The sequence below is a fragment of the Misgurnus anguillicaudatus genome, chromosome 19, assembly GCF_027580225.2.
Source record: "Misgurnus anguillicaudatus chromosome 19, ASM2758022v2, whole genome shotgun sequence".
NCBI classification, from domain to species: domain Eukaryota; kingdom Metazoa; phylum Chordata; class Actinopteri; order Cypriniformes; family Cobitidae; genus Misgurnus; species Misgurnus anguillicaudatus.
The window spans coordinates 39,967,194-40,039,282 of record NC_073355.2 but is presented as its reverse complement, the minus strand read 5'-3'; the positions used below and the strand labels follow the sequence as shown (position 1 = coordinate 40,039,282).

At 36.6% G+C, this 72,089-nt stretch overlaps 3 protein-coding genes across 3 annotated transcripts; 2 read left to right on the top strand and 1 right to left on the bottom strand.

The window, feature by feature from the left end:
* Positions 1-5,283: 5,283 nt before the first annotated feature.
* LOC129435518 (uncharacterized) lies at positions 5,284-7,923 on the bottom strand. The gene is made up of 2 exons (XM_055193749.2): positions 7,288-7,923; positions 5,284-7,191 (listed from the first exon to the last, which is right to left on the bottom strand). The coding sequence occupies exons 1-2, from the start codon at positions 7,348-7,350 to the stop codon at positions 6,262-6,264; spliced, it is 993 nt and encodes a 330-aa protein (XP_055049724.1). The 5' UTR covers positions 7,351-7,923; the 3' UTR covers positions 5,284-6,261.
* Positions 7,924-45,156: 37,233 nt separating this feature from the next.
* Positions 45,157-46,236, top strand: LOC129424040 (ecto-ADP-ribosyltransferase 5-like). Its single transcript, XM_073856756.1, has one exon. It carries the CDS (start codon positions 45,401-45,403, stop codon positions 46,097-46,099), a length of 699 nt encoding a protein of 232 aa, XP_073712857.1. The 5' UTR covers positions 45,157-45,400; the 3' UTR covers positions 46,100-46,236.
* A 15,608-nt stretch (positions 46,237-61,844) lies between these two features.
* LOC141350911 (ecto-ADP-ribosyltransferase 5-like) lies at positions 61,845-62,987 on the top strand. Its single transcript, XM_073856755.1, has 2 exons — positions 61,845-62,031; positions 62,123-62,987. The coding sequence occupies exons 1-2, from the start codon at positions 61,975-61,977 to the stop codon at positions 62,852-62,854; spliced, it is 789 nt and encodes a 262-aa protein (XP_073712856.1). The 5' UTR covers positions 61,845-61,974; the 3' UTR covers positions 62,855-62,987.
* Positions 62,988-72,089: the final 9,102 nt, after the last annotated feature.

The following is a 72,089-nucleotide window of genomic DNA, read 5'->3' as shown; positions in this document are numbered from 1 at the left end:
TGACTCGGCATGCCTCAAGGAATCTAACAATAGCACTTTTATAATTTTAGACTCAAGTTTGCAGTAGTTATAAGCAAAAATAGCCATTTTTCAAATCTCGTGAACACTAGGTGGCGCTGTGACGAAACTGGGCATGGACCCTCAGGTCGTGACTGCCATCAAAACTACCAAGTTTCGTATGAATACGCTTAACTTTGGTGAAGATACAGCCTCAAATCCGTTTTTTCGCGCTCTACGTAAAATTCATTGACGCGTTATACGGTAACGGATTGGCGAATCGACACGAAATCCATAACTTTTTGCCATGAGTGTCTCTAGATGCTACACACCCATTCTTTACGCAAATTGGACAAAAGCTCTAGGACGAGTTCGAAAAAGTAGGTATTACAAACAATTTAAAATATCGAAATAATTAGCATAACTGAAATGACGTCATATGGTGCAATCGCATCGGCATGAGCCAAGGAATCAGAAGAAACAAGAATTTCGTTTCTATGATGTACGGGTCAGCAGTTATAACCAAAAATGTAAGTGAAAATTTGGACTGTTGGTGGCGCTATTGGGTTTGACATAGACACTCCAAATTTGGTGTGGTGACTATTTGGAATGTCCTCTATGAGTGTGCCAAATTTCATAACTTTCCTACGTACAGTTCTATGGGCTGCCATAGACGCAATGGCGGAAGAAGAAGAATAATAGATAAATATAGCTGCAAGCAGCGATACCGGGGTCAAGCCAAACATGGCAAAAAATGATTAATACGTGATGACTGTCATGATTTAAGATCTAAGTTTGCATTAGTTTTATGAATTTTTTCGTATCTTGAGACCACTAGGTGGCGCTGTGCCGAAACAATAGATGGTGCCTCAGGTCATTACTGTGATGACACCCACCAAATTTGGTGTAAATACAATAAAGAGATGCAGAGATATAGCCTTAAATGACTTGACCACTAGGGGGCACTGACCAAAAAATAAATTGTGACTCAGGTCTTGATTGTGATGACACCCACCAAATTTGGTGTAAATACGACAAAGAGATGCAGAGATATAGCTTCAAATCTCTTGACCACTAGGGGGCACCGGAAAGTTTACAAGTCCTCCTAGAACATGTTGCTGATGAACCATATCAAGTTTCATAACAATACGCAATTGCGTTTCTGAAATACTTGAACTTAAAGAAAAATTCAAAATGGCCGACACACAAAATGGCCGACCAAAAACCATTTGGTATCGTTTGACTCACCATGCCTCACGAAATCTAACAAGACCTGTCTCATAATTTTACATTCAAATTTGCAGTAGTTATAAGCAAAAATAGACATTTTTATATCTCGTGACCAGTAGGGGGCAGTGTGACGAAATGGTGCATGCACCCTCAAGTCATCACTGTTATGACATATACCAAGTCTCATATTAATACGCAAAATTTTTTGAAGATACAGGCACAAACACATTTTGGCGTGCTCGCCCTCGCATTCTTTGATGCGTTATACGACAACGGATAGGTCTACCGAAAATCTTTTGATAACTTTTTGTCTAGAGTGTCTCTACATGATGCATACCAAAAATCAAGCCAATCACACGAGCGCTGTAGGAGGAGTTAGAAAAAGTAGGTGTTCAATATAATTCAAAATGGCCGACAGGAAGTAGGTTTGACTCAGACATATTTGGTACAGTCGGACTCAGCATGAGCCAAGGGATCAATAGACTGAAGTTGTATGTCATAGTGGCAATTTAATCAAATGATATAAAGATTTAAAAAAATTTTTTACATATCCTGACCACTAGGTGGCGCCGTCCTAAAGATTTATAGGTGCGCTCAGAACATGTCACTGATGAACCATGCCAAATTTCGTAGCGATACGCCATTCTGTTTGTGAAATACTAAACTTAATGAGAAAATTCAAAATGGCCGACACCCAAAATGGCCGACCGAAAACCGTTTGGTATCGTTTGACTCGGCATGCCTCAAGGAATCTAACAAGACCACCTTCATTATTTTAGACTCAAGTTTGAAGTAGTTATAAGCGAAAATAGGCATTTTTCGAATCTCGTGACCACTAGGTGGCGCTGTGACGAAACGTTGCAGGCACCCTCAGGTCATGAGTGTTATGACATATACCAACTTTCGTGTCGATACAATAAAGTTTTGCGAAGATAAGGCCTCACGTCCGTTTTGGCGTGCTCGCCGCCATATATGTTGTCAATTTATATGAGAACGCAATAGTCTATCAAAAAGCTTTAGATAACTTTTTGTCTTGGGTGTCTCTAGATGCTACATACCAAAGGACATGCAAATCGGACAAACGGTCTAGGAGGAGTTCGAAAAAGTAGGTTTTACGAAAAATTCAAAATGGCGGAAAGATGTGCATGACACAAAATGACATCAATGTGTGCATTTGAATCATCATGAGCCAAGGATTCAGAGGAAACAAGAATTTAGTTTCTAGGACTCACGGGTCAGAAGTTATGAGCATGAACATAAGTGGATTTTTGGACTGTTGGTGGCGCTAGAGGGTTTGAGTCAGACACACCAATGTTGCTACAGTAACTTCTGAGACCGTACTCTACATGTGTGCCAAATTTCATAACTTTCCTATGTACGGTTCTATGGGCTGCCATTGACTTCAATGGCGGAAGAACAAGAAGAAGAATAATATATAATAATAATAATAATAAGAAAACTAACAATAACAATAGGGTTCTACGCCCCTTCGGGGCTTGACCCCTAATAATAATAAATAATAAGAAAACTAACAATCCCAATAGGAGTCTCGCCCATTCTGGGCTTGACCCCTAATAATAATAATAATAAGAAAACTAACAATCCCAATAGGGGTCTCGCCCATTCTGGGCTTGACCCCTAAATATACAGTGGTGTGAAAAAAGGTTGACCGCTTCCTGATTTGTTTTTGCATGTTTGTCACATGTGTTAGATCATGAAACAAATTTTTATATGAATCAAAGATAACACAACATAACATGCAGCTTTTAAATAAAGGTTTTTATTATGAAGTTAAAACATAACTGTGGTTTATCAGACCTGAGTTAAGTTTTTCTTGCCCAGGCCTGATTACTGCCACACATGTTCACAAATACAAAAAACACACAACTTAAATATGACCTGCCGGACAAAGTGAAGTAGACCAAAAGATCCTCAAATGCTACACATCGTGCCGAGATCCAAAGATATTTAGAAACAAATGAGAAAGTAATTGAGATCTATCAGTCTGGAAAGGTTATGAAGCCATTTCTAAAGCTTTGGGACTCCAGCGAACCAGTCAGAGTCATTATTCACAAATGGCGAAAACATAGAAGAGTGGTGTACCTTGGCTGTCCAACCAAAATTATATCAAGAGCGCAGTGACGACTCATCCAAGAGGTCACATAAGACCCCACAACAACATCCAAAGAACTGCAGGCCTCACTTGCCTCAGTTAAGGTCAGTGTTCATCACCATAAGAAAGAGACTGAGCAAAAATGGTTTGCATGGCAAAGTTTCAAGATGAAAAACCGATGATAAGCAAAAAGAACATAAAGGCTTGTCTCAGCTTTGCCAGAAAACTTGATGATCCCAAAGACACTGTGGACTGACAAGACAAAATTTGAACTTTTTGAAATGTGTGTGCCTCATTATGTCTGGCCTAAAAGTAACACCGCATTTCAGAAAAAGAACATCATACCAGCAGTAAAATACAGTATGGTGGTGGCATTGTGATGGTCTGGGTCTGTTTTGCTGCTTCAGGACCTGAAAATCCTGACCCTTAATCCTACTGAGATGCTGTGGCATGACCTTAAAAATACGGTTCATGCTCGAAAGCCCTCCAATGTGGCTGAATTACAACAATTCTGCAAAGATGAGTAGACCAAAACTCCTCCACAGCGCTGTAACAGACCCGTTGCAAGTTATCGCAAATGCTTGATTGCAGTTGTTGCTGCTATGGGTGGCCCAACCAGTTATTAGGTTTAGGGGTCAAAAAAAAAAATTCAGGAAGAGGGCCAACACTTTTTCAAACCACTGTATTTGAATGTTGAGCTGATGCATTATGAGATAACAATGTGATTGCTAACAGACCAAGTTAAGGACCTACAGTATTTGCATGTGCCTTTAAGACCCCTTACAAAAATTTACTTATTTTTCCTTATTCATTAACAGCTAAGATAAAAAAAAACATTTTAAACCAACTTGCTAAACTTGCTAAAACCACATTCTCAGAAAAAAAACATACAAGGTATATAAAAAGCTGTCACTGGGCCAGTACATTTTTAAATAGGACACTTTTGTACCTCAAAGGTACACATCTGTCTCAAAATGGTACCTATACAGACCTTTTTGAAAGGTAAATATCAGCTATGTCTCTCCCAAGGGTTTGTCCCCTCTTAGGACATTTCCCACAGGGTTTCTCTTCTAGGGTTTTTTCAACCCCTGGTAACACGGTCTCACTCCCATGGCGTCAATATTTGACGACACTTGACCATGCGTCAATATGTTGACGCGGAGGGTATACCTTTCGCGTCATTTTTTGACGAACTGGGGACTTCAATACTATTAGGTACGCGAAATTAAACAGTTGTCACTTGGCATTGGGGTTAGGGTTAGGTTTGGGTAGGGATGTCATTATGTAAATCTAACCCTAAACCGACGCGAAAATGGTAGAAAATGGTAAGAAAATAGGAAAGAGAATGCAACGGACTTAATAGTATTGAAGTCCCCAGTTCGTAAAAAAATGATGCGAAAGGTATACCCTCCGCGTCAACATATTGACGCATGGTCAAGTGTCGTCAAATATTGACGCCATGGGGTGAGACTGGGTTGCCCCTGGGGAATCAGCTGACATTGGCTGAACTTAGCACCCTCTTCTATACGTTACATTATTACTGCGCTCGCTAGTACGATTAATCTTAACCGCTGTATTTTGCTGCTTATGTTTACGATTTTTCTGTGTTTTCTCCTGCATCTATTAATGTAAAGCTGCTTCGAAACAATTAAACAATTGTGCAAAGCGCTATATAAATAAAATTGAAAAGAGTGCAGGCAACCAGCTACGGCTGGTTTATTTTTTTATTTAGGGATAACCCATGGAAAAAAATAAACGTGCAACAACAGTTTGACTTAATTTAATTTCAGTAAATTTTTGCTTTTATTTATTCAGGATAGTGTGGAGCAGACAGGTAAGTGTTTAGTGGAAATAGGGTTTCCTGGGATCAGCAAAGGGTGGCCAAACTCGGGTGGCCGTGTCAGTGAACTCGAATTTTTATTTTAGTTAAAGGTAGTGTTTTACGGTACGAAAATCTGTACCTTTTGCCTATTCTTTCTATTCAGGGTAGGCAAGGATAGTCAAATCTAACAATTATTTCTCTAAGTATATCAATCCCACATTACCTTAAATTAGGTAGAATTCGACAGATTAGATTATACTCACATAATTGTCAGAAGACTTCCCCGTGGTTGATTATTTGAGCTAAATTCACGCAAGCACGCTTCTTCTTGTCTTTTAAAAAATTTATTAATACAATTTAGCTAGTTGCGATTACAAGTTTTGCCGAATTAAAAGGATAAAGAAAAGAAATAAAAATACAAAGTTAACTAAAAGTAATAAGACAAAAATACAAAGTCTAAAAAGTATTAAGTCTAGAGCACACAAGATATCAGGCTGTCAGACAACGGAGATGCTGGATGTTGCCCTTCCAGATCTGCCTAAGTTCTGCACCAGCATCAATTTATAGGCACGGTCTCGGGTCCGAATTCCAGGAATCATATTCAAGGCCTCATGGCACGCCTTTGATCCTTACGTCTACTGGGAAAGTCCCCTAATATCTTAAATATATGACGAAGTCTCTTTGTCGTTCTTCTCCAAACTCCTCTGCGCTTTCTCCCACGAAGACAGGTCTTTAAATCATGCTTTAAACTGTAATATATCCCTTAAGCTTTGTTCTATCTAATACATGCATCAATCTCTCTACTCTTAATAAACTAGTAAATACAAAACCATATTTGTGTCACTCCTTAAACATGCAATTTAAGAGCTGTCATGCATATACTCCCAACTCAATGATTATAATACTTTACATCAAAGCCACCCTAGGCGTATTAAGTAACATAAAGAGTTTAACATAGTAAAAGGAGTATAAAATAACAAACCACAGGTTTATATTGCTCAGAAGAAATACATATAAAATTAGGTGTATTATTTGGCTTATAAAGGTTGGATAATTTGCATCTTACACAACACCCCCTTCATGCAATATTATACAGCCTTTAAGTTCTCATTTTCAAACATAAGTATGGCTGATATCTTCCAACTCTCCTTTCATATTTTTTCAACATCAAGTACATTTCACCCCTATTAGTAAAAATGTTGTGCTGAGATATACTCAAATAGTTGTTGACCCAGGGAACTTTGCGTATTGGTCTTACCCAATTACTTTCCACTATAATTCCTTTTACTTGATCACCCACTGGCCAATGTTTTACACTTTGCAACACTACGTTCAGATAGCCTCCAAAATTTGCTTTTATAAATTTTCCATCAGTTATCTCATGGTAGCATGCACCAATCAATTCTCCTTCAGAGTTCTGACACAAGAACTGGCGGCTCCTTCCATTGATCTTACATTGTTTACAATTACCAATCAACGGAATCATGGACTCCTGCATTTTACGCACTTCTCCACGAGCCACAGTCATCATTGAAGTCTTCTGGAGAACTGGGGGGGCAGAAGTTGCGACCCTTTCCTTTTTGATGCAATCATCAATGTTTAGCTCTATGAGATAAAAAACTCCATCGAGTTTAACAATCTTCAATGTTTTACTTCTATGAAGCTCATGTACTACAAGGTCTTTGTTATCTTTAGTCCAATCCTTGTGTCCATCAATATCATAATATATTTCCTCAACCTCTGGGTGAAGCCTTTTGAGTATATCTCGGTACCTCAGAAATAACGCAGCATTAGTGCGTTCCATTAGATTAAAAGTTGTCAAGTAATGCTCTGTTGTCTTATCTTCATTAACCCAAGTCATTATTTTAACAGTCTTGAAACAATCTCGACAGAATTGTCCCATACTTAATTCAACTCTTTGCATTACAGGATGCCTGTAGCAAGAGACACATTCATCCTTGTGAACTGCAATCCAATATTCTGTTCCACATCTTGTTAATAATTGACCCCTCACTGTTCTCCTAAGTTCCTAAAATGTTAGACAGAGTACAATTAAGTCTTAACTCATTTGCTTATTTTGCAGATATCACATTGTTATATAAAATAATAATGAAATTGATTTTACCAGTCTCTTAGCCTCATTTACCGCTTCTGCCAATTCCTGATTTTCTAGAAAGTGGTCCGCCATAATCAGATTCTCCTGGTCATTTAACTGTGTTTCAAAAGGTTCAGTTTAAATATCAGTGTGTGGCTGAATCACACCAACTCGTCCTTTGAGAGACAATTTATGATCCACATTTGAACTTCTCTGTGTTCTTCTGCTTTTACTCCTCATAGCTGAGAGGAATGTGTTTCATAAATTAACTTCAATACATTCCAATAATCTTAAGCCAACTGCTCAAAACTGCACATATCTCCTATTACAATTTTGACCTTTTAAACAAAAGCATTTTCATGCCATAGCATTAATTTGGTTTTACAACAGTATGGTCTTGATTGTGATCGACTTTGTGTGGTTTTTCTAAGTTTCTTTACGTATTGTATAATATTTTATTCAATCACACTTATTACTTACTTTACCATCATTATTTTTCATTACACCCAATATGTTATACATTTTGCCACTATCCCAATTTTATTCAGATTATCTGGCTTGCGTCTGCTGTGCTTTTACAATTTTGAAATTTGCACCTTCAAAATTAAATCAAACATAGGTGCTGTTATTATGTCTGACCACTACATATCTTAGTTCTCCCAAGGGTCAATTTAAAAAGTATTACCCTTCACACCTCTTTCTCTCACTATCATTTCTTAATAGTGGAACACATACATACACACAATCAACAAAACAAACAAAACTTTTAGCAGCATTCCAAGGCTAGTGATGTTAAATAAGATTTGTAAGCAATATTATGTTTACAATCAGTGTCAGCCTTAAATTTAAGTAGCAACTGAGGTAGATTAGTCATAATTAATTTTACTTTATGTACCACCCAACACATACTCAGCAAAAGGCTAAGTTGTGGTGTCTTTAAAACAATCCTCACAACATCTCTGACTGGTTTACGATCTCCAGAGAATGTGTGAAACTTCTCTTTCTTTTTTTTACCTACTCCTGGGACAGATTTAACAAGTAACATTCTTTGTTGTTTAGTTACAAATGTCCAATGGAAATGTTTTATTCAAATATTCTTTTTACCATCATGCATAATGCTCTTGGTGTTTATGTTACATCATTTACATTCATTCATTTAACTGACGCTTTTATCCAAAGCAACTTACAATTGCTATATGTCAGAGGTCGCACGCCTCTGGAGCAACTAGGGATTAAGTATCTTGCTCAGGGACACAATGGTGTGTCACAGTGGATTCGAACCTAGGTTTCTCACACCAAAGGCATGTGTCTTATCCACTGCCCCATCATGTCAGTATTTTAACCCAAATTAGTCTAAATACATTTTTAATGTTACTTTTCTAGTCCAAATCATATGTATATATATATATATATCCTGCTTGATATATTTGATCTCCAAGATGATAATATGCATTTTATCTTGATAACTCTTTTTAATTATCATGAAAACTTTTTAAAGTTTTCACATCAGCATATATTTTTTATGTATATACTTTATAACTGTTGTACACTGTAGAACATAACCGCCTCAATAAGTTTTGTGTATTTACTGCTTCTATTTAAATCAAACAATCATGGCAAATTTTAGATATAGTAAGCTTCCAAAAAGATAAACTTAAACCCACACGTGGTCTTAACCATTTGTGAGCTGCAGTAAAGCGTATGTTGTTGTTGTTCTACTCACATTTCGAAGGCAGAGTAGGTGAACTTTCACCTCCAAGTTCAACCAGGCTGAAATGTTCCACAGTGCGATTTCATCTTAGATCTTTCTCCAAATTATTTTAGTCTTCACTCCTCACTCATTCAAATGCTAGCCAATGATTTTTCTATTTCATCATTGCTTTTTTTTTTTTCGTATTACATTCAATGTATTTTATACTTACATCGAATCCAGTATACCTGTTTTAGGGGTGCATATTCTTATTGTCTACATTAACCTAATACATTTTGTATCCAAAAGTTATGCTATTTACCAATTGTATACTTCCTTACATATACTTCATTGTGTGTCTACACACTTTTTGGCATCTTTCTGCCATCTTTTCCAATGGCAATAGACAAATGCACTCCCCTGGCATCTATAAGAGAGTTATTTTAGTCTCTTCTACTTTTCCATCTTTTATTCTTTCCCTACTTTCATTTTCCATTCTTATTCTTTCATTTCTTTCATTTTCCATTTTGCACCGTTTAATTCGAAACAGTTTGTTTCACTTTTGTCATGGTCAAATGAAGTTGTCATGGTTCAAATTATTTAGTTGCTAAGTTGTTACGCTTCAATTTGCCATCGTCAATTGCGCGTTATCAGGGTCAACTAAAGTCTCCTTCTAGATCATAAATCTATTTCCCCCATCAAGGAGTCTTTAGTTGACTATAAGTCAAAGTTTCAACTTGGTAAAGATTTTTATTACCTTTTTTATTTTATACTTGTGGCTCATTGTAGATGTTAAAAGTTTTGTTTAACGTTGTCTGACAGCCAGGTCACATACTTATTTTTAAAGCTCATTTTAACCCTATGCTCTCCAAATTCCCTGCCCCAGTACCATTAAAATAGCGTATTTATGCGAACTCTCGGGGGTTTTTATGACCTTTTTGTCCCAGCACCGACACATAATTCGCGTCTTTCACAGCAGGCGTCTGTTGTTTAAGGGACAAGGGTCAATTTGGATTAAGGTAAGACTTTAATTCTCAACCAAAATCAAATGTCTTTTTAAACCAAATTCTATTGTTTTCTAACTCAACCGTGTGATCACTAATTACTCGCACGATCGTGTGTTTCTTAGTAATAGTGTCTTTAAATGGTTTGTTCATATCCTTGTGAACTAACCTTCCCAGGTGAAAAAAAGTGCACTAAAATACACTTTATTTAAGACACTTAGTACACTTTTCCACAATATACTAAAAGTGCTCTATTTTCGCACACTAATTTTGTACTTAGTATACTAAAAAGTAGTATTTAGTACTTCTTAAGATGAACTTAATACCATCTTAGTGTACTCAACTGTGATATTTTGAGACACCATGAAATTGAACTAAAATTTATTTTTAACATACTAGATCTGTATTTAAAAAAAATATATTTAATTATAACTTGAAGTACACTTGAACCCACCTTTAAGCATTTTTAAATATACATTAAAGTATACTAATGGTATGTTAAAATAATATTCCAAATGTATTCCCAGATGAAAAAAGTTCACTAAAATACACTATTTAAGTACACTTTCCACATTATACTAAAAGTGCTCTATTTTCACACACTAATTTTGAACTTAGTATACTAAAAAGTAGTATTTAGTGCTTCTTAAGATGAACTTAATACCATCTTAGTGTACTCAACTGTGCTATTTTGAGACACCATGAAGTTGAACTAAAATGTCATTTTAACATACTATGTCTGTATTTAAAAAAATATATTTAATTATAACTTAAAATACACTTGAACCCACCTTTAAGCATTTTTAAATATACATTAAAGTATACTAATGGTATGTAAAAAATAATATTCCAAATGTATTCCTAGGTGAAAAAAGTTCACTTAAATACACAATTTAAGTACACTTTCCACATTATTCTAAAAGTGCTCTATTTTCGCACACTAATTTTGAACTTAGTATACTAAAAAGTAGTATTAAGTTCTTTTTAAGATGAACTTAAGACCATCTTAGTGTACTCAACTGTGCTATTTTGAGACACCATGAAGTTGAACTAAAATGTAATTTTAATATACTAGGTCTGTATTTAAAAAATATCTTTGATTACAACTTGAACCCACCTTTAAACATTTACGAATCTACTTTAAAATACACTAGTAGTATGTTAAAATAATATACCAAATGTATTCCCAGGTGAAAAAGTTCACTAAAATACACTTTAAGTTCACAACCTTAAGGTACCAAATGCGCTTTATTTTCGTGCAGTAAAAAAAGTAGTATTTAGTACTTGTTAAGACAAACTTAAGACAATCTAAGTGTACTCAACTGTGCTATTTTCTAAAATTGTATTCAGTTACAACTTGAAGCACATTTGAACCCATCTTTTAAACATTTATAAATATAATTTAATAATTTCAGATATAATAATATTACATAAATAATATAGCATACAAAATGAAATAATAATATATTGCCCACACATTTGTACACATAAAATAAATCATTTCTAATGTACTGTACGTGACATTTGAATTACAATACAGTATACTATTAGAATGTTATATATGTAGTATTTTACCTGCATGTTTGCCACCAAAACATGTTTTAACTCATTCTAAAATGATACCTATTCTGTATTCATACATACGAACCGGTTTCTTCCATCATTAACAACTAATTAAATGTTAAAGAAACAACTAAGTATGTATTTATTTACTGCTATTGAAATGATTTTACAATATAAAACAAAGATCAGTGAAATGCAATGAGCTACTTTTATCAAATTGTGGAACATTAATACATCAATATGAAAAGTACACTATATGCAACCATTGAATATTCATATAATCATAATAATGTAATTCTCTAAACAAAAATTTACTGGGAAAAATGCAGAAGTGCATTTGAACTAACTCGAGATAAACCTGCAAATGGCTGAACCAAAACACAGAGCAGTTTAAATGTCACGTTTAAGTGGAGGGTCACTTCTTCTTGCCATTCAGACACTGAAGACTTAATCACAAGGTCTGTGAAAAGGAAACAGAAATATACAAAATTAACCAATAATTAATGAACATAGATATGCATTAGAATTTTGTTAACTCCTCAGTTTACCTTTTAAAGCTTTGACTGTGTCCTCATCAAGCTTGACATGAGTGTCCGTTTGATCCGTCACTACATGGCACTCTACAAGTTACATTGAAAATAGAGTTATAGGAGGCTTAACTCACTGACACTCATATAATGCAACCTGTGTATTACAGGATATGCTTTACTTTGATAATTGTGTTTTATTTTAACCAAGGGCATTTTTCATTGACATGTCTATTGTGGTCTTGCTTACAAGAAAAGTTCGCCTCTGTTTAAGGAGATTTAAGGAAATCAGAAGTCATGCCAATGCACTCTATGCACGCTTAACTTCCACGTTTGACTCAAGGTTAAGTTTCCGATACGGGAGATTTTAAAGCAGAGTGACAGCAGAATCACTAAAATTTACTCATTTGCTGGATTTACCCAAATTTACAACCTATGATGTGTGAAGAATTGTCCAGATGTGCAAACTGAGAAAGGTTGCAAGTTTTATGTGTTGTCTTATCTCTGTAATCATTAAGATAAATTCAGCTAACCTGTACTAGCAGTGCTTACATTGTGCTGTTTTTTACAATTTGTCCAGCAGGCTAATCACGTTAGTAATATATTAATGTCTTTGTAATGTTGTGTAAAAGTGTCAGGTGAAATAAGAGAGACAAGTGAGATCTCATTGTTACTGCTATATGAGGAAAAAGCAAAACGAACAGAATAACATATTATGATATGATGCTGATAGTGTAAAATGTGACATTCAGAGTTCTGTTCTGAGTTTTACTGTTTTATTGTGGTATATTCACGCCGATTGTCAAAACATTTTTACTTGGTTATTTTTGAGTTAGTATCTTGAAACATTAGAGGATGTAAAAAACAAAGCAAAAAGGACTATGGTAAAATTTATTTTCAGTTATTTTCAGAGAAGACAGCTCAAACATACCTTTTAGTCTAGTACTAGCATTGCATTGAAGCGTAACTAAACCCCTGGTCAGAGCCTGACTCCAACCACTGGCAATATTTGAAAAATGCAAGAAAAGTTGGCAGATCCCAACGGAGATAGAGAGGACGAACTAAGCTTGTACCAAGTGTGTGGTGAGATCGTAACAAGGGTGTAGTGAGCTTGAACCTGGTTAGTCACAACATATTTTTTGGACCCAACATCCAATAGGAAAATTAAACTGCAGTAGCCACCGATCAACCTGAAGAGGGCAGCACTCAGACGTTTTTACACCATATATTGTAGTATTGAAACACTTTATATCCAAAACTTACACTAATAAAGCATCATTCTACAGATCATTAACTAAAAAAAGTTGGTTTAGGGTAGTTACTCTTTAAACATTAGCATTAGAAAACGTAAAAGTGATCTAAATGTTATAAGAATACTGTAGAACTTAAAACTTACCACCAAGAATAAGTATTTTTATGGGCTGTATCTTCATCTGTTCATCTCTACTTCGACTTATTAGAAATTCTCGGCTCTGATTGGTCAATTTGAATGCCGCTGTGCTAAAAAAGACAGGCTGTTAAGATTTCTGAAATACAACAAGAGAAATGAAATTACTAACTTTACTCACAAAAAATGTATGTTCCAAAAGCCACAAAACATACCTGCTTGAAGAAGCTGGGTTAAAATTAAGACATACTGTAATACTAAATGTTCTACTTATTTAATAGTTCACTAAAAATAAAAAAGCAAAAATCTGTCATCACTTAACTTACCCTCATGTTCTCTCATTCATCTTCAAACAAAAACCGAGGTACTTTAATGAAATCCAAACGTATATTTCCCCTCGATGTCAGATCCACTTGATACTTGAACTAAAAACTGCTCACATTTCAAAAAGTTAATCGCAACAACAATAAAAACCATCGCCGAAGTAATCCATGTGAATCGCGTTGTTTCAGCCAAGTCCTCTGATGATCACTATATATAATTTAACAGTTTTAGTTTCAACTTTTAATGCACATTTACCAACGATCACGCACGTTGTGTATCGAACAACAGAATCAGGAAGCCAATGTGACGTACTGAATCCCAAGAACCAATGAGGTTTAGTCACGTCCGTCACGTGTATTGTTTGAATATAAACACTAACAATTTATGTGGATTAACTTTGTAAAATTAATATATAATGCATGTTTAATGATATGATGTTGAAATTGCAATGTTAGCCTATTAAAATTAATGTACATGTTTTTAAAAAATATATGTTTTTTTCTCAACACTAAAACTTCTGTAAAAGTATGCTTGTGTTTAACATATTTTTTTTTTAAATGTGTAATTAAAGATATATTTTTTCCTAGCGTACCTCTAGTGCTCTTTTTAGAAATACGTTAAATGTATGCTTGAGTTTAGCATACTTTTTTAAAATGTAATTAAAGATATATTTATTACCAGTGTACCTCTAGTGCAGTTTTTAGAAATACATTAAAAGTATGCTTGAGTTTAGCATACTTTTTAAAAGTGTAATTAAAGATAATTATTACCAGCGTACCTCTAGTACACTTTTTAGAAATACCTTAAAAGTATGCATGAGTTTAGCATACTGATAAAAAGTGTAATTAAAGATATATTTATTACTAGTGTACCTCTAGTGCAGTTTTTAGAAATACATTAAAAGTATGCTTGAGTTAAGCATACTTATAAAAAGTGTAATTAAAGATATAATTATTACCAGCGTACCTCTAGTGCACTTTTTAGAAATAAATTAAAAGTATGCTTGAGTTTAGCATACTTATAAAAAGTGTAATTAAAGATATATTTATTACTAGTGTACCTCTAGTGCAGTTTTTAGAAATACATTAAAAGTATGCTTGAGTTAAGCATACTTATAAAAAGTGTAATTAAAAATATATTTATTACCAGTGTACCTCTAGTGCAGTTTTTAGAAATACATTAAAAGTATGCTTGAGTTTAGCATACTTATAAAAAGTGTAATTAAAAATATATTTATTACCAGTGTACCTCTAGTCCAGTTTTTAGAAATACATTAAAAGTATGCTTGAGTTAAGCATACTTATAAAAAGTGTAATTAAAAATATATTTATTACTAGTGTACCTCTAGTGCAGTTTTTAGAAATACATTAAAAGTATGCTTGAGTTAAGCATACTTATAAAAAGTGTAATTAAAAATATATTTATTACCAGTGTACCTCTAGTGCAGTTTTTATAAATACATTAAAAGTATGCTTGAGTTAAGCATACTTATAAAAAGTGTAATTAAAAATATATTTATTACTAGTGTACCTCTAGTGCAGTTTTTAGAAATACATTAAAAGTATGCTTGAGTTAAGCATACTTATAAAAAGTGTAATTAAAAATATATTTATTACCAGTGTACCTCTAGTGCAGTTTTTAGAAATACATTAAAAGTATGCTTGAGTTAAGCATACTTATAAAAAGTGTAATTAAAGATATATTTATTACTAGTGTACCTCTAGTGCAGTTTTTAGAAACACATTAAAAGTATGCTTGAGTTTAGCATACTTTTTAAAAGTGTAATTAAAGATATAATTATTACCAGCGTACCTCTAGTGCACTTTTTACAAATACATTAAAAGTAATCTTGAGTTTAGCATACTTTTAAAAAGTGTAATTAAAGATATATTTATTACCAGTGTACCTCTAGTCCAGTTTTTAGAAATACATTAAAAGTATGCTTGAGTTAAGCATACTTATAAAAAGTGTAATTAAAAATATATTTATTACCAGTGTACCTCTAGTGCAGTTTTTAGAAATACATTAAAAGTATGCTTGAGTTAAGCATACTTATAAAAAGTGTAATTAAAAATATATTTATTACTAGTGTACCTCTAGTGCAGTTTTTAGAAACACATTAAAAGTATGCTTGAGTTTAGCATACTTTTTTAAAGTGTAATTAAAGATATAATTATTACCATCGTACCTCTAGTGCACTTTTTAGAAATACATTAAAAGTATGCTTGAGTTTAGCATACTTTTTTAAAGTGTAATTAAAGATATCATTATTACCAGCATACCTCTAGTGCACTTTTTAGAAATACATTAAAAGTATGCTTGAGTTTAGCATACTTATAAAAAGTGTAATTAAAGATATATTTATTACCAGCTTACCTCAAGTGCACTTTTTAGAAATAAATTAAAAGTATGCTTGAGTTAAGCATACTTATAAAAAGTGTAATTAAAAATATATTTATTACCAGTGTACCTCTAGTGCAGTTTTTAGAAATACATTAAAAGTATGCTTGAGTTAAGCATACTTATAAAAAGTGTAATTAAAAATATATTTATTACTAGTGTACCTCTAGTGCAGTTTTTAGAAACACATTAAAAGTATGCTTGAGTTTAGCATACTTTTTTAAAGTGTAATTAAAGATATAATTATTACCATCGTACCTCTAGTGCACTTTTTAGAAATACATTAAAAGTATGCTTGAGTTTAGCATACTTTTTTAAAGTGTAATTAAAGATATCATTATTACCAGCATACCTCTAGTGCACTTTTTAGAAATACATTAAAAGTATGCTTGAGTTTAGCATACTTATAAAAAGTGTAATTAAAGATATATTTATTACCAGCTTACCTCAAGTGCACTTTTTAGAAATAAATTAAAAGTATGCTTGAGTTTAGCATACTTTTAAAAAGTGTAATTAAGCATATATTTATTACCAACGTATTTCTAGTACACTTTTTTGAAATAGACTTAAAAGCTATTTAACATATTTTTAATACACTTTAAATAAGCGCGTTGGGAATACAAATGTATTAAAAGCATATTACTTAAATTTTAAGTATATTTTTAATACATTAAATACTACTTTTTTTTTCACCTGGGTTGTATAGACGTTCTGTCCTAGAAAGCAATTTTTTTTTTTTTTTTTATTACTTTCTAATGTCGGTTTTTTCTTTTATTTCAACGCTTGTTGAATTAATATAATACAGAGCCTGTTGTAAAATAAATCCCACATGCGATAGTTCGCATTTGCCCTGAAATATCCTTTTGTTTTTCGTATACTGCATTGTGCAGTTCCATTACTCTCAGGCGAATATTTCACATTCTGGGCTAATTTTATGTGCTTTTTGCGAGTCATTTTTCTGACTCTCAGACGACAAAAGCTAGTGTTATCCTTTCCTTACACTGCTTAGTCTTCCTCGCGCAGTCTCTAGTTCCTGTACTGCTTTTATTATTGTCCTGGAATTTATTTATGTTAGCGCCTTATCTCAAAATGTTTCCTGTAGAGCCATCAACGATAAACAAGATATATTTGTTATAAAACTTATTCTTCGGTAACAAAGGTCCTGCGACATCAAAAGATCACTCTTCATTAATTTTCTCTGACAATATATTACATTATGAATTGCTACTTAACTTGTTATAACTTTTCTCACAATTCTCACATAGCAAACTGATCCGCTGATATTTCTTCCTTCATTTAGAAACGCGCATTTTATTATTTGTTAAGATTTTACCCATTAAGTTAATGCTCAGAGGTGGTGAAATAAGATTCACTCTAAGCACAATTGTTCTTCTTACTCCAGCCATTCTATTAGTTTCGTTATTGCCTAAAGCCGTTTTGCTATTGTCTTATGAATGTCCTTGTTGATGTTACGCTTAAGTCCTGTATTAATTTATTCTAAATACTTAAATCCTCATTTAAGCATTTTCCCACGTATTCACGATTTATTCCCAGGACAAATTAGTTAGTTTTAAAGTCTCTTAACCTCTCTAAAGATTTTACTTCAGCTAATTGTTCCGTTACCACCTCCTCGATTCTACTGTTTGTTTTTCCGGCTTCAATGTACGCCTGCGTTCTCTCCTTTTGGTGGTTTAGAACTATCCGTATAAACTACAATGCTTTTTAACAGGTTCACAGCTGTTTCCTGATATTTCATTTTTCCTCTGTTTCTGATTTTTAAATTTGGATCTAAAAGTATATTTTCACATATCTGCCATCTAGAGTTTAATGCTTTCGCAAGCTTAACTTTGTTTTTAGTCAGCTCCATGACTAATTTATCCGAGTTTTACCAAGTTCTGCTTTCCTCTCGCTAGATCCGGTAATTCAGGATATCTTTTCAGTAGTGTTGATAAGCTTTTTCTACAGAAATACATTTTAATTTGGCCTTTCTCAATTTCCAGTTACAATTTTTTATAGGCATTCTGTTTTTAGAATTTCTAGCTATCAATTGATAACCAATTTGATCTATTTCAAGATCTACTTCCAAGTCTTTTTCGTCTGTTTTCACTTCTAGCTGGCCTGAGTCTAAAATAAAGTGCCGTTTGTGGGCTGCGCAACGCATCTTCGGCCTCTTGCGTCCCTTGCAATTTGTTTTCTTTTATAGTGGCATATATTGGCTTTGCCATTTGGCAAAATTTTGGATTTATATCCTTTACATAATTTTCTAACCCATTATTTTTCGAACGTGTCTTACGGTGTTCGGAGTCTTTATGACGGTAATGCGCTCATTTGCGTAATTCCACAGTTGTCTGCTGAGATGCAAAATCACATAAGTTCAACCATCTCCATCATTAATTCGCTTGAATTAATATTTATATTTAAACCTGAATCGGCTAGTTTCTTTAGCGTTTGTTAAATTATTTAAATATGTTGTTTCTCATTGTCGTATATTATTAGGACATCAACGATATACATTTCTACCGGTAAGTCTTAATATCTATCCATTATTACGCTCTGAAATACCACTGAGCTTTTTAAATACTTGCAGAAATGTACAATAATTTATTGTTAACTGAAAGCGCTTTCTTTTTCTTTCTGGCTCGCCTCTATTAGCGGTGTTGACCTTTTTGCTAAATCTATCTCCAACAGAAATTTGCATTTCTTTCACTCGCTTAATGCTGTCTATTACGTGCATTTATTACACCGTTTGTCCGGTTTAATAGCTCTGTTCAAAGCCTTGAAGTTAGTCACTAATCTAAATGTATTGTCCGGTTCAATGACTTGAATTAGCCTACTAATTATTGGAGATTTTACTTCCTTAATAACGTTTTGCTCTAACAATTCTTATATTCTCTTATTTAGTTCTTTTTTGGCTAATTTATTGGTCGGATACTGGCGTTGAGGTTCGCCTATTCCTCCTATTATTTTTCGTGAGCGTAGTTTTCATCAATAGCTCCTCAATAATTTTTAATTTGCCAAAAAGTGTTGTCTTTCAGCATTCGTATTAATTTATCCTTTTTTCTGCTCAGATCCTATCATCTTATTCTCCCTTATTCCTAATTCGTTTTAATTACTCTTCTAAATGTACTTCTTTTATCTTAATATTTTCCTCAAGTTCCAGCAAGCAAGTTTTCGTTACATTTACTTGTTTTTATTCCAAACTTTCTTCAAATAGTTATTTTTTTTTTCCGTTTTAATTCTGTCATACGTCTGAACAATAATTCAGCTTTTTTCTTTTAGTGGTGGTGTTGTAATTGATATCAGTGCTCCAGAATTAACTGGAAAATCAATTCCTTATCTTTTAATATGTAAATTTTAATTACATTTCTATCACAGATATTCTGTTTTAACAAAGCATTTTTCTCTTAGTCATTCCGACGTCTTTATCGGTCTCTGATAATTATGCGTTTTAAGATCTGCTTCGGTCTCCGAGTCTGTTACATTATCATTCATTACTTGATTTACTCTCACCTTTTTGAGTTTTGTGTTTTCTATTTTGCGCTTAGGAAACAGAAACTGCATTCGCTTTTCAGGCACTTCGTTCTCTGCTCTTTCCTCCAGGACATAATTAGATTTTTGCGTGTTGGATACGAATCTCTTTCACTTTCTGTTCCATATTTACTTCACTCCCAGCCTCTTTTGCTTTGAAATGGTACGTTAGCTGTACTTTTTTTTAAAATGGTCTCTCTATCTGAGATCGCGTACTATACGCCTATATTTGTCATTGTATTATTTTCGCTTTCGCTTTACTTATCGAAACGCCTATTTGGCTCCTATTTCCTCACTATTTTCACGTGTTGAGAAGTTAAGTCGTACTCAGCCAATCGTTATTCTATTTGTTTGTTAGTCAGGATTGTAATTAATTATATCCTCCTTGTATTTCTCTTCTCGTAAAAGTCTTACTTTGTCTGACACAGGAATTTCATCCTGAAGTGAGAGGCACTTGGTCTTTTACGGCGCGTATTAAGCTACCTTTAATGTGTAATGAGTACTGGTCTTCTGTTCCTGTTAAATCTCATTTTTTTCTGTTGCCTCGGCTAAGATTGCATGACCCGTGCATGTATGTGCTACCCAGTCTCCTGAGGTTGCCTATAAATAGCACAATGTGTAAGACTCGTGCAATACATATACCAAATTTATGTACCAATCTCGTAATTGCCTCTCTTAGTAAGTTGGCATTTTCCGCGCCTTCAACTACAAACCCACTCTAATTTTCTACGTTTTTCTAACACTTATTTACTTATGAATTGCCTCCGTCAATTGTAATTCCAGCAGTTTAGATTATATCTCAGTCTGCTTGTCTTTACCTACGCGGAGTTTTAAATTCTAATAGTCTGAACGGTGTACTCAATAATTCCGGAGAACATCGACCTACTTTTTCATGCAACCCGTTCTCACCAAGATGCGTACAAATGACACGCAGTGTCATTATCGTGCAATAGATACGCCAAATTCCGATTTTGCGTGCATATGATACGCCAGTCCTTCCCATTCACTTATATGGCGAATCGTTTCGTGACGTTTTATTTATTGTTTTCTCATTTGTTTTCTGTTTTTTAAACCATTTTCGCTTGGGTTTAGGGTTAGATTTCACATTTATTTAAGCAGGCTATTTAATATACAGGTTTCTCTATGTTTTTATCTATATTTAAGCCATGGCCGCTTGGAGTTGGGGTTAGAGTTGGGGTTTGGGTTAGGATGTCATTTTTATATAACAAAAAGTTGTTCTAACCCTAAACCCAAGCGAAAATGGCAAAAAAAAACAGAAAACAAATGAGAAAACAACAAACAAAACGTCACGAAACGATTCGCCATATAAGTGAATGGGAAGGACTGGCGTATCATTGGCGTATCTATTGCACGATAATGACACTGCGTGTCATTTGTACGCTTTTTGGTGAGAATGGGTTGGTGAACGAGAGGGTGCCGCTGAAGATGCGGAAACCTCAGTCCGAGTGAAGGGAGCTGAGGAAATAGCGCTATGACTCTCGTTTAAAGATACATTAGGGGGTATGACGTTCTCAGAAGCCAAAATAGGCTTAGCTGTAGTACGATGGGCACAAACACTAAAGAGGAATAAAAATAGTGGCGTACTTAAACAGTGAATGAATTTAGATGTCGAGTTTATTTTGTCAACAGTGAAAGAAGTTGACTTAGGGACCATAAAAATATATGGTATAATAAACTGTTAAAAAGACAGGGAGAGCCAGTGAATATGGATCGCGTTAAAATGTACCAACAAGAAATAATACATTTCGAAGTTGAGAGAGATCCCACCAGAACTTGGAAAAACAGAAAAGCCTGAGAAATAGGCTACGAATTTAAAATAGGCAACACAAAAGTGATAATACACGACCACGATGGTCTAAAAGACACTAGCGAAGGCATGTTAGTCCTAAACGGCAACGAACGAATGATTACGGGAGTCAGAACAGCAAGTGTGATATTTGACAAATTAGCAGAGGACGCATTGAAAGAGATTCAGATCTCTCGCGAAAATCTGGGTAGACAAAGCCCTGACTGCGTGCGGGTAAATCGCCATTAGTAGACAAATTAAAGTAACACATTTAACTCTAATGGGAACTAGACAATATAAACATTAAATAACGAATGTAATTAGAGGGATGACTACAGGAATACATCAAAATTTAGACAAAGGACGTTTGACTTTATATCTACTAATAAATAACAAAAACAGAGAAGAGTTTAAACGTATTCTTAATGCGATGAAAAGTGAGGGTGATTTCGAGGTGAGAATTCCAGCTGCGTCGGCCTCTGCAATAAAAGAGACAAAAGGTCAGGAAATGCTAAATAAAATTGAAAGCTCAGGCGGAGAAGAAATAAATGAAACATCATACTCTTACAGTCTAACTTCAGACAGTGAGCCTGAACTTAAAAGAAAGAAAGAAAGAAGCGCGATTGCGACAGAAAGATAGCGGAGCTATCTTGTTAAAGGTGAGTCATTTAATTTAAAATGACTGGCCATTAATGGAATTGAGAGGTGTACGATTTAAAAAAAAAAAAGGAAAACCCTCTTCTAAAAAACAAAGCAGAAGTTTAGTACAAAAAAATAAAACACATTTTTGATAAAATAAATATTCATGCACGTGAACTCACTTACAGACAAGTGAGAACATGCATATCACCATCAGCTTTGCAAATAGTGAAGCACGACGGATGGAGTAAATCCGCAAAAACGGCGTTATTTCAGGAAGGATACGATTTTTCAAGGAAAATAATAAAGAGCATTAAAGGCGTTGTAAAGGCGTTGTAAAAACATTGAGAACCGAAGTGAAACATTTACGAGGCGAAGTTAAAAAAAATTAAATGCTCAAAAGTCGATAGCACCAATGGGGAAATTAGACATTTCCGACAATTGGGAAAATGAAGAAGAGCCACAGATCAAACCATATGAAAACAACCCATTCTCACCAAAAAGCGTACAAATGACACGCAGTGTCACCATCGTGCAATAGACACGCCAAACTCCGATTTTGCGCGCATATGGTGCGTCAGTGCTTCCCATTCACTTGTTTGGCGAGTCGTTTCGTGACGTTTTGTTTGTTGTTTTCTCATTTGTTTTCTGTTTTTTTTTGCCATTTTCGCTTGGGTTTAGGGTTAGAACAACTTTTTGTTATATAAAAATGACATCCTAACCCAAACCCCAACTCTAACCCCAACTCCAAGCGACCATGGCTTAAATATAGATAAAAACATAGAGAAACCTGTATATTAAATAGCCTGCTTAAATAAATGTGAAATCTAACCCTAAACCCAAGCGAAAATGGTTTAAAAAACAGAAAACAAATGAGAAAACAATAAATAAAACGTCACGAAACGATTCGCCATATAAGTGAATGGGAAGGACTGGCGTATCATATGCACGCAAAATCGGAATTTGGCGTATCTATTGCACGATAATGACACTGCGTGTCATTTGTACGCATCTTGGTGAGAACGTACACAAGGATCGCTTCTTGTGTACACGAGAATACGGGTCTGAGCTCTTTCTGTCATTTTAAGAAGCGTCCTTCCTGACAGCTTAACGCCACCATACGTTAACGAGCTCTAATAAACCTCCTTTCTGGCGGTTTATATAAAGTTGTGCGCGCGCACCAACCCTTTCTGGGTCGTATAATAGTTCGTTTCGAACTATTCTTTGAGGTCTCACGGGATTTTAATTATTATTAAATTATTATTTTAACTCTTCCCTAGGCAAGGTAACTCGTAATCGTTTTTTAAATGACACGATTTGCCGTTGATCCTGGCCAGAAATCAAGGACAAATCGTGCCCCGTCGTTGGGCGCCATGTTTTACGGTACGAAAATCTGTACCTTTTGCCTATTCTTTCTATTCAGGGTAGGCAAGGATAGTCAAATCTAACAATTATTTCTCTAAGTATATCAATCCCACATTACCTTAAATTAGGTAGAATTCGACAGATTAGATTATACTCACATAATTGTCAGAAGACTTCCCTGTGGTTGATTATTTGAGCTAAATTCACGCAAGCACGCTTCTTCTTGTCTTTTAAAAAATTTATTAATACAATTTAGCTAGTTACGATTACAAGTTTTGCCGAATTAAAAGGATAAAGAAAAGAAATAAAAATACAAAGTTAACTAAAAGTAATAAGACAAAAAATACAAAGTCTAAAAAGTATTAAGTCTAGAGCACACAAGATATCAGGCTGTCAGACAACGGAGATGCTGGATGTTGCCCTTCCAGATCTGCCTAAGTTCTGCACCAGCATCAATTTATAGGCACGGTCTCGGGTCCGAATTCCAGGAATCATATTCAAGGCCTCATGGCACGCCTTTGATCCTTACGTCTACTGGGAAAGTCCCCTAATATCTTAAATATATGACGAAGTCTCTTTGTCGTTCTTCTCCAAACTCCTCTGCGCTTTCTCCCACGAAGACAGGTCTTTAAATCATGCTTTAAACTGTAATATATCCCTTAAGCTTTGTTCTATCTAATGCATGCATCAATCTCTCTACTCTTAATAAACTAGTAAATACAAAACCATATTTGTGTCACTCCTTAAACATGCAATTTAAGAGCTGTCATGCATATACTCCCAACTCAATGATTATAATACTTTACATCAAAGCCACCCTAGGCGTATTAAGTAACATAAAGAGTTTAACATAGTAAAAGGAGTATAAAATAACAAACCACAGGTTTATATTGCTCAGAAGAAATACATATAAAATTAGGTGTATTATTTGGCTTATAAAGGCTGGATAATTTGCATCTTACACAACAGTAGCCAGTAACTGTATACTGTACTTTCTTGTTGTGCAGTGGGTTGAAGGTGTCTGTCCATCCTGAATTTCACTCTGCGAATCTGCTCAACCTACCTTGATGTTAAATTTTGTTAAATATGCGTTGAAAACTCTTCCTTTGTGAAATCCACAGCAACATTAACAAGATGTGCATGTAAAACCACAACGCAAATGGTGAGAATGAGTATGCCAGGTATGAGTATAGTGTGAATGCTGTTCACAGTGTGATCAAAAATACACATAATTCAGTAAAGTGAGGTGGTTAAATTACACATTAAAGGCAGAATAGGCAGGAATTATCTAAAAAAACTTTTTTACAAATTTGTTTAAACTGACTTTATATATCAATACATAAGTAAAATGTAAGTACTCTGAAAAAGAGAGTATAAAAATCGAGTGTTTGTGGACCTCTCAGCACTGTTTTAAACACAGCTAATTTTTCCATTCACTCCACCCCCTCCCTTCTGGGTTTCTTCTTAAGCCACGCCCCCAAAACACATGAACGCGCGAATTACCTCAGACAAGCGGAGAGGAAGGAGCGCGGTGCATGTAATAACATCAAGTCACAATCACATGTAATAATACACCTAACTTTATCACTAGGAATATAAACAGATGGCTTTTATAAACGGATGGCTTTTAGTACTCACTCAGCCAGTGTTTTGCATGGAAGAGTTTCTGTGATGAAAGCATTGTTGACTCTGACGAGGACTACACTCCGCAGACAATACCGCTACCGCATCATCGACTCGGGGAAAAGCCACGCGATATTTCCTCTCGTTTGATTGCTTCATTTATTCCTTTTTTGCCTTCGCTGACTGGATATGCAGGTACTGTAAGATGTGAATGCAGTTTCTGTGAGTTGAATGCTATTTCTCTGCTGTACTATTGCTCTTCCTATTGCCTTGTGCACGTTGAAATCAATCGGGTGTGCGCATGTCTGGGCAGATCCCATAGCAACGGGTGGAGCCATGGTCGCGAGAGAGAGTGATATTTGAGCAAGCTAATCATATGTTTCGTCCCGGATGTAAATAATTAACTGTGTTTAACACAGTCGTGAGAGGTCTACAGACACTCGAGTTTTATACTCTCTTTTTTAGAGTACTTACATTTTAATTATGCATTTGTATATAAAGACAGTTTAGACAAACTTGTAAAAAAGTTTTTTAGATAATTCCTGCCTACCCTGCCTTTAACCAAATAAGGCAAAGGTGTTTAGAGCTGTTTTCTTAAAAAAATCTGTTTTATTCTGTTCCCATAGCATTTTCTCTAAATAACTGGATATTTATATTAAATCAGTGAAGTTTAAATGTTGACATATTGAAAGGCTCATAATGGCTCTGTTAACCTGGTGGATCATAGCCACCCCATTTACTCCACAGCATCAGTCACAATCATTCACACATATCAGTGTATTCTTGCACAATACATTCATGCAAATAATATTTAAATCTTAAATATTTAATTACATTTATGAGAGATGATTAGGTACTGTCATATGTTTAGGGCTTTGTGTGACATCAACCAATCAGAGCTCTCATGGCATCATTTTTCTGTATAGTCACATGACATTTGGTTTGGTTTATTGTCATTTCTCCATCTGCACATCTCACATCATTAAAACATAATTTATAATAGTAAAACAGTGACAAGGACCTTAACATTACAAATGTACACTTTTATTTAACTACAGTTATGAATTTTTATTGTGAAATACCTAGTTATCAGAGACGTGCATTGAATCTATGGATACCCAAGGGTGTGAAGGATCCGTCTGATGGATGGTTAGACGCATTTGGATCTGAAGGCTTTTGAATGAGCCTCCGAATTGGGACAGCCTTCAATGCGGTGCAATGACGTCATTGGCCTTCAAATACAGCCTGCGGAGTAGAAATGTATAGACTTATGGCTTGACACCATTGCTTTATTGTGGGACAACACCTTTTTTTATAAAACAGAAATATATTTTGTGTATAACATTTCAGTTCCACAATATGTAAACATTTATATCTCTATTTATTTTTAATAAACTTAATTCTTAATAAAGTCCCAAGTGTCTTCTTGCTGAAGATATCGCAATTGTGTCTATATATGTCAAATAGTTTAGTATTCGCTCATGGTTTGTGCTGAAAGTAGGGGGTGGGCTTAACAGAGGAGTGAAAGGGAAACCACAGACAAAGGTGGTGTTAAGTTTTACATCTTTTCTCAAAAAGCACATGGGGAAAATGAGTAAGTTGCTTGGGTATATTGAGACTATTAATAGGAATCGTAATACAATAAAAGATTAGGCCGATGCGTAAAAAGTACATGTAAACATACCTGTAATACTGACAGTCTAAGTTTTTTATAAAAACATTGTTGTAGCGCAATCTAACTCCATACTGTATCTGAAGTGGATCAGCGAATTTGATTAACATTTTTGTTTCACATTTTACATTAGATAACACATTAGATATTTGGCATTAAAATTGCACATTTTCCCCAACATCAATTGGTTTATACAGTGAGGTTTTATTTACAGAATCAGCAATTCAAGACAACAGACCAGACATACAAACATACATACATTATGATGCAGTGTCATGTTGGGGTAGTTAGCAGCCATAACGGCCAGTCTAATGTGAATAAATAGTAAACACGACTAGAAATATGTTTAGGGCTTTACTTGAGTGGGTATGCTTCTCAAAATATCACTGAATAATGAAATAGGCTTAGCACTTGATGTGCAGTCACGCCCCCTAATGGCTGGTGTACGAAAGACACCAGTGAGTCACACGAGCTGTTGTGTATAAGAAACTAAAACTGCTCAAATCAAGACAAGAGTATGATTAACAAGTATATACCAATATGAGGCAAAATGATCACTTAACACTTAAATACATAAACTGAGGTCAAATGTTATTGCTGTATATGATGTTATTGCACCAGAGGTCGAAGTGCTGCAAGCTAAGTGCTCCTCCGCAATACAATATAGTGCTCTTTTTTATCCGCTTAAAAAATAGGCATGTTTTATTTTGTGCCACCACTCACTCGTGTAACTACTCGTGTAACAGTCTTTAAATAGTGAAAACATGGAAGTGTTTGGTTGCTTCTAAATTCATCCCTGTTTGGATCCTAAGAAATGAATGGGACTAGGCTAAATGCTAACACATTCACAACCCGCTGTATAAAGATGAAATGCACGCATTGAAATAAGACAGGGATGTATTATTTTGACTAAGTTAAGGTAAGAACATAGTAAAATATTGAAAAACGGTGCAGTTTTCCTTTAAAAACATAATTGTTTGATCTGACCTATTCACATTCCATTATACTGAAGTTGGTCTTTGTTTAGCTGTCATTCCTTTGGTTTTAAATGTATGTTTCTTTCTGCTATGTGTTTATGGTTTGATTTTAATGTTCAGCACTTTGGTCAGTCTTGTGGCTGTTCTGTAAATAAATGAACTTGAACTTGAACTGTGTTGACCTCTGGTGGTAGAGATTATAGCCACACCATTTGGCTGCACAAAATCTTTCAACAGCAACAACCATTCACACATATCAGTGTACTCTTAAACAATACATTTTTGCAAACAATATTTCGATATCAGTTATTAAATTAAATTATGGGAGATGTGCTCCTCCTTAATGTGCAACAAGGCTGTTTAAGGAGGAAAGAGTCAGTGGAAAGGAGAGACTGAGCAGGCATATATATTGTAATTAAGTCACATATATATGAAGGTGCAGTTCCATGTGCAGCTTTATGTTAAATGAGAGTTTTACATAAATAGATCAACTTGTTCTTCAACCCATACGATTATTTTGGTTGTTTTGTCCATTCCCCCAAGTACGACCAACAGATTGAACTGGTGCCTCTACTGGCAGAAGGTGAAACTTAATATATTAGGGTTGTATTGTATTGTAAATCAACCCAATGTATTGGGTTGATTTTCAATTTAAACTGCCGGGATTAATTGTATTTTTATTACACAATGCATTATTCAGGTATTTTGAGCAAATAACACATCTATTAATTTATTATATGATATAAAACACATCATACAAAACAAATTTTTTTATCAAAAAGTACTTAAAATGTTACATGAAGTGTTCAGAGGTCAAACAATCAATTGATGTGAAGACGGAAAAGTGATCACAAACCGCTGTAAATATCAGGTGTACACTTATTCAAAAACTGCCACCAGAAGAAATTATGATACGTCATATTTGATTTCGAAGTAGCTGTGTCCCAAATGACACTATTCACTCAAACAGTACCTAGAATGTTGATCTCATTTGCAAGAACAAACAGTGAGGAGGAAACTATGGGGGTCTTATACTTTAGAAAGTAGTAGGCGGGCAAAATGTTTCTAAGAAAACGTCATAATTTCTCTGCTCTGAGCTCTGAATATTGAATGTGAACATCTGTAAAACAACATCTACATGTGCTGGTCATATAATTAGAATGTCATGAATAAGTTGATTTATTTCACTAATTCCAGTTAAAAAGTGAATCTTGTATATTATATTCATTAAATACACACAGATATATGTCAAATGTTTGTTTCTTTTGGTTTTGATGATTATGGCTGACAACTAGGGAAAATCCCAAATTCAGTATCTCAGAAAATTAGATTATTAATTAAGACCAATACAAAGAAAGGATTTTTAGAAATCTTGGCCAACTGAAAACATAAGAAGTATGAGCATGTACGTCACTCAACACTTAGTTGGCGTAGAGTCGATCAGTCTGTGGCACTGCTCAGGTGTTATGAGAGCCCAGGTTGCTCTGATAGTGACCTTCAGCTCTTCTGTATTGTTGGGTCTGGCATATCGCATCTTCCTCTTCACAATACCCCTTAGATTTTCTATGGGGTTAAGGTCAGGCGAGTTTGCTGGTCAATTTTAAACAGAGATACCATGGTCCTTAAACCAGGTACTGGTAGCTTTGGCACTGTGTGCAGGTTCCAAGTCCTGTTGAAAAATGAAATCTGCATCTCCATAAAGTTGATCAGCAGCAGGAGGCATGAAGTGCTCTAAAACTTCCTGATAAACGGCTGGGTTGACCTTGGACCGCAGAAAACACAGTGGACCAACACCAGCAGATTACATGGCCCCCCAAACCATCACTGACTGTGGAAACTTTACACTGGACCTCAAGCAACGTGGATTGTGTGCCTTTCCACTCTTCCTTCAGACTCTGGGACTCTGATTTCCAAAAGAAATCCAAAATTTACTTTCATCAGAGAACATAACTTTGGACCACTCAGCAGCAGTCCAGTCCTTTTTGTCTTTAATATTGCTTGTACACTTTTTTCTACCACATCTTTTCTTTCCCTTCGCCTCTTTATTAATGCGCTTGGACACACAGCTCTGTGAACAGCCAGCCTCTTTTGCAAAGACCTTTTGTGTCTTGCCCTTCTTGTGCAAGGTCTTAAAGGTCAAGTCAGCAGTCTTCCCCATGATTGTGTAGCATACAGAACCATTTAAAGGCCTTTGCAGGTGTTTTGAGTTAATTGGCTGATTACGGTATGGCACCAGGTCTCTTCAATTTTGAATCTTTTTACAATATTCAAACTTTCTGAGATATTGAATTTGGAAATTTCCATAGTTGTCAGTTATAATCATCAAAGTAAAAGAAATAAACATTTTGAATATATCCCTCTGTGTGTAATAATTGAATATAATATACAAGTTTCACTTTTTGAGTAGACTTGTTGAAATAAATCAACTTTTTGGTGATATTCTAATTATATGACCAGCATTTATAAAACTCTTTATCACACAGTTTATCGTCTGTGTGTGTCGGGATGTTTTTAAGGCAAAGACAGACTTCTGAAAGATGAAACTAAAACAAAAGTACATAAGTCATGTAGAAATGCGAAAAAAGTATTATTATTAACTTCTCATACACCAGACCTAATAATCATTTATGATTTGTGAGGCACAAAATTTCAAAAGCTTGCATGTTAATTTTACACATCAGCAGTTTACATTTTTGCCTGCTGTCAATAAAGGAAGGCTTGAACAACTTGCCACAGGAAATGAACTTTAACTGCACTTTGGCTAAATCTAACACAAAGGGTGCATTTCAATTTAGGGGCTGGACTCGATATTTGAAGGCTCCAGCCTCTGAAGTACACAAAGCAAACTGAAATGAGGCGCGCGGTTTAGCTTACGGATGGAGTTGTGTCACTTTTTGTTCTCGCCAACTACGCTTGCAGCGGGAGACAACAACTGACACAACCAGATATTTTTTTATCTTATTTTAGAAAATATGACACATTGATGCAGATTAAACTACTCCTCAACAGTATATACAATTTACCAACATTAGAAATATACAAAAGTAAACTGCAACACAACAGCAATAATATTAATTCACATCACTAAAACATCATTTATAATAATGAAACAGTGACAAAGACCTTTAAATTGCAAAATACACTTTTATTTAACTACAGTCTTGAATGTTTATTTCAAAACACCCAGATGCCACAGGCACGCATTGAATCTTGAGATAGCCAAGGCTGTGAAGGATCCATATGGATCCTGGGGGTGAATACCAATTCAGGGGCTGTGACCTTCCAAGGTTATATTTGAAGGCCAATGACGTCACCGGGCTGCGACGAAGGCTTTCCCAATTCGAAGGCTCCTTCACATGCAAGCCTCCAAAGCCTTTTTTCCATGAAACCAAGGATCCATAGATGTATCCTTCACAGCCTTGGCTATCTCAACATTCAATGTGCACCAGTGACCTCTGGGTACTTTGAAATGAACATTCAGAACTAAAGTGTATCTTTTGCAAATTAAAGGCGAAAAGCTTTGATGAAATGAAGCAGTCAGACAAGTTAATTCTTTTTCAGTAAATGGACTTCTACTCTATTAAATAAATCATTTTATATTAAATGTTAATAAGGTTTTGTTACCGTTTTCAATGCAATGGTAACGCCATATTGCAGTACTGCAGCTTTGACGTCACAGGGTTTTCTGAATGAGCTCGATAGATACAATGGTATAGAGATGGATAAAAACAAACAGCAGCGGACAGATAAAGGAAGATAAACACTGAAAGCAACAGGGCATCAGAAAACATCAGGGCCCGTATGTATAAAACATCTCAGAAATGCTCTTAAGAATAGTCTTAAGCTAAGACTTAAGTGTCAAAAAAAATTCTTAGTAAGGAGTAGGACCAGTTTGAGAATAGAAGACGTTCATAAAGAAGCTGAAAGCAACTTTCAGTAAAGTGTAAGACTCATTTTTAAGTGCTGACTTAAGTGCCGCAAACTGAGGACTACAATGATTTCAACCTAAAATGGCCGCCCTTCTGAATCAGCCAATAGAATGCTGGCAACGTTATACAGTCACAGCAGCATGTGACACCATACAATAATGAATCATAAAGATGTTACAATTATATAAGTATTTAAATATTTTAATTTAAATTTGCTTCAAAAAAATGTTTAACAATATTCAAATAACCATTTTGCATTAAGATTTTAACATGTTAATGAAATAGACAAACATAATGTTATTTAAAAAATTAAGATGATTAATCACATTATTTTAATTTCACTCACAAGCTGTTTATAAAGAAAAGACTAAAGTTTGCAAACACTTAAGTAAAAAATACTTTGTTGATCAAGCCTGAACAAGATGATCAAGTTAAGTTGGATTTCTCCACTTAAACACAATTGTAATTTTTGCCATCTTTGTCACTTTGCTCACTACTAACATTGCTAACATTATGTTTTGGGTCAGGGTTGTATACTCTAATATCACTTTACATGTAATAGTGTCACTGCAATCTTGTATACTTCACATTTTTATGGCAGATTTTATCTACATTTTAAGGTATTTTATTTACCTATCATAAACTGTAAAATGTAAAAGTGGATCTACTTAAAAAATTACTTCAATTGGTAACACCAAATATTTAAACATTTTTAACTTTAATTATTACACTTAAACTGAGAAAATTTAAGTTGAAAAAACATAAATTTTTTAGGGATTATTAATAATGTGATCCAACTTTAACTTTTTACAGTGTATGTTATTCAAATGTATATACATTTATATACCATTGCTGTCTTGATAATCCCATAATAATTATTGGTACTGTGCAAGCACTTGAATAAGTTTCACTAATATACATCTTATACTGTATATTATATTGTGTAATATAATATACCTTGTATAAAAACCCTATACTCTATATTTCATGTTATATTAATTCATATCTACTGTCTATATACTACTAACATTTTCTGCTCTGCAACAATGTAACAATTTTTTTTTTTCAAAAGTGCTATAGACCCCTTGCACGTGACGCGACGCTATACTCGCGCGAATTATGGACGTCATGACGGACGGCGGAAGTGCTATGTTGTAGACGGACGGCAAGCCGAACAAGTACGTGTTTGTGTTCGTTAGGGTCATAAAATGGTTATTTCGTGTTGCTATGATGCACCTACCATTACAGAAAAGTGGCATAAATACATTATTTTTACATGAATGCTTTGTTTAATGCTGCAGTGACACCTCATAGCTGCCAACTCTCACGCATTCACCATGAGACCCACGCAATTGACCCCATTCTCACGCTCTCACGCCACACATCCATTTTCACGATCTAAGTAGCTAAACCAGTGCTCGCAGTACTGACACACTTATATTGTAGCGTACCTTCACTGTCTTTTGCGTGCCACCACTTCTCATGTTGCTGTTACTTTGCTGCAAAGAGTCAAAGAGCATTTCACTTTATGTGGCGCTGCGCAGGAAGTTCGGCAGCGAGGACATCAGAGTACCGCGAGAGCAAGTCGAAATGTTACAAAAGGGTCCGCCTTTACCTTTGCTCTCGCGTTACTCTGATGTCATACGCCGATCAGTCAGCTCCGCACCAGTCGAACACACAAAGCGTCAAGGTCTGGATGAAAAGCAGAGACCTGCCCGGATTCCACGCACGCAGATACCCTCAGAAAACAGCAATTTTAATCAACCATCACTCGCGTGTGCATGTTTGCAAGCAGTACAAGCCTGCGTGATGTTTGCGGTGACAGGTTTTAATAAAAGAGAAAAAAGTCAATTGATATTTGACATCAACAATAATATATACGAAATATACAGTAATTATATGTTCTTGACATACACATTATCTGTTGCTTTAGTTTAATATAAACTACTCATTTGGTTTATTTGATTGTGACAGTCCGTCACCAATCACAAACATCACTTTACGCTTCTCTTTCTCAGTGGATAAACTGAATCAAAGCTGCTGTTATCTGCAGTTATACATTTTACAGAGACCAGTAGCCTATTCATTAGATTTTAAGAACTTTTTTGGCACTTTTATCAGAAGAAAAGCATAATAGAAGTGTATAAAATAATATTAAAGACTCTAATCTCAGGCATTTAAACTCAGTCAAAGCTTTTATTTCAATTTAATATTATATGATTCGATTTGTATTGTGAACCATTTTAACGCAGTCTTTTCCAACTATTTAACACAGAAATAGCTAAAATCCACACTATTATCAATTGGCAAATGGTTAGGACTTATATAAAAAATTATTACCACATACCCCCACCCCCCCAAAAAATCTCACTCCAAGCTGAACTCAGAAGTTGGCAGCTCTGCAGACTTTTAAAAGCCTTAAGATCAGCACCAGTGTATGGGGATATCCCGTTTACCACATAGTGGTACAAATCATGCGGGCTGAAGTCGGGCAGACTCGGCGTTTAATGAGGTCCGTGAAAATTGAAGGAGGAAGAAGGTAAGGGTCGGTATCCAGTCCCGCTATCTCTAACTTCTCTAAATAGCGCTGTTTGTGAGGACATACCAAATGCCCTACCTCGACCGATAACGGCACAACAACTTCCTTAATATAAGAAGCCATGTATTTTAGTGTAATATATATTTAAACTGTTTAAAACTAATCAAAAATCCCGCTCGTCTATTACTAATCAACCTAGTGCGTCAGTGATTTTGCCGTCCAGCATGGCGTCGTCACGTGGTCTAGGTCACGTGTTTGCAAAGGGTCTATAGAAATACATTTGAATTAAAGTAATTCTAACACATTCTTTGTTGTAAAGTGCATGATCTTCACCTCTCTGCTGCCCTCTTGTTACTCTTACCTAGGTTAAGAGACCTCTCCAGCTCTCTTAAATAATTTAGGAGCTGAGACCTAGTCTTAACACTTTAGAGGGTTTTTAAATCAAACTTATTCTTAAGTCTAGGAATAAGAGTAAAATGACATCATTCTTAGAATTTTGACACACTTAAGACTAAAATTTTACTCTGGGCGGCTTTATACATACGGGCCCAGGCCATTATTGCATTGGTCATGAGTGTGAAAACAACTTTTAAAGTGTGAAAACAAGTTTTAAAGTGTTAAACAAAATACATAAGAGTCCATGTCCATAAACTACAACTGAAATGGACAACTACTGCAAATAGGTTGTTGGAAGAGATGTTAGTGAGACAAGGATGTACAAGGCAAACCACAAATGAAAATTTATTTGGGGAAAACAAATGGTCAGAATGAGTATCATGATGAGTATGGTGTGAATGAGGTTTTGACCAAGGAAGGAAAATGTGTTTAGAGATGTTTTCTTATGTTTAAAAATGCCCTTTCATCTGTTTTAAATCAGCTTATTCTGTTTCCACAGCCTTTTCATTAAAATATTGGATATTGCAATACTAAATCAGTGAAGTATGAATGTTGTCAGTATTAGTAACTTTACTCCAAGGTTCATGGTTATCTGTTTATCATGACTCTGTGTTAACCAGAGGTGTATTCTACTTAAGTATTTTAGTTACTTTTTCTAAGCATCTGTGCTTTATTAGATTGTTTGTCTAGGGGAAAAAATTACTTTACTTTACTAAAAATGTTCACTACATTCTAAAGCATAGAATCATACTGTGTATTGCTTTAATATTGCATATTAAAATTGATTTAAACCCAATTACATAAATATTGTGTACTTTTACTTTTTGAGTAGAAAGTAAAAAAAATTACTTGATGCTTAATGTACTTAAATATCAAATATAAACCAAAAACCTGAAAATATGAAATGTAGTGGGGTAAAAATTTTGATAATATGCTTTGGAATGTATGTTTTCCAAAGAAAAACACAAAAAAATACGAATACTTGAAAATTTACTTTTATGTAGAAAGTAAAAATACTTAAGTACTATACACCTCTGGTGTTGACCTTTGGTGGTAGAGATCATAGCCATACCGTTTGACTGCACATATCATCTTTCAACAGCGACAAACATTCACACATATCTGTGTCCTCTTACACAGTACATTTTTGCAAACAATATTTAAATCTAAGATATTTAAAACAATTATGGGAGATAAATATACACTATATTGCCAAACGTTTTGGGACATCTGCCTTCACATGCACATGAACCTGAATGACATCCCATTCTTAATCCATAGGGTTTAATATGGAGTTGGCCCACCCTTTGCAGCTATAACAGCTTCAGAAGAATTTCTACAAGGTTTAGTAGTGTGTTTATGGGAATTTTTGACTATTATTCTAAAAGCACATTTGTAAGGTCAGACACTGATGTTGGACGAGAAGGCCTCACGTGAGTCTCCGCTCTAATTTATCCCAAAGATTTTCTGTTGGATTGGTGTGCAGGCCAGTTAAGTTCCTCCACATCAAGCTCGCTCATCCATGTCTTTATGGACCTTGCTTTGGTGCACAGTCATGTTGGAACAGGAAGGGGCCATCCCCAAACTGTTCCCACAAAGTTGTGAGCAGGAAATTGTCCAGAATGTCTTGGTATGATGATGAAGCATTAAGAGTCCCTTTCACTGGAACTAAGGGGCCAAGCCCAACCCCTGATAAACAACCCAACAGCATAATCCCCCCTTCATCAAACTTTACACTAGGGAAAATGCAGTCCGTACCGTCCTCCTGGCAACCACCAAACCCAGACCTGTCCATCAGATTGCCAGACAGAGAAGTGAGATTTGTTGCTCCAGAGAACACGTCTCCACTGCTCTAGGGTTCAGCGGTGGCGTGCTTTACACCACGGCATCCAACGCTTTGCATTTTTAACCAGACATAGTCAATGTAAATTACCTCATAACTGCTGCCCGCATATGATTTAGGATGGGATTTTACAAGATCTATATGAAACAGCAATTATTTGGCAGTACAAGTACAATTAACTGCTGGATTTCAACGATGTGATAACGTGGATCTAACATTGATATGGAGTGAAATTCTGTGAGTCTGGCATCAATACTTATAATTGTTCATGTCACATTTACATTCATGTTCACTACCTCACCATCTGTGTCGCAATTTCCCCTTAACTGTCTCCAGAATGTGTGTACGCATGGGTCAGAGTTTACTTACAGGTGCAAACTCTGTGGCGTATGCATGTTTTCAGCCCTGCTTTATGCATATGCAAGCTTTATAAATGAGGCCCCTGCTCTGTGCTACGTGACACACATATCCTCTATTTTACCACAACACTTGACTAAAGCAACAGTTTCTGTCCACAGTTTGACAGCTTTGTGTCAGGCATGATAACTGGCAAAAAATGAATAGAATAGCAAAAGAACATGATGATACATTAGGTCAAAGGTGAAATTAGGTCATACCAAGGTGAAATTAGCTTTTTCTTACTAAACAGAAGCAAACAAAAGTGACTTTAGAACAGTCAAGGTACTTGCGTTGTCACTTTCGGTCCTCGTAGAACTGACACGTTGTTATATTTTTGGAGAGGTGTGCGTTAGTTTCGAGTCTGTGCGTGAGCTATGGCATACAATCGAGACAGAAGTATAAATTGGTCTGTAGGATTCGCATCTATGTGTACACTATAGCTAAGGGTGTCGAAATTAAGTCACAACTTCGAATAAAAAAAATGGAATCGTCGATGCTGCCATGCCCCCATGTCACGTCCAATCTGCTTGCCAAGTGGAAAAAAAACACACATGTTGAGTGCTGCGAGTTAACCTCCTCTAACTTGGCGAGCTACACCAGTTAATAGATAGCATGGCAGATGCAGGAGACAATACGCAAGCTGCTCTTTACATGGAAAAACACCTCGCGCTTCCCGCCTTCAGCTGAACTCAATCAGAGAAGGCGCGCGTGTACAGCAGAGCGGCGTCTGTGCCAGAACCGTTGGTTGTGACACCCCTAGCGATAGCATAGCCTACAACCGATGCAGAAGTATAAATTGGGCTTTAGTTATACATTTAGTTATAGTTGTAGTCGGCGAACTTGACCTCGGAGCCTAAGAGAAAATGGTAAAACAGATCAGGTATGAGACAAACTAGATTTGGAGCATAAACAGCATAAACACAAGACAAAATTAATAGGGGTAAAAATGAGAGACAGCTGCAGGGAGTGAAGCAATAATCAGATAATAATTGAATATATTTTGTTGAATATATTGCTTCTTGCAAAAAGGTATTTTCAGACCCTGACACAAGTGGCGGCTCATGACTTCTTTTCCGAGGAGGCACGAGTGCGAAACTCGTTATGTGTGGATCTTCATGTCTGCTACAGACTCATCGTAAGGGTTTATGATAAAAGAGATGCTCACGTTTGCTAGATACTCGCTTAATCTCATGTGTAATCAGAGTTTATTGTTGAGTTAGTATCTTGCAAGACGTGAGCGTCTCTTTTATCATAAACCCCCTGCAGCAACCTAATATATAGATAAAATACATTCAAGTATTGTTTTAAATGCATGTTTAATGCGTGTAATGTAGGCATTACTGATAGGTTCAACAAACTTTTAATAAAGTGTCAAAATACTTGCTAAGAGTGCAATCCACAGCTAAATTAACAATTTGTGAAAGGAAAACCACAGATGAAGATGGTGTTAAGTTATACATATTTTCTCAAAAAGCACATGGTGAGAATGAGTAAGCTGTGCATGGCATTACTATGAATCGTAATAGGCTAAAAACACAATGAAAAGTACATGTAAACATGCAATAACTTTTAAACCTGTTAGAATATTTTATATCATTTTGTACTTTCTTAAAGAACAGCAAAACTGGTAATCTAGCCTATGATAATCATAGCATGTTTAATAATAATAATAATAATAATAATAATAATTGTTGTAGTGAATAATTAGAGAACAATGAATAAAGTTTTAAGAATTAGTCTACCGCATTGTCCTCAGGGCCCCCCCCCCCCCCCCCCGGAATGTTTTAGAAGTCTCCTTACATTTTTAGTTTTAGATGTCCTTTCTACCATACGAGCTTAACTCCTTCTATGCTTGCTTCGAAATTGCCTTTACAACACACATAATGAATGCAACCATGGCTGACACAGTGGAGGTTAGTACACTCTCCATCTCTGTTGCCTATGTTACTCAATCCTTAACAGGCACGTGCACAGATAGGGCTCAACCTGTGCAGAACACATGCCCTTTTTGTCCTTACACTCCGAAGTGCCCTTTTTTTGGAGGTGTTTTATTCTTTTTTTAATATATAAATTAATGCTATTGTCAACCATTTACGTCTGTCTGTGTGTTTTACAAATATATTTATCAAATAAAATTATTAAAAAACGAAATCTTTTTGGATCCGCTCAAACTGTCTGTCAAACCTCTTTACTCCGCCCCCTGAGTGCAGCGAGCTGAAGTTCCACAGCCACACAGCAGTCAGTCAGAGCAGCTGAACGTCTTGCAACGGTAAATAAGTTTCTTGTTGTTTGAGTACAATGCTGTCTCATTACGAAAGAAACACTAGTATGTTTATAACGGCGCATGTTTTATAAATTTGAGCAGAGCCGAATTAGCACCAAGGGCTCCAAACTGCGACCAAATGGAGTTTTTGACAAAGCGCAAGCAGTTTTTAAAAAGTGTTCACGCATGTGAAGGGCACCCGTGACAACAATACGGAATGCAAGGTCGGGTTTTTACCGCTTTTTTTGCATGACGCGTCTCAATCGTTTAAATAAAGTCAACACATCTCACGCGAGAAGACGCGCCCACGCGGGTAAATGTTTAGCCTACATAAACACCAAAAACATTACAGACTAGAAAGACATCAGAAGCCCAGTTAGGAAAACTGGATAGAGACGAGAAACGTGTAAAGGATCATACAAGTATGTACATTATGTTGCCCTGTCACTCATTACAGTATGCTATCAGGATATAACTTATTGTATATGTACCTTATGCCTTGAATTAGTCAAGGGAGTTGTATGATTATTTGGTTCACAACTTTTTATTCTGAAATCAACTGCATAGAGTTAAGTCTATTTAGTATTTAGTAATGCAGTTATTTGCACCTTCAAAAGACCAAGGTTCCTGGTCCTCAGCACAGTTTTTGCCAGGTAGGCAGATACATGTTGAATATGATAATGGTATGGCTATAGTGTAGTATAATCTCCTATTTTGATCTTGAATCTCATATTTCCCCCTCTTCTCAATCACATACATAAACATGTTAACCAAATAATAACAATTAGCTTATAAAACCAAACAGAATACCTTTTTTTCCCTCAAACATATTTTTATTTAACTTTATGTATGTAACCAAAGATTTAAATTAATATATTCTACAATTAAATAAGAGCGAGTACACAAGAGCACTTCACAAACACATGACTACAAATAGGCCTAATACAGACAAACACCCAGGATGTAAATTGTTAAAGCCAACTTACAAGGCCAGATATCCTTTGCACTGCATAATGCCAAGCTATCATAAAATGTCATTTTTCATTCATTAATAGTGATTTCTTCAATCATTAATAGTGAATAAATATAAAGCTTTTAAGATGATTATTATGTGATATTTATTTGGAGTGGGTGCCCTTTTTCAGTTTCAGCACATGCCCCTCAAAAGGTCTGTGCACGGCCCTGATCCTTAAGGCATCCCAGGCCATGTACTCAGAGCATGCGCGGGCCAATTAGTGGGGGTTTTCACAGATATTTCTCTCACTGTCTGTGATTCCATACTGCTTTAAAACCTCCATCGTCATGCCCATCCCTAAGCGAACTAAAATCACATGCTTAAATGACTGGCACCCTATCACTCTCACACCCATCTTCAGCAAGTGTTTTGAGATTACATATGCTCTGTACTCCCTGCTTCTTTAGACCCTCTGCAGTTTGCTTACCGCAGCAATTGCTTTACAGATGATGCCAAAGCCTTCACCCTACAGTACACACTGCCCTGTCCCATCTGGATAACAAGAACACTTATGCGAGAATGCTGTTTGTGGACTACAGCTCAACATTCAATAGACTAGTGCCATCTAAGCTTGTTGTGAAGCTTCAGATTCTGAGCCTAAACAGATCATTTTGTGGCTGGATCCTGGACTTCCTGTCAGGCAGACGTCAGGTGGTCAGAATGGGAAACAGCATCTCCTCCTCAATGATTCTTAACACAGGTGCTCCTTAAGGCTGCGTTCTTAGCCCTCTTCTTTACTCCCTGTACACACATGACTGTTTAGCAACACACAGTTCCATCATCATCGTCAAATTCACTGATGATAAACCGGTGGTAGGCCTTATAACTGAATATAATGAGATGACCTACAGAGAGGAGGTGTGCGCTCTGAGACACTGGTGTCAGGAGAACCACCTCTTACTCAACATCAAGACCAATGAGCTGGTGGTGGATTTCAGAAGACAGGACAAAAAACACACCCCCATCACCATACATGGAACACCTGTGGAATGGGTCAACAGCTTTAAGTTCCTTGGCGTACACATCACTGAGGATCTTACATGTACTGTTTACACTGATGCAATGATGAAAATGGCACATCAGCACTTAAACTTCCTCAGGCACCTGTGTAAAAATGAGATGAGCCCCAGGATCCCCAGATCTTTTTACACCTGCATTTTGACTGGTTGCATTACCACCTGATATGGGAACAACACTGCTGGCAACTGCAAAGCACTACAGAGGGTGGTACAAACTGCCCGCCATGTTGTAGGAGGTGAGGTTAGCTCCCTCCCTCTCAGAGATGTATAAAGTACTAGGGACCTAGACTTGAGTAAAAGTACAAGTGCTCTATCAAAAAAGTGACTTGAGTAGAAGTTGAAGTGCTCTTTAAGCACAGCACTTAAGTGGAAGTACTAAAGTATTAAACATGTTTTGTACTTAAGTATTGCAAGTAGTTTAATTTAAAATATACTACTCAAGTACTGAAAGTAAAAGTACAAGTATTGTGTAATGTAGTTATTAAAGAAAACAGTCAAAAGTTTGAATATAATATTGTTTATATTATTTCAAATGTTTAAGCTAAAGGACACTCACAATTCCTTTGGCTGTAGCAGGAGTACAAGGACATGAATGTTTAGATAATTCAGATTAATTTAACTGATATGGAGATAGAGAATTCAGAATTAATGAAATATTAGTCGATATAATGGTATAGGTAAAGCTACAAGGTGTTTCGGTGTATTTAGGTTTCCTTCTTTCGCGCACACTCGCCCTTTCTCGCGCATTCTCTCTCTTTCTCTGTCTTTCTTGCGCACTTTGGTTCTCTCTTCGCTTCACATTTGTCCACAACCCCGGCTCATATTTGTGAGTGAGAGGGTGGGAGGGGTCCGCCCTTCACTATCTCCGATTGGTTTAGACCACCATGTGTGTGTGTGTTTAATGTGTATCACCGCTCCGGCAGTAATAATGTGGGTTTGTAATGATTCGTAACATTTGAGTGTAACGAGTAACTATGCAGCACATAAAAAATGTATTGGAGTAAAAGTATTAAACTCATCGAAAATATGTACTAAAGTAAAAGTGGAAGTAGGAGAAAAAATAATACTTCAGTAGAGTACAGATACTGTCTTTTAGTACTTAAGTACAGTAGTGAAGTAGTTTCTTCTTCGTTACTATACATCTCTGCTCCCTCTAGAACATATCATTTACATTTACTTTTAATCATTAAGCAGACACTTTTGTCCAAAGCGACTTACAAATGAGGTAAACGATGGAAGCAATTAAAGCAACATAAGATCAGCATAAGTGCACTAGAAATAGTCTCATCAAGCAGCAACAACTTGCAACAACTTAACAACTTGCTGGCTGTGATACTTGAACCAGCGACCTGATACAAACCAGCCTGATCTTACAAGAATTCATTCATATTTTACAAGATGGCTAATTCGTATAAATTTGTACAAAGGTAATCGTGCAAAAATAATAATTAATTATCATTAAAAAGCAATAACTATATTTGGCATAATTAGGGGTTCAAGCCCGAAGGGCTGAAACCCTATTGTATTTGTATGGATTTTTATTATTATTTTACTTCTGCCGTAAAACGGATCGTGCAGACCAAACCATAAGGCCTAGAGACTTGAGACTTGGCCAAATGGTAGGTCTCATTCGTGCGCGAAGTTGACAGAGTGTCACCCCAATCGGCCTATGGGGGGCGCTACAGCGATGGCAAACGGGTTTATGCTCATAACTTCCAGAATTCTTGTCCAAATGTCAAGTGTCTTATATCCCTGGATTCCTTGCGTCAAGACGAACATCTGATTTCATTTCCGTCATTCAAAATTTTCCGCTATTTTCGATTTTGTCAAAAAAAATATAAACGAACTAGTCCTTGGTTTTTCGCTCAATCGGAATCGTTCCAGTGCTAAAATGTTTCTTGGAGTTCGAATATCAATAATTATTGAAAAAATTTTGAACTTTCGACTCACGGTCGACATGCCTCGCCCAAACGTCTGAAGTGTGCGCAGCCACTTGGACTTTATTGGCTATAACTGGGGACAGAAATGAAGGATCAACACGATATTTGGTACTTGTGATGAGAGTCAGGGCCTGAGGTTGCGTGCTTCGTTTCGTCACAGCGCCACCTAGTGGTCAGACGAATCATTTAAATGCTTATAGCTTAGGCTGAGTTTGACGTATTTTCATGGGACTTTTTTCCTAAGAGTTTTGAATTGTTGCCGAGTCCAACGATATCAAATATGCCAGGTTTCGCCTTACGGTTAGCCCTGCGCAGCAAAATAGCGCTTAAAAAACACGCGCTAAACTCTGCGAGGGTTATTCCGATCGACACGAAAAGACCATAGGAAGAAATTTACTTTACCTTCTGAATAAAAAACTCTATTGGCGTTATGTTAAAATCTCCATCAGAAATGGCCGAAAATTGCAAAAAACTAAAATTTACCTTCAATTTTTGTGTTTTTTACACATAAATGGTTATAACTCTGCAACGAAATGACATTTTCCCACCAGATTTGATACACTGATGTCTGAGCAGAATCTGAGGCAATACAAAAAAATTGTATGCCTGCACCACTAGTTGGCCTCATAATTGAACAAAACCTTTGACATTGAGCTAGCCCAATGGTCATACAACTGTTTTTTTTACTAAACTAAAGTGTATAGCCATGATACTAGCTAGATGTAAAACCGTCATGCCTTATGGTTGCATGCATGAGTTTGTCATAGCGCCACCTAGTGGTTTTTTTATTTTCATATAAAAATACTGCAACCTTACATCTAAAATCATGAGTCATCATGGATTATGCCTTTTATGGCTTTGAGTATAATCCTTGGTGGATTGCAATTCACTCCATAGCAACCAATGAGAATACCCTAGCAACCATTTAGCAAGTGCTGTAACTCTGTATCAGAACATTGTAGAGACATGGGGTCCGGCTCTTTTGACTCATTAACAGTATTTTAACATTTTGTGACCCGAGTTTTGCCACTGCAAGGACAACAAACATTTCATTCAGTGTTCTGTTTGTCAATGTTCCGCGAGAAGAGAGGGAGACATTTCACTGAATTTTTTCCTGATAACTTTCAACACGTGTGTCTGGTAGCTTATTTTTCATCATTTATTTTGTACAATGCAGCAAATATACACATGTATGCCCTTAAAGGTCTTAAGTTCCCAAATCGCTTGAACCCCGGAAATCGCTGCTTGCAGCTATGTTCATAGTTGGATCTTTACAAGTCTATTTACAAACATCCTGACACAGACTAATAAAAACCTGGGTGTTATAATTCTCAGAAGTTTTATAAACTGTTGATATATTCAGATGTGTAGCGAATGGAGGGGTGTAAGGGTTTTGTCTTGTATTATGTTGTGTTTTGTACTTTTATTTTGATACCCTGTTCTGTTCCGGCTTTTATTTTGAAATATCATCATGCCATGCTTCACTTCCCACTTCCTGTTTGTATTGTATAAAGCCACTTCAGATCTGTTCACTGATCGCTGATTATTACGTCTAGCCTGCTTAGTCTGTTTCGCCTGTCTGCATTTTTAAGTTTACCTCTATCTTGTTCTTTTTCTGCCTGTTTTTGACCTGTGCCTGATATCTGAATATAGATTGTTTTCTGCCTGCCCTGACCATTAACATGTTTATTGGATTGCATTTTGGATTGCCCCTTACTGGATGTGTTTGCCTGCCCTTTTGGGGATTTTCTTTAATAAACCTCTTTTGCACATGGATTCAACTCTCCATTGCTTTCTTTAAAGCACCCTCGTTACCAGAATCCATTGGAGTTTTGTAATTTCCAGCCGGCAGCATGAACCCAGCAGTAAGTCTGTTACGTCTTCGTCAGGGCAACCGCCCCATCGAAGATTATGTTCAAGATTTTTTGGATTTGAATAGAAAATGTTGAATAAATCAGAAATTATGCAAAGCTACAGTGTGCGCAGTTTAGTACTGTGCAAAGATTTTGGATTAGTAATACAATGTTGTATTTGTTGTCTTTTGCAGCTTCTTTACAATATTATATTCTTACCTGATCTTCATTCGTTGTTCATCTGAGGATTCAGACTAAATCAGGATGTTGACCACTGCTGTTCTTATTCTCATTGTCACCAGTAATGTTGTCCTAGGACAGGTAAGATTAAATTATGAGTCTGTTTATTGTACAAACATAATTACATTACTACTAAGGTTATTATAATTTTGGATATAGGATGACAGATGGGCTGTTAAAGGACAGAGATATTCATTAAATATGACACCGGATTCAGTTGATGACATGTATGATGGCTGTACAGCGAAGATGAAAAAACTGGTGAGGGAAAAATTTCAAAAGAAAGAAATCGCTGCTAACATATCAGGCTTTGGAACTGCTTGGAATATCGGTAAAAACAAAACCAATAGTACACAAGATAGTAGAAACCATTTAATTGCCATTTATGTGTATACTGGTGCTGTAGCAGGCCTATATAAAGAATTCAATAAGGATGTTAGGACCGGTAAACAGACATACCAAAGCAAGACATTCTCATGGTATACACTTCACTTTTGGTTGACACGAGCTATACGGACTCTTAAGCAAACACAAAATGGATGCATATTAACTTATCGTGGTACCTGGGATACATTTGATGGTGTCAATAACACAGAGATTCGTTTTGGCTCATTTGCATCCTCCTCTCGTGATCCGAATGTAATAAAGACATTTGGAAATAAATCTTGTTTTGAAATCAGAACTTGTCATGGTGCTGATGTGACAAAATACTCCTGGCACCCTAAACAGAAAGAGGTGTTGATTCCCCCATATGAGAAATTTAAAGTCATTAAGATAAAAAAGAATGACTGGTGTAAGACTGTGTTTGTGTTGAAGAGCTACAGAATAATAAGTAAATTAAACTGTTCAGTGGCATCAGTCAGGCCCAAGAAATTTTACACTGTCATTATCTCTGACTGATCAGCATTTACATATTATCATTTTTCTTTGATATATTAAGCAAGCTTTCAGGATTGCAGCTTAAATGACCCAAATGACAATCTATTTTTTTTTATCACAAGCAGAATTAAATGCAGCTTAACACGTTTGTTGCATATTTGTTGTTTTGTTTATAATAAAATATTTTAAATCAATATTTTGTGTCCAATTCTTAATTATAGCTGTCTTTATTATCTTGTAATTATAATGTGATAAATAAGGGATACCTGCACTTAGAAAAAAATCATGTTTTAATTATAGTTATAAGGGTGGGTTCCCGGACAGGGATAAGCTTAAGCCAGGACTGGGCCTTAGTTTTATTAGGAAATATAACTAGTTCTGTCCGAGAAACCACCCCAGAGTGTAGTAACCGTGGTTTTTGACCGAATAATACATTTGTGTTACCACAGTTTTTAACACACATCAGCTCATGTATGACTCACTGGATATACTGTGACTGAGCTTTATCCTGATTCTAAGTTTATGCTGGTAAAACAATTATATTTGAGTTAGCTAGCATTAACAAAGATTAATAAATGCTGATAAATGCATTTTTGAAAGTGTCTAAAATTTTCTTAAAATATTTTTGTAGTTTCTAGACTATTTTAAGTCAAAAAGTGAGATAATTATGTTTTTTTTAAAAATGAGCGCTTGACTCAGTTGGCTACTGTATGTAATGATCAAGCTATGAGCAAAAGCACCCCACATTTATCAGTAGTCATGAGGTATGTATTTTGTTGTTGTTGTAGACTGGACAGCCTTGTGTTGGTCTATTTCAAATTAGGGGTCAAGCCCAGAATTATTATCTATTATTCTTCTTCTTCCGCATTGCGTCTATGGCAGCCCATAGAACCGTACGTACGAAAGTTATGAAATTTGGCACACTCAAAGAGTACATTCCAAATAGTCACCACACCAAATTTGGAGTGTCTATGTCAAACCCAATAGCGCCACCAACAGCCCAAATTTTCACTTTCATTTTTGGTTATAACCAGGGTGCGATTTGCCGAGGGGGATGCGTGGGATTTCCCCCTTTCCGGTCAATGTATCCCTGCCTCTGCTTAATTATTTTCATCCCCGGTGGGGATAAATTTATCCCCTGCTCAAAGTGATCAGTGCTACTACACAAGTGACGAGACGCATCACAAAACTTATAACGGATCTGTGGTTTGATTAAAGTCAATTTTATTTTAAAATGCGCTACTTTGGCTGCCTCTGACGCCCTTTTCACACAGAAATTCTGTAAAATACACGTAAAATGCATCCTGGATTTTTCCGGAATAGTTAGAGTTTTTGTTCGTTCACACTGCCAAGATTACACGGCATCTGATGGTCCCGGAAAGACACGTGACATGTTGAAAGTCCCGCCCTCTCTTCTACACAGCATCTGAAGTTTGCATATTATATATTATTTCTCTCTCCAGAAACAACTCGCGTGCATTTTTGTTTATAATAAGACTACAAAGGAGTGCGTGAATGCACAGTTCTATTCTGGTGAATGGTCTCAGCTTCAGAATGGATATTTGACGAGCTCCCTGATTTCTGCTTTGATACAGTTTTCAGACATTTCTCATCGTGATTGTTTATATGCATTTAAAAAATTTTGAGGAGCTGAACAATATATCTCGTTGGAATGACATGCGGGTATTTTCGTTTATTATAGCTCAAATGAGCACGTGACGCGATATTCTTTTATGCTGCTGAATGATCTCCGTTTCAACACAGTAAGTAACGAGCTAACTTACCTGATATCTGCTTCAGTCTAGTATGCTGACATTTCTCGTAGTGAATGTTGTAAATCCCTCATTTTAAAGAGTTGAACCAACTTCATGTTGCCATGACACGCGCGTCCTCACTACAGCACGTGCGTCATTGTTTATGCGTCTCATATATAATTTCCTGATAACTGCTTCAATCTAGTTTGCAACATTTCTCGTGGTGAATGTTTATATGCATGTTATCTCTCGTTGTAAGGAGCTGAACCATAACTTGTGTTGTGCTTCGACACGCCCTTTACGGCATTCTTGTTCACACAGAGGGTTATCCGCATATCTTACTAGGTCCTCTTTCCGGCAACAATCCCAGAAGATTAAAGGAATGAGTTTTTGTTCACACAGACGCTTGTCTGGCAATTTTACGGGTATTTTCTGGGACCAGAGGTCTGTGTGAATGAGGTTTGATATAGCTGCCGCGCAGCCTCTCTGTATTCACAACTCTGAAGACTTGCTCAATGTCCCGCCCACGGCGCTATCTACAACTCACGAGTAATGGCCTATCAACACTTCCGAGATGGTTTTGGAGCTGTGTGTCGAAACGAAGGAAGGCTGCATATTCAGCAGCATATTATTCAGCATATTAATAAAGCAGAAATAAACATCACAATCTGATTATCTGTTTATGATGACAAGCAGAGTTAGTGTCCCAGTCACACCACTGAGAATGGCCGAAGTAACACATGTATGAGGCATTTAGCGAGGCGCGGGCGCGTCCAGTTCGTGACTAACACATAATGCATCTGTCTTTTCTATCATTTCACTGTAGCTCAGCATCGCGGTGTACCTTAAAGTTAACGTTATTACTTTAAAAGCAGTAGTAAAACTGTTTCTACTGTAATGGCTTAACTTTGCAATCAATCCTTGGTCATATTTATGTTTAAGTTGACACTACGTTGTGCCATATAGTTTTGCCATTCAAGGTTTAATTCTTGCGTGTCTTTTCATTGTGCATGATCACAGTTCATATGTGTGGGAAAAGAAAAGCTATTAGAGTAAAAATATTGCGTTAGCCTGCTTCATGAGTTAATAAGAAAAAAGATTTTACAATTCCTGCAAATGCAGTGATGAAGTTCATGTTCTCATGATTTATTTATATAAATTAAAATGTTTTGAAATGTGCTGTGGACAGAGGCGCATTCATTCGCGCAGGTTATGTTTGGAAAGACGATGTCCTGTAGCTCAGGCACAGCCCCACATTTCAACAGGCCCACCTAAAACTTTTTTCCAAAAAAACAACTTTTACTATATTCTAATTTTGTCAAGAATACTAAAATTTTTTTTTTAGTTTTATAACCATTTTAAAAAGCTGTTTTATTTTGATGTTTCTGCGCAAGTTCAGCAGACGAGGTTTGGGTTTGTTCCGATCAGAGCTCGTGAGCTGAGAGCACATGTCTGAATATTAAAAATATTTTAAATAGAAATATAATTTATATATATATACCCACCGTCACTGAAATCGACGCCTATGAAAACATCTCCCCCTCTGTTTTTTTCACAAATCGCACCCTGGTTATAACTGCTGACCCGTATGTCATAGAATTGCAATTCTTGTTTCTTCTGATTCCTTGGCTCATGCCGATTCGATTGCACCATATGACGTCATTTCCGTTATGCTAATTATTTCGATATTGTTAATGGTTTGTAAAACCTACTTTTTCGAACTCGTCCTAGAGCTTTTGTCCGATTTGAGTAAAGAATGGGTGTGTAGCATCTAGAGACACTCATGGCAAAAAGTTATGGAATTCGTGTTGATTCGCCAATCCGTTTCCGTATACCGCGTCAACAAATTTTACGTAGATTGCGAAAAAATGGATTTGAGGCTGTATCTTTGCCAAAGTTAAGCGTATTCACACGACACTTGGTAGTTTTAATGGCAGTCATGACCTGAGGGTGCCTGCCCAGTTTCGTCACAGCGCCAACTAGTGTTCACGAGATTTGAAAAATGGCTATTTTTGCTTATAACTACTGCAAACTTGAGTCTAAAATTATAAATTATTATTATTATTATAAATATTCCTTGAGGCATGCCGAGTCAAACGATACCAAAAGGTTTTCGGTCGGCCATTTTGGGGGTCGGCCATTTTGAATTTTAACTTTTTCTGTAGGAAAGTTATGAAATTTGACACACTCAAAGAGGACATTCCAAATAGTCCCCACACCAAATTTGGAGTGTCTATGTCAAACCCGATAGCGCCACCAACAGTCCAAATTTTCACTTACATTTTTGGTTATAACTGCTGACCTGTATGTCATAGAAACGCAATTCTTGTTTCTTCTGATTCCTTGGCTCATGCAAATTCGATTGCACCATATGACGTCATTTCCGTTATGCTAATTATTTCAATATTGTTAATGGTTTGTAAAACCTACTTTTTCGAACTCGTCCTAGAGCTTTTTTACAATTTGCGTAAAGAATGTGTGTGTAGCATCTAGAGACACTCATGGCAAAAAGTTATGGAATTCGTGTCGATTCGCCAATCCGTTTCCGTATACCGCGTCATAAAATTTTACGTAATACGCGAACAAACGGATTTGAGGCTGTATCTTCGCCAAAGTAGTTTTGATGGCAGTCATGACCTGAGGGTGCCTGCACAGTTTCATCACAGCGCCACCTAGTGTTCACGAGATTTGAATTTTTTTATTTTTGCTTATATCTAATGCTAATTTGATTTTAAAATTATGGATTTGAGGCTATTTCTTTGCAAAAGTTTTGCACATTAATGTGCGTATTGCCAGTGGTTCAGTGTAGGTTGTCTACAAATTGGAAGGTTGGTGGTTCAAACCCCAGCTACACCTGACCAAGTGTTGAGGTGTCCATGAGCGAGACATCTATCCTCAACTGTTATATGTCATAAAAGACATGAACTGAGCGTGCATGGAACGGTTTGTCACAGGGCCACCTAGTGAAATTTGAAAAGTGACCATTTTTGCTTACAACTACTACAAAATTAAGTCTTAAATCATGAAATTGCTATTGTTAGATTCCTTGAGGCATGCCAAGTCAAACAATACCAAAACGCTTTTGGATGGCCATTTTCAATTACAGAGCATACCAACTTTTTTAAACTCCTCCTACAGCGTTTATTTGATTGACTTGGATTTGGTACACACAATCTAGACTCTAGACAAAAAGTCATAAAAGGATTTTGATAGACCAATCAGTTATTGTATAGTGCATCAACAAATATGATGGCGATGGTTCAGTGGTTAGTGTAGTTTGTCTACAAATCGGAAGGTTGGTGGTTCAAACCCCAGCTCCACCTGACCAAGTGTTGAGGTATCTTTCAGCGAGATATCTACACCCCAACTGCTCCAGATGAGCCGGATGGCTGACATTGTATGAATAGGTGAATGTTTCACAACTTGTAAATGTCATGAACTGAGGGTGCATGTTTTTTTTACACCTATTTCATCAGCGACATTTTTTGAAAGCCCTTGTAAACTTTTCGGTGCCCCCTAGTAGTTAAGAGTTTTGAGGATTTATCTCCAGATCACTTTATTGTGTGTACACCATATTTGGTGGGTGTCATCACAATCATGACCTGAGGCACCATGTATTGTTTCGGTGCAGTGCCCCCTAGTGGTCAAGTCATTTGAGGCTATATCTCAACATTGCTTAAACATATGTATATCAAATTTGGTGGGTGTAATCACAATCATGACCCGAGGCACCATCTATTGTTTTGGTGCAGTGCCCCCTAGTGGTCTCAAGATTTGAAAAATGGCTATTTTTGTCTTAATCTACCTAAAACTTCTTAAATCTAAAATCATGACAGTCATCACCGATACTTCATTCTGTGCCTTTTTAGCTTGACCCCGGCATCGCTGCTTTGCAGCTATATTGATTTTAGTTGTTAGTCTGTTTCTCACTTTATGAAGTGTGCCCCCCACAAAAACAAAATGCCATTTAGGATGGCTATGGGGAGAGGAAGGAGTCATTAAAGTTTCTAATTGGATCTGTAAAAGTAGACTAACATGCAGCCATGTTCAAAGAAGTGTGTTAGGTCAAATGATTTAAATGATAATTTTCATTCATTTACTGATTTATTTACTGATTTTCCAGACTGTTAGATCTCAATCACTTTCTTTTTTCATTAGTCCCTGAATTTCGTTGGATCTCAATATGATGTGTAGCTTTTGTGGATCTTTTGCAAGGTACACATTTTTTTTACAACGTTGCATGTTAATTTAACATAGCAGTACAGCAAGACTTCTTGCCACAGGAAATGAACTTTAACTGCACTTTGGTTGAGTCTAAAACAAAGAGACATTAGGAAAGTTAAAATACTATCACCAGATAGCAAAGGTGAATTTTACTTTAAAGTTAAATGAAGCAGTCAGACAAGTTAACATTTTAAGTAAATGGACTTCTAATCTATTATATAAATAATTTTTATATTAAATATAAATAAGAAGGTTTTGTTACAGTTTTCAATGCAATAGTACGGCCATCTTGTAGTACACAGCCTATGATGTCACAGGGTTGGATTTCCTGAATGAGCTCGATAGATACAATAACGTATAACGTATAATGCCCCCCAAGGGATTAAAATCCCCCCCCCAGGTTATGCCATCTTGGCGCCGGACCTGACTGGTAATCAGTGTTGGGAAAGTTCACTTTCTACATGAACTAGTTCAAAGTTCAGTTCACAAATTTTTAAATTAACTAGTTAATTAACTAGTTAACCAGTTCCTAGTTCATATTTCAAAATTTTGAACTAGTTCACAGTTCCAAAAATAAACTAATTTATAGTTTTTTTCCATATTATTTAAAAAAATATTGCCATTATAGCCCATATAGAACCACAGGCAGCAATTATTTTATCAGTTTTAACACTGAACCTAAATGCTTCAGATTTCATCTTCATATCCAACTTTAAATCCTTATCCAAGCAGAGTTTACATAATCATTGATTGTCTTTTAATTTTTGTATTTGCTTGCACATACCTTGAAAGGCTAGCCGGGTGCTTCAAGCGGGTCGCACCCCGGGTAAGAAGCGCTGCGAGGCATTGTGTGTATGGCAACTCGCAGGTATTGCACACTGCATGTGCACGTTAAATAGCGTGAGCTTAGTCAGAGTCTATTTCAAGATCCAGAATATGCGTTAGCAGCCTATGTTAATCGTTAACGATATAGGAAAAATATGATGTTATTTAATGTTAAACTATGTGAGTGGCGCGGCAGGGACTGGGTATTTTCAGACCCTGACACCAGTGGCGGCTCACGACTTATTTTCTGAGGAGGCACGAGTGTGAAACTTGTTGTGTGTGTCATGTGAAAATATGTGCGTTATGTGAATGTGGCGAGCAGGACGAACGAGAGCTGTGGGAGTGGCGCGAGACCTGTGATGCGATTGCTAATGAGCATCACCTGTGAAGCACACCGGTCTCTTTTATCATAATCCCCCTGACAGCAACCTAATATGTAGATGAAAGACATTTAAGTATTGTTTTCAATTTGTGAAAGGTAAACCACAGATGAAGATGGTGTTAAGTTATACATCTTTTCTCAAAAAGCACATAATAATAATAATAATAATATATTTTATTTAAAGGCGCCTTTCAGAGCACTCAAGGACACCGTATAGTAAAATGACAGTCATAAAACAACTCAAGACAATACAACAGAGCATCAACAGTAAAACATACAATATTTAAAACTGATCAGAAAAAGCTCATTTCAATAGGTACGTTTTAAGACGTGATTTAAAAGAAAACCAGACAAACATGATGAGAATTAAAGAGTAAGCTGTGTATATATTTTAATGTGGAACGGCTCAATGGGTTCCTTGGTGTACACAACACTAAGGATCTTACATGGACTGTTCGCACTGATACATTGCTGAAAAAGGCACATCAGCGGCTATTTTTCCAGGAAGTTTGGGATGAGCCACAGGATCCTCAGATCTTTTACCCCTGCACAGTGGAGAGCATTTTAACTGGTTGCATTACCTACGAACTGCCCGCCATGTTGTAAGAGGTGAGCTTCCCTCCTTCCAGAACATATCATTTACATGACATTTAATCATTTAGCACTTTTGTTCAAAACGTCTTACAAATGAGGTAAACATTAGAAGCAATTATAGCAACATAAGAACAGCAATACATAAGTGCGCTAGAAATAGTCTCATCAAGTCTAACACAGTACACATAGCCATGGGTTAGTTAGTTGTATATCGAAAAGAGCAGGGGTCCAAGCACAGAGCCTTGAGGTACTCCGGTATCGAGACGTTGGGGTTCGGAGACGTCACCTCTCCAGGATACCTTAAATGACCCACCGAAGAGGTAAGACTTGAACCATAGTAGCGCAGTATCAGAGACACCCATGGCCATAAGGGTCAACAGGAGGATTGAACGTATGAACATCTACACAATTCATATATTCTGTGTATATTGTGAACATCTGTGTATAATGTATATTATGTAAAAGTGTGATTTGTACAGTTTGTCCTATTGTATTCTGCACTGTCTGGAGCATGCACCCAAGACTTTCACTCACCACTTGCACATGTGTGTTGTGACAATATGTGCTTTGTAACTTTGCGGATTGTTAACATGTACTGACACACACTTACACACCAAAAGAAATGTATAATCATGGAATGGAAATTTGCTTCAGTTGGCTGTCATCTTATTTAACACCCCTGAAAGCAACCGTAGATTAACTAAAAGTGACATGATTGTAAAGTATGGTTGCCTGTACTGGAAATGTGACCCCTGTATTTAATCCATCCCAATAAGTAGAAAACACAAACATGCTGCAAGTCATGACCCCCCCCCCACACACACACACACGGAGCACTGAGCAGCTACTGTATTACTGGCTGTAATACAAGAACCAGCGACCTGATACAAACCAGCCTGATCTTACAAGAATTCATTCATATTTAACAAGATGGCTTATTCATATGAATTTGTTCTAAGTTAATCATGCAAAAATGTATAATTATAATTTAAAAAGAATAACTAGATTTGGCATAATCATAGTTGGATCTTTACAAGACTATTTACAAACATCCTGTCACAGACTAATGAAAAACCTGGGTGTTATAATTCTCAGCAGTTTTATAAACTGTTAATATATTCAGATGTGATGAAGTTTTCTAAGAACTGATGATGTTTTCTTAGTATTTAGTTTGTCTTTGACCCGCCTACTACTTTCAGAAAGTATAAAACCCTCTGAGTTTGTTCCTCATTGCCAGAGATGGGCATAAATACATGGAAATGTATTTCAAATACAAATACAAAATACAGTGTCGAAAAATGTATTTAAATACAAATACAAAATACTGTGAGGAAAAATTTATTTAAATACAAATACAGTATTTTGTATTTTGAAAATACACAAAATACATGTGAAATTGGTGATTCAGTGCAAGTATCCCTATTAGGCTGAAATCTATCTGGGTCTATTTCTGAATGCCAAAAAGCATTTAGATTTGTGCAACTACTTAGAAAACTTTCAATTTATTTTAAGTACCTCTTGATTTCCCCTGCCCTGTAGGAAACAAAAAACTAGAAAAAAACTTGGTAACACTTTACTTGAAGGGGTGTGCATAAGATTGACATGACACCTTCATAATCATAACATGACATGTGTCATGAACATGAAGAAGATTTTATGCACATTTATGACAACTGCCATTAAGTGTCATTTACTCAATTATGTAATTTTGAATGCAAAGATGACATTGTTTGAGATATCTTTGACAACTTGACACATAAACCAATACAACACAACTTGTTATAAATCATAAACAAAAATCAAACTTAAGAAACTATCTAGCTTTGTAGGTTAACATTACATTAAACTGTGATTTAAATGTCATTAAGTGTTAATACTATATCAAATATTATTAATACTCGGTCAAATAAACATTATGAACTGAAGAATATTCATGATGCTGTTATAAAACTATTTAACAGAGTATTAACACTTAATGACATTTTAATGACAAATTCTATTTGTATCACTTGTAAAAAGTGGTCAGTTATGTTGTCTTGGTTAATGTCAAGTTGTCTTGACAAGTTATAATGTATTTGTTAATGTCAAGTTGTCATTACAAAGGCATTTCAAACGATGTCATATTTGCAATAAAAATTACAAAATTGAACAAATGACACTTAATGGCAGTTGTCATAAACGTCCATAAAATCTCCTTCGTGTTCATGACACGTGTCATGTCAGCCTTATGAACACCCATTCAAGTCAAGTGATGTTTTATAAAAACATCATAAAAACTTTTTCATGTGTCATCGACCAACAATCTAAACGGTTTATATGTGAAGAAATCCACGTATTTACTTCTCACGAGACGAGTGTTTGAAGTGTTGAAATTATTCGGCAAACTACTTTCTCTCATCGCTGCTTTTTGATGGTTTTGAGAATAATTACTCACGAGTCGCCCTCTGTCAATTACAGAATTATACAACGGAGAGCACGTCGAGCATAAAAGTCTTGTAGGTTTACTGAGGAGCCTGCAGGTTCACGCCGTAGAGAGGAGCCATGCGAATTGCAAAAGTGTAAACAAGGCTTCAACTGCACAAAGCTAAAAAGAAATCAGCAACTTTGTGCTGATTCCACCACTTGCCGTGTCACGTGTAAAAGGGCCTTTAAAGGAAAACACCACAGTTTTTCGGTGTTTTGCTATGTTCTTGCCTCAACTTGGATCGGTGAATGCATGCCTATCTTTTTTCAAAATGTGCACTTCATCTTTGCACAGTGTGTCATGAATGTGTTAGCATTTAGCCTAGTCCCATTTATTCATTAGAATCTAAACAGGGAAGAATTTAGAAGCAACCAAACACTTCCATGTTTTTCACATTCAAAGACTGTTTACATGAGTAGTTACACGAGTAAGTATGGTGGCACAAAATAAATCGTGATTTTTAAGTGAATAAAAAATGAGAACTATATTGCATGGCGGAAGAGCACCCAGTTTGCAGCACTCTAACCTCCGGCGCAGCAACATCATGACTCCTGTGAAAATGCTACCGCGCGCCGAGGTCGAAATGCTGCAAACTATGTGCTCTTCCTCCATGCACTGAAAAAAGATAGTTACGTATTAATTTGTCTAGGTTGAGGTGAGAACATAGTAAAATATTAAAAATGGTAGTTTTCCTTTAAGTCAAAAGTGTAGGCCTATTTGTCAGCGTTCCACACTCTGTCTCAGTCGTGCAACGTGCAAGTGCAACTGCCTGCCAACGTGCAAGTGTGAATTTGAATTTCCTTTCGCAACAGTTATAATAAAACAAATCACGTCACACCCAATAATTCAATCGCTCTTGCTTTTTTCCCACTCCAACATTTCAATTATTGCCCACTAAAAGCTGCACAGATATATTTGCTTACCTGAACTCTGGTGTCTGGTATGAACTAGTTGATGCATGAAAACAGCACCCTGACTGGTTGACTGGCTCAAAGTATTTTGAGTATTTTAAAAATACAAAAATACTCATCTTAAATGTATTTAAATACATATTACATTTCATTTTTTTCAAAGGCTTTAAAATACAAAATACAAAATACTATTTTGTATTTGAAATACGTATTTTAAATACATGTATTTGAAATACTGCCCATCCCTGCTCATTGCCACTCTTTCTTCATGCATACAGGTATGATATCTTAACTTTCTATACACTTTAACCATGTTACTAAACTTTGAGACTTGTTACTCTATTTATGAAATCTTGTACACTTATAAAAACGTATGCTTTAGCACCACTTATGGTTGTACAGAGGTGTTAAATAAAGTATGTGTTCTTTAGCTCTCTAAAAATGGTTCCCCTATGATTACAAGCTTTTGGTAATTAAGTGTGCTTGCAAAAGCACACTTATTGTTCTTCTTAAGTTTTATTATTATTATTATTATTATTATTATTATTCCCGGGTAGATTTTTTGTGTCAGCTCTAGCGACCAGACCGTTTGACGCAGAGACACCGTTCAAACTTTAAAATGTTCGGGCAGTACCGGTGTAAGTTGCTTGAGAGGATGAAGTCACAGATCCATGTCGTTCGGCCGCCATATTGGAAAGAACACAAAACCTTAAAAAAGTTTCACAGGTCACAAATTTTGTCCAAACTTCATGAAATTCCACGTACGCGATCCTTGGACCGAGCCTCACAAAAGTTACTAGAAGGATTTTTGATTTTCGGAAGCGTTTGCGCGCCACAGCCCAAACTAAATGTGCGTCAACGCCGCCAAAACAGGAAGTAGTTCAAATCTCAATATGTCTGTAACATTTATTAACCAAAAATTTTATATGAACTCTTTACTCCAATGTGAAGATGCCCAAGATAAAAAAACATTGCAGTAACATGTCTATATTATGTTATTTTCACTTTAAAATGTCCAATTAAAACCTGTGTAAAAAATAAAAAATGTCATTAGCCTTTACCAGTAGAGGGCAGCCTTTACGTTCAAACGTGTTTTTTAGACAGAATGTAAAGATAGCGGCAGCCATCTTTAGAAGCTAAGCTAACAGGCTATTGCTCCGTGGAAAAGTTTGAATAACAATGGCGGGATGTAGTTTTAAGGTTTAAATGGCAAAATGGAATAGAGAAGAGCTGTTGAGAGAATCGAGTGTTCCTTTAAGAGCCATAATACAGCGAAGAGCTGAGGAAGAGAAAGCAGAGAAGCCCGGACAAGAGGCGGCAGCCTCAGACTCTGCTGCGAGCCCATGGAGGACTCGGTAACCTCGGCTGCCACCCAAGCTTCGTATCGTATATGGACAGATTCCTGGATACATATTTTTAGAATCGTAAACTTCATCTTATTCACTATACAGTATGCGGTTTCGGACGCAAAACTGCAAATGGATTTTATATTCTGAATGCTTGAATCAACGCGAGCTCTCTGGAGAACGTGCATTTTCACATACAGGTAGGAATTATATGATTCAGACATATTTTAATCCCTTTCTTTTATTTCAGTGATATATGGCACGACAAGTTTAATTCCCTTTTTCATCAATGTAATACATTGTAAACGTATTAGTTTCGCTCGCGTCAGTATCGCGTCCTCGCTCGCGTGATCGTTTGGCGTCGGCTCTATGACAGCTCCATGATTTAAATGATTGTGAATTGACGCGAAAAAGTGTCACTTTACCTTAAATCATGCATGTGACGCCAAGTGTATTTAAACAGTCATGACTTTCAGAAATGTATGACACATTTAAAAACACAGCTTTTGCCAGAAGACTGCGTATATGCCATTTACATGATCTTCAGGTAAGAAGATACATATATCTAAATCGTATGCTTAGCTACTGTTGAACGGGAACACGATTGATTGCATTATGCTGTCAATCACTGAGGGAAATATTTTCTTTTATCATTAATTTCACAGTCTGGGTCGACAGAGGCGCGGGCGCCGCAAAATCTTTATTTTTCAATCACTCCGCAAAGAGACTTAGATAACTCTGCTGATTTTGGACTTACATATATGATTTATACATCATTTAAAACTTTAAAGTGTCTAGTATTTTTTCTGTCCACTCCCATTAAAAACAGAATGTTGTGCTTTTCGCAAAATTAAGAAAATAAACATAATGCGGGTTTGCTCTCTCTCTTAGTGACGTCCTTTCAGAAACACGTCAGAAAAATGAGCTGTAACTTAACGAATTGTTTTCATAGAAACATAAGATAAATGTCTACATAATGCTTGGAATGTCTGCTTTTAAATGGTGTAAGTGAAATCGAAAACAAATATTGTACTTCGTTGTTAACTGTATTAAAAGAGGGAGATGTACCGTCTCTCATGTTACTGCATTATTTATAAAGAGCCACGCCCCGCTCCATTGAAGAGAAGAACAGAGATCATCCATATTCATTAGTCAACGCCACAACGAATGTTTTCTCTGTGCTTGCTCATACAGCAAAGGCTCAAATATTATGCGAGTCATCGTTCTCACAAAAGAATGCAATTTAAACGAGTAAGTTAATCGGCCATCGCTCACAGCCCAGCATCTGTCCTGCACCACTGTATGCGTATCGCGCTGACAAACATACACGTGATTTTACTGCTCTGATGAAATCTAAAAGTATAATTTCTCTTATTAGAAGCTAGCCTAATGTTTGCCAGTTATTAAGATGGCGGTTGTAGTTTAAATAAAGGGTTGTGAAATAATAAGCTTTGACAAAAAACTGCATAAAACAATTTTATGTTCCATATTATAAACGTTTGGTTATGTGTACTTAAGTGAGTAGATATGGCTCTTATTTACACCTTTAAATGTAGAATAAAGCTTACTCGGGTATCTTACAATGCACTTATGTTGTTATGCAGTTTTAAAATACAAAATACAAACATGTCTGGATGTAGATAAAGCCTACTTGGTCATATTACAATGCACAAGTTTTGTTGTATGCAGTTTGAAAATACATGTTTGTAGAAAAAGTATATTGTACAATGCACTTATTTTGTTGTTATGCAGTTTCAAAATACAACATGAGTATGTTTAAATGTATATGTCGTCATCATCACTGATATATCTCTGGCCCTCATGACAAACTAATTGAATAGCCCTGTCGTAGACGCTCAACACACAATCATATTCATAAATAGTAAAGAAATGAAACGATATTAGGCTATCAGTGCTGCTGTCGCTCTTTCCTATCGCTTATTTTAAAAATGAGCTTATGATCAATAAAATGCAGCTTATATCTGCTGCTTTTTGTGACGTGAACTCTGGCCTACATTAAAGGTGCAGTGTGTAATTTTTAGAAGGATCTCTTGACAGAAATGCAAAATAATATACAAAACTATATTATCAGGGGTGTATAAAGACCTTTCATATGGCTCTTATATGGCCGTTATGTTTTTATTACTTTAGAATGAGATGTTTTTATCTACATACACAGAGGGTCCCCTTACATGGAAGTCGGCATTTTGTGCCACCATGTTTCTACAGTCTTAATGGACAAAATCATGACATGTTTGTCCTATGGTGGCTACCGTAGCTTCTCTATGCATTTCAAAAGCGAGGGGTGAGCTGTGAACTGAGCTTTTGGTTGCAATTTGGAACCTCACCACTAGATGCCGCTAAAATTTACACACTGCACCTTTAAGTCTCATGTTTTTAAGATTATCTTAAGTACTAAAGGATTTTTGGTATATTATGTACAAAATTAGTGTGTGAAAATATGGCACTTCAAAGGGATTGTTCACTTAAAAATTAAAATTATTTAAATTACAATTCTAAAAAAAATGTAATAAGAAAACACTGAGGGCTTGACATTAACTTTTTGAGGAACTTGTCCTTCGGACAAGTAAATTTGTGTTTCACTTGTCCATGCACAAAAGTCACTTGTCCGGGTAAAGTTTTATAATATAATGTATTTTTTGTGTTTTGCTAATCAGTGGCAGAGCAAGGGATTTTTCATAGAGGAGTCGGACAACAAATTTTTTCTTACACTTGTCCTACAAAAAATCCACTTGTCCCGGACAAGCGGACAAGTCTTAATGTCGAACCCTGAACATGTGCAGCACAGCCGTTATAGTTGGTTCTAGGCTAGCTAGCTATCCCTGTATTTACATAAAATGGTCTGTGCTAAGCCCCGGATGTCCTTAAATGCTGGAAGCACCCCTGGTTACAAGCCTGTATACATTTCTGTGTGTGTGTGTGTGTGTGTGTGTGTGTGTGTGTGTGTGTGTGTGTGTGTGTGTGTGTGTGTGTGTGTGTGTGTGTCAGGAATGCTTTCACATATTGAAACCAAACTTTGTACATGAACTTGGGACTCCAATGCGAGGATGCACAAGATAAAAAACATTCTAAAATTTAACATTTCACAAATCACGTTAGTGACCGCACCAGAGCAAGCACACTTTTGCGGTTCCTCCGGAAGTGCATTTTCTAGTTTTTTTTTGTTGTTTTTTTTTTTAGAAAAATCACCTGATGGTATATTTACAGTTAATGTTTGCTTTAAAAATAAATGTTTAAAATGTCCCAAAGAAAATGTTGAATAAAATGCGCAGTTTAGTACTGTGCAAAGATATTTGTGGTATTTGTTGTCTTTTGCAGCTTCTTTAAAGCATTATATTCATACCTGATCTCCATTCGTTGTACATCTACATCAGGATGTTGACCCTTGCAGCTCTTATTTTCATTGTCACCAGTAATGTTGTCCTAGGACAGGTAAGATTGAATTATGAGTCTGTATATTATTGTACAATCATGATGATTTCATTAATACTAAGGTTATTATCATTTTTCTCATTGGATATAGGATGACAGACTGGGTATTAAAAGACAGAGATATCCATTAAATATGGCAGAGGATTCAGTTGATGACCGGTATGATGGCTGTACAGAGAAGATGGAAAAGTTGGTGGAGGAAAAATATCTAAACGATGAAATTACTGCTAACAAATCAGGCTTTGGAACTGCTTGGCTAAACAGTAAAAAAAATATCACTGAACCAAAAGACAATCTGACAGAAAAGCATTTAATTGCCATTTATGTGTATACTGGTGTTGTAAAAGGCCTGTATAAAGAATTCAATCAGGATGTTAGGAATGGTAAAGAAAAATACCTAAGCAATACATTCTCATGGTATTCACTTCATTTTTGGTTGACACAAGCGATACAGAAGATTGAAAAGGGATGCTTATCAGCTTATCGTGGTACCAATGATACATTTGAGGGTGTCCAGAACACACCAATTCGTTTTGGCTCATTTGCATCCTCCGCTCTTAATCGTAAAAGAGCAAAAAGATTTGGAAACAAATCTTGTTTTGAAATCAGAACTTGTCATGGTGCTAATGTGACAAAATACTCCCGGTACCCTGGTCAGAAAGAGGTGTTGATTCCCCCATACGAGATATTTAATATCACTAATATAAAAAAGAATGACTGGTGCGAGACTGTGTTTGTATTTAATAGCACTGGCATGATAAGTAACTTAAACTGTACATTGTTCAAGCCCATGAAATATCACAATATCATTATCTCTGACTGATCAGCATTTACATGTTATCATTTTTTTAATATATGTATTAAGCATGCTTTCAGGATTGCAGCTTAAATGACCCAAATGAGAATAATTGAATTTTTTTTTAGATCATATGCGGAATTAAATACAGCTTAACACATTTGTGGCATATTTGTTGTTTTGTTTATAATAAAATAATAAAATATTTTAAATCAATATTTTGTGTCTAATACTTAATTATAGTGATAATATGATAAATAAGGGGTACCTGAACTTAGAAAAAATGTATCATGGTTTTATTATAGTTATAGGGGTGGGTTCCCACCGCCCCAAAGTGTAGTAACCGTGTTTTTTGACAGACTAATACGTTTGTATTACCACATAGTTTTTAATACACAGCAGCACATGTGTGATTCACTAGAGTCTGATCTTAATGTTTCCAGCAGGGGTCATGACTGCACATCAACATACATCAATGATATACTGTGACTGAGGTTTTTCCTGATTCTGAGTTTATGCTGGTAAAACAATATATTTGTCTTAGCTAGCATAATAAATTAATAGATGCATTTTAAATGTGTCTAATATTTAAAGTCATAAAGTAAGATCATTATGTTTAAAAAATTGAGCGCTTGGCTTAGTTGACTACTGTATGTAATAATCGAGCTGAGAGCAACAGCACCCAACATTTATCAAATGATTTAAATGATCATTTTCAGTAATTAACTAATTTATTTAGTGATTTTCCAGACTGATAGATCTCCATCTCTTTCTTTTTTTCATTTGTTTCTGAATTTCTTTGGATCTCAATATGATGTGTAGCTTTTGTGGATCTTTTGCAAGGAACAAAATTTTACAAGCTTGCATGTTAATATAAAAATTATTTATATAATAAATTAGAAGTCCATAAAAGTGCTCTAAGCGAATTAACGCGTTTTAGACCATAAAACATTTTTTGTTACATATAGCAAACATCTCCTCACTATCTGCTTGCTGCCTGTCCGCTGATCAAACTGTAAAAAAACGCGATCTCTCTAGACAGCCCAGGCGAATGGCAATAACAACATAGTGGCCAAACCTACATACAGAAACCATAAAAAACTGTTTCAGCCAATAAACGACAAGAAGGATTTGGGGGTAGGGGTTGGGCGCGTTCATGAAAGCACGGAAGGGAGGGGGAGGAGTTAGCTACGCTCTGTCTGTTTGAAAACAATTCAAACGTCAACAAAAACTAACGTCTCGCAGATTCGCTTAGAACGCCTTTAAAGCTCATTTCACCTTTGCTATAGACCCCTTGCACGTGACGTCACGCTCTACTCGCGCGAATTATGGATGCCATGATGGACGGCGGAAGTGCTATGTTGTAGACGGACGGCAAGCCGAACAAGTACGTGTTTGTGTTCGTTAGGGTCATTAAATGGTTATTTCGTGTTGCTATGATGCACCTACCATTACAGAAAAGTGGCATAAATACATTATTTTTACATGAATGTTATTGTTTAATGCTGCAGTGACACCATAAATTTCATAGCTGCCAACTCTTACGCATTCAACGTGAGATCCACGCAATTGACCCCATTCTCACGCCACACATCAATTTTCACGATGTAAGTAGCTAAACCAGTGCTCGCAGTACTGACACTTTTATATTTTAGCGTACCTTCACTGTCTTTTGCGTGCCACCTTCTCACGTTGCTGGTGCTTTGCTGCAAAGAGTCAAAGAGCATTTCACTTTATGTGGCGCTGCGCAGGAAGTTCGGCAGCGAGGACATCAGAGTACCGCGAGAGCAAGTCGAAATGTTTCAAAAGGGTCCGCCTTTACCTTTGCTCTCGCGTTACTCTGATGTCATACGCCGATCAGTCAGCTCCGTACCAGTCGAACACACAAAGCGTCAAGGTCTGGATGAAAAGCAGAGACCTGCCCGGATTCCACGCACGCAGATACCCTCAGAAAACAGCCATTTTAATCAACCATCACTCGCCTGTGCATGTTTGCAAGCAGTACAAGCCTGCGTGATGTTTGCAGTGACAGGTTTTAATAAAAGAGAAAAAAGTCAATTGATATTTGACATCTATAAACAATAATATATACGAAATATAATTATATGGTCTTGACATACACATTATCTGTTGCTTTAGTTTAATATTAAACTACTCATTTGGTTTATTTTATTGTGACAGTCCCTCTATCACCAATCACAAATCATCACTTTACGCTTCTCTTTCTCAGTGGATAAACTGAATCAAAGCTGCTGTTATCTGCAGTTACACATTTTACAGAGACCAGTAGCCTATTCATTAGATTTTAACTGAACTTTTTTGGCACTTTTATCAGAAGGAAAGCATAATAGAAGTGTATAAAATAATAGTAAAGACTCTAATCCCAGGCATTTAAACTCAGTAAAAGCTTTTATTTCAATTTAATTTCTAAAATATGATTCGATTTGTATTGTGAACCATTTTAACGCAGTCTTTCCCAAATATTTAACACAGAAATAGCTAAAATCCACACTATTATCAATTGGCAAATGGTTAGGACTTATATAAAAAATTATTACCACAAACCCTCACCCCCCAAAAAAAATCTCACTCCAAGCTGAACTCAGAAGTTGGCAGCTCTGCAGACTTTTAAAAGCCTTAAGATCAGCACCAGTGTATAGGGATGCCCCGTTTACCACATAGTGGTACAAATCATGCGGGCTGAAGTCGGGCAGACTCGGCGTTTAATGAGGTCCGTGAAAATTGAAGGAGGAAGAAGGTAAGGGTCGGTATCCAGTCCCGCTATCTCTAACTTCTCTAAATAGCGCTTTTTGTGAGGACCTATCAAATGCCCTACCTCGACCGATAACGGCACAACAACTTCCTTAATATAAGAAGCCATGTACTTTAGTGTAATATATATTTAAACTGTTTAAAACTAATCAAAAATCCCGCTCGTCTATTACTAATCAACCTAGTGCGTCAGTGATTTTGCCGTCCAGCATGGCGTCGTCACGTGGTCTAGGTCACGTGTTTGCAAAGGGTCTATATCTGGTGATAGTATTTTAACTTTCCTAATGTCTCTTTGTTTTAGACTCAGCCAAAGTGCAGTTAAAGTTCATTTCCTGTGGCAAGATGTTCAAGTCCTGCTGTACTGCTTTGTTAAATTAAATGTAAATAAGAAGGTTTTGTTACAGTTTTTTTCAATGCAATGGTATGGCATGGCCATCTTGGAGTATGCAGCCTATGACGTCACAGAGTTTCCTGAATGAGCTTGATAGATATAATGGTATAGAGACAGATAAAAACAGACAGCAAAGGACAAATAAAGAAAGATTAACACTAAAAGCAACAGAGCATCAGAAGATATCAGATCATTAGTGCATTGGTCAAGAATGTGAAAACAACTTTCAAGGTGTGAAAACAAGTTTTCAAGTGTTAAAGTAAAAGACATGAGTCCATGTCCATAAACTACAACTAAAATGGATAACTATACTGCAATTAGGTTGTTGCTGAAAGAGTTGTTAGTGAGACAAAGATGAACAAGGCAAACTAAAAATCAAAATTAATTTGGAGAGAACAAAAGATGAGAATGATATAACAGTGACAACAACATTACTAGCTCGTGTGATTTGCATTTAAGGAACACATGTTTAAAACCTTGAAAGCTGAAACATCAATGAAGGAAAGGCATTCGCGTCTGAGTTAATTCATGATAATCAGGCTTATTAAGATTGTTAGGCAATTTAATAGTGAAAGTCAAATGTGAATAGGCCTACAGGCAATAATATATAGGTAGCTAAATTAAATAAGATAATAAATAAATGAAAAGTAGAAGGAAAATCAGTCACAATAACGTATATGTAATGACTCGTAAAAGAGGAGGAAGCAAATGCAGGCAATCAGAGATGGTATATTTACAAAATGTAAATACACAAACAGAATGAGCAGCTAAGTCCAGAGTGTTGCAACGGTGACTGAAGGACAACGGTGGCGTGGAAAGTGCTGGATGGTGAAGTCGGTGGTGAATGTGAAGATGGTCAATGGATGAAAACCAGGAACAGACCATAACATTCACACGAAGACGACAACACGAAATGCTAATCCACACACAGGAACAAAAGACGGTAATCCAACTTGTACGGCTGCAAACATGAATGAGGATCTAACAACAGACAGAGAGATGGGTGAGTATATATAGCTGAGTGGAGATGAGGATCAGCTGGAGCGAAACAATCAACACACAGGTGGCGCCAATGAACCTGATGAGCACATGGAGACTGACGTGAGTACAAACACAAAACATGACATGGAGGAAACAATGGATCTCCTACCGTGACAGTACCCCCTCCCCTAGGACGTCCTTGACAATCCCAGCCTGCTACCTGTTGATTGTAATCATCAATAAGGCTGTGATCCAATATGTCCCGAGCAGGAACCCAACTTCTCTCCTTTGGACCGTAACCTTCCCAGTCCACCAAGTACTGAAATCCGCGTCCCCTCTCGGTTTAGAGTCCAGAATACCGAATAGGTTGGTTCCCCAGCTACGAGACGAGGCGGGGGGGGGGGGGAACTGGCGGGTTAAGACAAGAACGAAATACAGGTTTAATTTTGGAAATGTGGAACGCAGGATGAATTCTCCTGTACGCAGGAAGGAGATTAAGGTGGACTGTTACCGGATTAATGATTTTGGCAACAGCAAACAGGCCAATTAGTTTGGAAGCAAGCTTATTCGAGATGGAATGCATCGGAATATTCTGGGTAGAAAGCCACACTTTTTGACCGACGTAAACGGGAGGCTTGGACCGGTGGCGATCGGCCTTAGCCTTGGTGCGCGACCTCACCTGGAGTAGAGCTTCACGAGCTCTGGTCCAGGTTCGGTGACACCTCTGGACAAAAGCGTGTGTGGAGGGGACCGAGACCTCGGATTCCATACTAGGAAAATTAGGTGGCTGGTAACCTAAACTACACTTGAACGGAGATAGGCCCGTAGATGACACTGGTAATGAATTGTGTGCATACTCCACCATAGAGAGGTGTTGGCTCCAGGACGAGGGATTCTTAGAGACAAAACATCGCAACACCCTCTCCACATCTTGGTTGGCTCGCTCAGTTTGACCGTTGGTCTGGGGATGAAACCCGGAAGAAAGACTAACAGTCGCCTCTAACAATTAAAAAAATTCTCATCAAAATTTGGACACAAATTGGGGACCCCTGTCGGAGACCACGTCTGTCGAGAGGCCATGTAAGCGGAAGACGTGGTCCACGACAGCTGCCACTGTTTCCTTGGCTGATGGTTATTTGGGCAAGGGAATGAAATGGGTCACCTTCGAGAATCGGTCCACTACGGTTAAAATCACTGTATTACCCTGGGAGGGTCGGAGGCGGTAATAAAATCTAGCGCAATGTGGGACCAGCAGTGGCGTAGCGTCTGGGCATGCAGGGTATGCACGTGCAAATGGGCCCAGGCCAATTGGGGGCCCGCCCAGCTTTTAATTTTTTTTCAATTTAATTTTTATTTCTGGCTGCAATAAATATATTTTTGTATGCATATCATGTGTAGTGATTTCTTATTTCTCCATAATGTCTAATTTCTCCGTCATTTCTTGTTTGCTTTTATTCTTTTTTTTGCACTCCTCGGCTGCCGTAGACTACTACGCTATCATTTTTTTACATGACACATCGTCGCGCCAAAAAAAAGAAAAAACAGTGTGAGAGGTTAATATAGCGACAATCTACATGAACATTAAGGATGGACAAATATAAACATAAAAGTGGGGCCTTAAAGAGAAAAGAGAAGGCGGAGAAGTTAGTCACAAGTCAAAAACTACCTAAAACATTTCGTTTTTCTTTACTTTTTTACTTTAAAGGGTAGATTTAAGTAAAGTAAAAATATTTGACTTCCTTATTAAAAGTATATGTTGTGTATATGTATAACAGTATAACAGTATATGTATAACAGACCTGCACGGCAACGGGCAAGGTTGGGGGGGCTTTGGCTTAAGGGGGCCCATACATTTTTTTTGCATATGGGCCCGGGACTGACTTGCTACGCCACTGGGGACCAGGGTCTCGAAAGGACTGTGTAGTACCGCTGGGATATGATAAACTTTAAAGGGATACTTCACCGATTTAGCATTCAGCTTTGTATCTGTAGAAACCCGGCAGTATTACTGAATGACCATGTTTCCCTCCCTCATTTCCCCCTGAGAGGAGAGATATCTGCATTTTGGTTCTGCAAAAAAGTCCTCCGATGATGTAATATGACGATTTTTGCATCATCGGAGGACTTTTTTGCAGAACCAAAATGCAGATATCTCTCCTCTCAGGGGGAAATGATGGAGGGAAACATGGTCATTCAGTAATTCTGCCGGGTTTCTACAGATACAAAAGCTGAATGCTAAATCGGTGAAGTATCCCTTTAAGTTTATTCATGAAAAGACAATATAAAACAATTAAACCTCAGGTGGTATTGGTAACCCAAAGTTGTCCCGTAGGTGAAACTGTTTCTAGCTATGAAACTCTTTGATGTCGTAATCTCTTCATCACAAAGACTTTTGTACTGTTAGCCTTTAGGCTTACATCATTGGGTATCTGCTGAAATGTATCATGTAATGTACATATTATGTTTTTCTAAGATTGCAATTGTATTTTATATTTATGTTTAGTATTATTTTAAAGGTCATGGTGCGATGGGTAAAAAGGTCTCATTTCTATAAAGTCTAAGGTAAGATGGATCAAGGTTTTAGAACTTATAGAAAATTGCCAGGATACTTCTGGCTAGTTTGACCAGTTGCTTTGATATTCCTGGCTAGTTTTTCCACCAGGTGTTTTTTAGTATCATTTAGTACAGGTCAAACTGGGTTTTTTCTCCAGGTGTCCTTTAGTATCACTTGATACAGGGCAAACTGGATTATTTGTAGTTTTTATGATGTTTTTGTTCTGGTCAGTATTTAAGGGGCATTGGAAAAGGATTCAAGGAAGCATCTGTATTCAGACTTCCCGCACTACGGTGTGTCGTTGTAATTGCCAGGTATGATTTGACTTTGTGATTTTTATTTCATTCACTACTGTTTTAAGTTTTACATTTTGGATGTGAATGTTGATATTTTGATTAATGAATTTGAAAACTAAATTATTGATTTAAGTGTAACCTGCCTGGCATAATAAATTGTTATTATTGATTCATTTTAAATTCTTCCAAATTGTATTGATTTATTTTAATTCTTTCAGAAATTATTATTTCCAGTAGATTAGAAGGAGTCTGGTATTACCGCAAAATAAGTATGTCAGGATATGATCACACTGGTGTTTTGATGTTGAATGGAGCATGGGGCACGTTCACCAGGACTCTCAGATTTATGTCTATCACCTGACTTAGCAAGTTGCATGATCGTGACTAAAGTAACTATTTTATGATCGGAGCAAGCATGGGGCGGCCAGACATAAAATATTAGTTTACCCGGCAACCTCTGACGAAGGTCAGACTGGCAATTTTGTGTCCGTGAGATATACGCAACGGCCGACGTATACTCTGTGCGATATCGGGTCCCTAATGAACGAATAACTAAGATTATGGGAATTTATAAATAATCAATCGTTTAATTTAATATTAATAATGTACTACCTTTAATGATATAATATGGAGTCAGATTGGGAAACCCACAGAGTCAAATAAGATTAAAAGACTAAATTTTGAATGAATGGTTTAATTCTTAAAGGAGGAGATTCAGAACACGAGATCCTAATTCCACGCTATTGGATTCCGGTGTTGGGCCAGTGGGTGGGTCCTTACAACTGGCAGCGGTAAAAGTAACCCATCAGGGGGGCGATTGGAAGTCTTACCAATGGCACAAACAGAGCAAGCCAAAACAAAATCGTGGATGTCACGAGCCATACCTGGCCACCAGAATCGTTGCTTGACTAGAAATTTTGTGCGACTCACCCCTGGATGACAAGCCACGCTGGAACAATGACCCCACTGAATAACATCGGACCGTAACTCCTCCGGTACATACAAGCAGTTTGGTGGGCAACGGGCCGGGGGCGTTACCCCTTCTAAGGCTGTCAAAACCTTCGACTCGACCTCCCATCTGAGCGCAGAAACAAATAGGGTCTCTGGTAAAATTCGCTCAGGAGTAGCAGTACAATCGGGACGCTCAAAAAGGCGAGACAAAGCATAGGGTTTGGTGTTTTTAGAACCCGGATGGTAGGATAGAGTAAAACCGAAACAACCGAAAAAAGAGCCCACCGAGCCTTCCTGGAGTTGAGTCTTTTGGCAGTTGTAATGTATTCAAGGTTCTTATGATCAGTCCAAACGATAAAAGGTACACCCGACCCTTCTAACCAGTGATGCCATTCTTCCAATGCAAGTTTGACTGCCAACAAGGCGGTCAGAGGCGCGGCTAGTTGGCTGAAATTGCGAATGAAACGCCGGTAAAAATTGGCGAACCCCAGAAATCTCTGCAGGGCCTTGCGAGACTCTGGGGATGGCCAATCTACCACAGCCTTAACTTTGTCAGGATCCATGCGAACACCCTCAGTCAAAACGATATGTCCTAGGAAGGAAACAAACTGTGCATGAAAACACATTTCTCCGCCTTGACAAACAATACATTCTCTAGCAACTAGGGCCCTATAATTTCCGCGATCACGGAATCGCGGACGGAATCGCGGAATTGGCAGATTAACACGGAATCTAGTATTAACGCGAAATTTCGCTGAATTTTACATATTTTGAATAAAATTATGTTTTTGTGTGGGAGACGAACGTATGTCTGGGGGAAATGCAGACCGCGGTAAGTAAATCTGGGCGACACGCCCCCTCCCGTCGTTTCAGACCTCCTCCAAAACACTGAAACCACGGCGAAGCGGCTCTCCACGACTCTGCTTTCGTCAGCGAAAAAATTAAGAAATTCAACGCTAAGCACTTGTTCCGAGCAGGTCTCACATGACTTTTATGTGACCGGAGAACTGTTAGTTTGGAAGTTTAGTCAACACTCTGTTCACGGTGAGCGCAAAGATACATGCACTCTCTCATCCATGTCTGTCTCACTGTACCTCTCTCATGTGCACGCGCTCATGCATCTGCCCGAAGTGCGAACACAAATCCTCATGTATTTGTTCAGTTTTATGCATTTCAAGCGAGCTGAGGCAAACTAACTATCCCTCGCATTTAAAATATAATCATCTGCATCATGGCGCCGCTCTCTGTCTCTCTTTCGCTCGCACGTGCAAAGAGCTGCATGCTCATGCTGTCCTAAGTCAGATCACTATCCTGTGT

Excerpts from the sequence above, each read along its gene's own strand:
- LOC129424040 (XM_073856756.1), top strand. The coding sequence starts at position 45,401 with ATGACACCGGATTCAGTTGATGACATGTATGATGGCTGTACAGCGAAG.
- LOC129435518 (XM_055193749.2), bottom strand. The coding sequence starts at position 7,350 with ATGGCGGACCACTTTCTAGAAAATCAGGAATTGGCAGAAGCGGTAAAT. Across the intron at positions 7,192-7,287 it reads TAAATGAGGCTAAGAGACTG|GAACTTAGGAGAACAGTGAG; the intron begins GTAAAATCAATT and ends CTAACATTTTAG.
- LOC141350911 (XM_073856755.1), top strand. The coding sequence starts at position 61,975 with ATGTTGACCCTTGCAGCTCTTATTTTCATTGTCACCAGTAATGTTGTC. Across the intron at positions 62,032-62,122 it reads GTAATGTTGTCCTAGGACAG|GATGACAGACTGGGTATTAA; the intron begins GTAAGATTGAAT and ends CATTGGATATAG.